The 72,089-nt window shown below is 38.6% G+C and overlaps 1 protein-coding gene across 1 annotated transcript; it reads right to left on the bottom strand.

Annotated features, from left to right (window-relative positions):
- Window positions 1-16,777: 16,777 nt before the first annotated feature.
- NOL10 (nucleolar protein 10) lies at window positions 16,778-69,226 on the bottom strand. Its single transcript, XM_084202821.1, has 21 exons — window positions 69,100-69,226; window positions 68,616-68,661; window positions 67,829-67,927; window positions 66,976-67,053; window positions 65,113-65,150; window positions 62,287-62,423; window positions 61,481-61,546; window positions 59,753-59,813; window positions 59,155-59,240; window positions 58,727-58,805; window positions 57,380-57,529; window positions 54,950-55,016; window positions 50,220-50,272; window positions 33,930-34,056; window positions 32,880-32,959; window positions 32,605-32,703; window positions 31,947-32,036; window positions 30,065-30,238; window positions 29,431-29,678; window positions 24,346-24,448; window positions 16,778-20,800 (listed from the first exon to the last, which is right to left on the bottom strand). Exons 1-21 carry the CDS (start codon window positions 69,163-69,165, stop codon window positions 20,681-20,683), a joined length of 2,067 nt encoding a protein of 688 aa, XP_084058947.1. The 5' UTR covers window positions 69,166-69,226; the 3' UTR covers window positions 16,778-20,680.
- Between the last annotated feature and the right edge of the window lie 2,863 nt (window positions 69,227-72,089).

The raw sequence follows: 72,089 nt of genomic DNA, 5'->3' as shown, positions 1-72,089 counted from the left end.
TCCCACTTGTGTTCCTCAAAGAGCAGCAGAGGTGGCTGCAGATGGGCTGCCTAGCTGGGACATCAAACTCCTGCTGGAGCAGCCAAGGGGAGTAACCCATAGCGCTGGATGGAGCTGGTGGCTGGGCAGCCAAAGCGCCCGAAAAGTCTCCGTCAAGATTCAGTGAAATACGGCCACCACTTCATACAAATGGGCAGGCCAAGCCCAACTCCTCAGTTAAAAAGCTGGCATTCATGGAGCCTTCTTAGCTTATTTAATCAGTTCCAAGGAAGTTTCGGGAGAAATTTGAGTTTATAAGCTGATGGCTTACACTCTGCAGAACAGCTGTCTTGAAAAGAGCAGCAACGTCTTTGACTGGCTGAGAATATGGCCTTGTAGAAGTCCAGTGCTGGTCCCAAGGATCCTGTGATCCCTCAGCCAAAGTTGCTTATGGACCTTCCCTTCTGGCTCTTTGTTCTGAGCTCCAGCCATGTCCCTGCAGCAAAGCCTTTCCCACCCCAATTTGGTCAGCACTGTTTTACTGAATGGGACAGAGGTCCCTGCTTAAAAAAACCTTCCACTGATTGAAGAACATGGATGAGAAAATCCCAATCAAAACCACAAACTGTGAAATTCTAATGTCACCTGAGGCTACCAGGTAATTCCCTGAGGTATTTTTCACCTTCTCTCCACATCCTCAGTGATGGAGCAAAGACAGTGGAGACAAACCAGCCAACTGGTCTCCAGGTTGATCGCTCAGCACTTCTGGACATCTGTTCCTGAGAGCAATCTGACCCTAAATAGGTGTTTTTAAACAGATTATAAGTGCTGTGCCTGTTTCTCAGTGATGGCCATGGTGCAGGACTGTACCGTCACAGCAACTTTGTGCCCACCATGAGAAAGGACTTTTCTTCATGGACAAATTCACCTACACACAGATCACTGAAAATTATACACAGCAGGGTAAAATCTCTCCTTGTTTTTAGGCTGAATGCTTCAAAAATCACTCTAACTACAAAAAGCTGAACTTTGTGCATCGGTAAGAGACACCTCAAGAAAAATAAGAACCCACATTGAACTTGGAAATCTTCTGCAACTGTGACACCTTTACCACCATCAAACAGGACCCTCAAGTGCCACAGCCTATCAGCTTCTCACATTTGTTACTTCTTAAATTCTCACAAGCATTTTCTTTACAATTAAGCCACAATACAAACCTTTTTCTCTTCCAAAACAGGGAATTGCTCCTATTCCTAAAATCAAACAAAAGGAAGCAGATTTTAAGTGACTTTCAAAATCACACAGGAAAGTACAGGTAGGAGCTGTTCAGTTCTGCTAGTCCAGTGGTCTAACTGTAAGACCATCCTTCCTTCCAGACACTCTGCTCTAAGGAGAAGCTGAGATAATGAAGAGGTTTCCAGTGCTGCTGTGTCCCACCATTGTCTGCTCTGCAGGGCAGGAAGCACCACTGTTATTGTGCACCAGGCAATGCCCATGCCTCCATCTCTGCACACAGAGATGAAAACACAGTGAGAACACAGCTAGCATCAGCACCCACAGCCAAGGACACTGCTGATGAGATGCCACATTGAAAGGGATGCCCAGGATGTTTGTGATCAGCAGGGTTGTAGATCACTGCACCTGGAACCAGTCCAATGCAGAGTTTATAGCCTTCAGCTTCCCACATCGTGGCTTCCTCCCATTCCTGGATCCCAGCTGCTCTGTAGTTAAGTGTGACAACATTTTTGCTTGTCTGAGGTAAAACAGGGACACAGAGAAATGTCCTTTGCAACACATCACATGAATGGGCACTCTCTGCCTCCATTCCCACCTTCCTCAATTGACTTAAATTACATACATCCTACAGCAACTAAAAATACATGAAGGCCCTATCTACTGTCATAGCCTTAGGAAGAGGAATGCTCTGGAGACTCCAGGATGAGAAACAAAAACACTAAAAATTTCTGTGCCTGGATGTACATTCAGAGCATCTTTTTGCAGACCTTCAGCGGGGTGCCAGGACTGCCCCGGGCTCCCGGGCCATCCCTGGAGCCCTTTGCACATTTGAGCTCGCACAGGTAGAACTGTTGCTGCCTTCCAGTGGTGTCTGCATTTTTACAGCGTGCAAAACAAGCAGATCCCCATTGGAATGAAGAGGCCTTTCTGCCAAAAGGCTCAATCACAGGAGCAGGCTCATGGGCCTTGCGGGGGCCGATACGATGAGTAAGGACGAGTCCCATGAGTAAGACCCACGGGACTGGACGCAGCTTGTCATTCATTTTTCAAGTGTGTGCAGGCCTGCTAAAGCTGACCTATAAATGGGGAAAGAACGCAAACATTAATGGGTACACTGTCCTCTCTTCTAAGGCAAATCCTGGGATGCCTGAGGCACTCTTCATTCCCATCCAACTTCCTTGGTTTCTCCAGGGAGCTGCAAGCTTGGGGTTTCTGGCCCTAGACTGAAATGAGAATATAATCTGACAGTTTAGAAGAGCCCCACCAATTTCCCAAACGCCAGTTGCTCTCTTTGCTTTACCTGGAGTTCCTCCAATGCAGTAGCTAGCATGCTAAAGCCCTAACACGTACTTAGAAACACTCTCCTTTAAAAAATGCATACAAAAGTGTTAACACCAGCATGGTGTGAAGGGCCAGAGCAGGGGCTGCAGGCAGGCAACACCACTGGCTTTCCTCTGTTGAGATACTCCTCTCCATTTTTTGTAGTGAGAGCTGACCTCTTGTCAGAGCACTTTGGATGAATCACTTTTCCTTTAGAAATGTTTTCACTGATTCTACAGCAACTGAATAAACTCAGAGAAGGAGAGCTTGCTGGAGGCAGATGTGTAATTCACCTTCCCTCTCTTTCAATAACTCCTTCCCACAGGTACATTACAGTAACATATGAGCATTGTGTGTGAGTAGAAACACAACTTAACTTCTGCAGTGTCAGCAGCAACAAATGTGAAGGAGAAACAAACAAAAGCATGTTGTAAATGCTGGTTGAGCAGGGAATGCCCTAAGATCAGAGCCACTGGAATTTCCCATGTGCTAAACCACAGTGATTTGTGTTTGCATTCTTCCTACATATATTTGATTGCTATTAGATTTGTTATCACCAAATAGCATATGCATGCAATATTCTCATCATACTACCAGCATGTTATCAGCTCCTGGTTGTACACACAATCATTTAATTTCCTGATCTCACCTTCTGCTACATGGCTGACACAGAAAAAAACTGCAGAGGGAAAAGATCAGTGAGGACACTGACCTAAAAAGTTTGCTGAAGCCAGTCTGTTTACGAGGGATTACTACAATGTGCTGATTAAAGAGATTATGATTATCTCATTCTAAGAGATTTATCTGCTGTGATTGTGTGTACATAAATGCTTCACTGCAAGCAGCTAGAGGAAAAGCTCTAGTCAGATAGTACCAGATCCACTACCAAAGTACTTGGGATAAGTAATAGAAAATCTCTTAGGAAGCAAAGAATATCTAGCCAGATGCCACTGAATCTTGGCCGGGTAACATTTCATCTGACAAAGCCAGTGCTCAATCTCCATCTGGCAAGAACTAGCAGAACTCCAGTGACTGGCTGAAGAGCTGGCCTATATTCAGCAGAAATCCCACCTTTGCCTTCTGCTTCTGAAATACACCAGGCAGAAAGTCAGGAAACCTAGCAAAGAGTCAGAAGTGAGCTAATGGCTCATGTAGATTGAGGTAGACTGCCATAAGTCAGCTCTCAGATTAGGCTTTGAGAAACCCTCTGGGGCTATAGTGACGCAAGATGCCACACACACAACACGGCTGTGGTAGCTCATAGCCAATCCATAATGTTGCAGATGTGAAAAAGGAGGGAAATCCAGACCCACACCTTTTACAAAAGTATTAGTCCATTAGTATTATCTAAGCTTAAAAAACTAAATAAAAATTGTTTGAAGATTAAAGGCCAAACAGAGGTGATGTCAAACTCACGTGCAAGTAAAAATCTCAAGAGAGCAATCTGCTCCATGGCCGACCTTGAGAGGGCAGAAGGGCCACCCCGAGTGATGTGGATGCAGGCAGCCAGGGCAAAGATTCTGGCAGTGGCTGGCTTGTTCCATGCTGCCCTGATGAAGCAGATGCAGGTCCATGACAGAAGTTCCTCCAGCAAATCTTTCCCTGGGAGCAGGATGCTCCATTGATTGGTACTCTTGGAGTTGCTGGGGGATGGAACTGCTTAAATTGGGGTGTTGCAAAAACTTGGACTTCAGAGCAGACTCGTGACAGCTAGTTGTTTGTGATCATCTTTCTGGCATTGCTACATGGAAAAGGTCTCTTTTAACTCCAGGCTCTGGCAGAACAGCTCTAACAAATTTTACCACAGTGGTTTAAGACATCCCCTTTATCTTGCAGCACATCCAGACAGATGGGGCTCACAAGAGCACCCCGGCTACCCAGCCCATGCACAGGGGATTAGCCTGTCACACACAGGCACTGAGACCAGCTAAAGGCACCCACACACTGCCACCATGTCACCTCATCCATTGCCTGACAGTCTGGGGGGATAGCAATGGGGAGAATGGTGCTGCAAAATGATTCAGTGACAAAAATCACCCTGGCCAAGCCAACAGCTGCAGCGCACAGTGCTTGCTGATGGAGGTATGGCAACATGGTACATAGTGCCTCCAGCTCCTGGAGGGTCACACTGAGGAGGGGTTACCCACAACAGAGGTCACTGCCAGCCCAAGAAGCATCAGCCGCATTCATTATGAAAGAGAAGCAGCCAGACAGCCAGAGGAAATGTCAGTGATCATCTTCAGGGAAGCATTCCAGTTCACACCTCAGGAGAGATGGAAAGATAGATCTTAGGTTCTCACAGTTTCTAGACCTTGCTCCTATGCCTGTGTATTTTATCTTCAATGCCTCTCTTCCTTGGGTAGCCCTATCCAACCACCCCAGGGATGAGCTCCTCTTAGGCTGTGAATTTTGCTGGCAAGAGTGGTGCTACTCCTGCCTTGGTCTGAGCACTGGGACAAAGTCAGGTAAGGTGGTTTCACACATAACCCTCTCATCATCATCAATTTTCCTGCCTGCTTGTGCTAACTGGTGGCAAGTCTCAGAGAGGGAACCAGTGCTCACCTTTCCCTCTCCAGACCCTTTCAACAGCCCCTACACTTTGGACTTCTGGGTCCCCACAGCAGAGCATCACAGTAAATCCAGCTTCTACCTCTTTCTATGGTTGCCCAAATCTGTTCTCCAGAAGACCAAATTGCGGCACTTTCTTTTCCTCCTGCTTGCACTGGTATAGAATAAATCAACATCTGCTAGCAAGCTTTGGGATAAAGTGAGACCCTTGCAATATGAGTTTCTATCACTGGCTGCAGAATTTTATTAGAATGAGAAAAAAAAAATTATTGACACTCTTCTGCTTCTCTCCATGCTCCTGCTGGGGACATAACCAAATTACTCCCATCTGCTGCCCGGCTTCAAATTTAAAACCAGCAGTAATCCATAGATCCTTGCAACTATGATTAATTCTATCTGAGAAGGAAGAAAACCTCAGAATTCAATGAAGAAATTACCACATACAAAAGAGATGTTGCCTAATAGTGGCCTGCTTTTATTTTATTAGAACTATAACACTGAAATTAGTTACTAATGTTTTGAGGTCTGCCTTTGATCTTAATAATATATATGTGGTGAGAATTGGACAAATTGGTAATTGTCTCCAGCTGGAGACAAAGCAGTTGGAGAAGAAGCCATTTCAGGATCCTCTGCAGTTGCTTAAGTAAATCCTAGGATTAGGAACATGCAAATTTTACTGGGGGAGGGAAGAGAGAAGGGACTTACAGTGCTGCACAGAAAAATGAACAAAAATTATTGTAGGTGGGCTAGGAACTGAAAATGCTTGATTGTAATTGATTTCAAGTAAATGGAAAATTCACTTTTCCCCCTGTTCTATTTGCTGTGAAAGCCCAAGGCTGATTCACAGGTGCAGCTGACAAACCTATCCAAAACTTTTGTAATAGCTTGGACAGAGAAAAAGAATACACACGACAGAGAATTGGTTCTGGAAGTCTCCTCTGCTGTATGTATGGGTACAAATAAGTAATGCTTCACAATGAGATGTCTGAACCCAGGCTGTAGAACCCTTGTTTCCATCTGCAATCCAAGCTGAAATTTTGTGTAAAGGACACCTGCCCTGCTTGCTGAGCAAGGTGAGCCCTATCCCCAGAATGTCCTGTTGCTCAGGGGGAAACACACACAGAGTCCTCTAGCCAGTTTTCTGGCCTGTTGTAGGTGGTGCCTGAATCCCTCAAGAGTCCTGCCTAAAAAATCTGGGGAATTCAGGTCAGAGTTTAAACATATCAAAACTATACTTTTAAACAGAAAAAAAAAAAAAAAAAAAAAATCACACGTACTTTTGGAACAGCAGAGATTATGTCCTGTCAGGCTCTACTTTCCAGCAGGATGACAGAAATACTACCTTCAAGACTACTAGCAGCAAGATTGGCCTTCTTCCAACCAGATTTTATTCCACAAACACATCTCCTATGGTCTAATTTTTTTGCTCTATACCTGCATTTCATAGAATTATATAATAGTTTGGGTTGGAAGGAAACCTCTGGATCATCTAGTTCCAAGAGACACCTTCTATCATACCTGGTTGTTTAAAGCCCTATCCATTTAATGAATGAAAAGTAACAAAAATAAACAAATGAAACATACTCTAATCCCTTCAGATGTTATCAGCAACAGTTTAAAATAAGCTAGAAATATTTTCTTTTGTTGCTCTGGTTTCAAAAGCATTAGGGAAAGATCTTGCATAGAAAAAGGAGAGGACGTGTAGAAGCAGAAGGCATTTGTGGACTACAGGGAGCTGTTCTCAATTTTTATTTGTAGAAAATATCTTAATGGAAGTACACTGAAGTGGTTTCACTTGTGGTTCACAGACTGGGTGTTACAAATATGTGGTAGATACTATGAGGCTGACTTGGGTGGGAGCCATCAAACACTTCAGACTGCCCAGCCTCATAACAGGCATGATATGGCCATGGAAAGCATCTTCAGGTTTCTTCACAGTACCTAGGCAGAGCCTGGAAGCTGTTTTGCCTCTGAGGAGGGATTTCCAGGCTTGGGTGTTTGTGGTTAGATGCAGCTCCAGTCTTCTGGACTTAAGGCTGATGACCACTATTGAAAGTAAGAGGTTCAGCAACTTCTTGGCAATAGTACTTGTTACTTGTCTGTTAATAACAGAAGACCTCAGAATAGTCCCTCAGACCCTGGGACTAAAGAAAAAAAACAAACCAAAAGCTTATAGTTCACACAAATCTTCAGGTATTTTTAAAGAGGACATGAATGAGGGAATGTGCACTAATCCATGTTTGCTTGTACCTTTCTTTGCATGATGTGATTTGCAAATGCTAGTTCTTGCTTTGCTCTTTGAATTCCTTGTGAGCTCAATTCATCTCTGTAACTGCAAATATATAATTCTTGATTTTTTTTTTCTTTGTGTTTTGTTCCCAGCTCTTCAAGTCCCTTGCTGTCCATTTTCAGTGGTATCTACAAGGATTGGTATTGTTGGGGCAGAGAGAGCAGGAAGGAGGCTCAAGTCAGTGGTAACTTCCCCAATCCAATGTTCTTGAAGAGTGTGCATTCTGAAATGCACGAGCATCAGCACCTGCACCCTGCATCTCACTACAGAGCCCTGTGGGTTGGCTTACAGTCCAAAACCACAACCTTACCAAAAGGAGACACAAAGAGCAGAGATGAGACTGGTATCCCTCCTGTAAGCCTGTTCATGTTCTGCCCTTTTTCCCATGGAAAGCTCATGGGCCAGATGTGTTGTGAAACTGCTCCTCAGATGTTTCATCTGGATCGTCACCACTTCTGCTGTGATGTTCTAACAGCAGCTCACTCCTACAGGCTCCGTGGTTGCAATTTGTTTCTCCCAGAGTTTGGAAGAACCCAGTTCTGCCCCTTGGATTCTGCTGTGGGCAGGCTGCCAGTAACTCACCAGATAGACACTATGTTGGGTCCAGCACACACAGACCCTGCTTCTAGCTCAGCCTGGCCTTGGACCCACATCCCAGCGTGTCTGTGCCAGTGCACTTCAGAGGTGTGACTTACCCTCCACCTCCACTGTGATCCCAGTGCTGAGGGGACTGCACATCTGCTGCTGACTCAGTCCTGGTTTCAGCTTTTCTTGCCCTTTGGCACCCAGCACCCCTTTCTGCCAAGTCCTGATGACAACCCAGAGGTGGGAAGTGGAGAGGTAGGCACTTTCACTGTTTCCATGAAATTGCAGGAAATGGGACAAAGTGACTTTTGGAAGACCCTGAGCTTTTGGAAGACCATTGCTTCTGGAGGAGGATAAGCTCTCCCTACCCTGCATCAGTTAGGTGTTCAGCTGATCTGCTCCTAAGCTCCTGTGATGGAAATCTTGCAGCTTTCGGCCCCCTCACAGACAACTACAGGCAGAGCAAAGTTCCCTGCTCCATTGCAGATAGGTAAGGAAAGGCATAAGGAACAGGTAAAGTACAGAGCAAGCTTCTCAACAAATGCTTCCAGCTTCAGGCAATCACTGAAGGTTTCTTGAGCTGGAATTGGCATCCAGGTTTAGAGGTACAGTAGAGCTCAGCAGATATCTCACCTCTTCTAGGACTAATACCTATGTTTGTCCTCCATAATAGCCTAGGGTAACTGGTCACACAATATACATGTTTATCATACATGCAACTCTACATGCTTGTCTTAAACCTGCTACCTGAAAATTTTATTTGATAGTATGTAGATCTTACATCATGAAGAATACTTAGTAGTTTTGCAAACTTCCTTTACAGACCACTCCAACTATTTTACAGGCTTCCATGATATGACTGCTCAGTTGTCTCTATTTGCCAGCTGAAGTGTTCCCCACTATTTGATCTTTATTTGCAAGGAAGCTCTTCGTTTTCTTATAAAAAATGCTATTTCTCTTCAGTGCATAGTTGTACCACAACCTTTCTCATAGTGAGCTGACCAGAACTCAACCTAACATCCACAGTACAGAAGTTCTTGAGGCTTATGTATAGGGCAGATACTAATTGCTTTTTCTAATTTCTCTCCTCTCATTTCCAATAACTTTATTGCTGAATGCCAAGTCAATAGTTTCAGAGAACTTTGTCCAAAATCTTTCCTGAATACCAGTAATGAGCTGAGAGCTCACTGTTGTGACCCTGCAGGTGACTGGATTTTCCTGCCTCTCCCTATTACTTTGCACAGCTGATGTGCCACTGCCATGTCACATCATGTCACATGTACAGGGGTCACTTTGTTTTCTTTTCAAGTTTACTGAATTGTCCGACTGTTCTGTGCAGCCTTCTTTATTTTTACTTTCCTGGGTGATGATTTATCTTTCTAAATCAGTTACAAATACATGGAAGTGCACAGGGTCTCTGGGAACACCCACATTCTCCTTTTCCTCTCAGAGAAACTGCCCCCCTTTCTTTCCTGTGTATAACAATTTATGAACCCACAGGAGGACCTCTCCTCTTACCCCCCGAGAACTGACAGAAACCAAGCCTATTTTCCAAGCAAAAGGCAACATATAATATTAATAGCTTTTAGAAAGCCGAGTACTTTGAATTGTTGGTATCTTCTGTACAAGGAGTTACTGAATAGTTCAGGACTTAGTCTGGAAAAGAGAACTGAAAAGGATCATGAAAGAAGTCAGCAAAATCAACAGCACTGTCATAAAGAGGATGAGAAGCAAACAGTGCCTCACCATGTCCAACAGCTGGAAAGGAGCTCAGGTGAGGCCACGGAGGCAGGTACAGCATTAGCAGTAGGAAGTGTCACACCATGCAGTGGCAGTAAATGATGTGGAAGCAAAAATCTAGAGGCTTCAAGGGGAAGCTGGAAGAGTGTATAGAAACCATTTCCAGGCTGCTCCCAAGCTAAATGGTGCTGGTAGCTTGTTGAGTAATAGGTAGAAGGTGCTGCTCTAGGAACATGTCACATGTCCGAGTCAGCATGGGCTACACCAAAACTACGCATTGCTCAAAGAAAAGTCACATGAAAGAAAAAACAACTCAACTGAGGTTGCAAATGCTCACAGCATTTTCGCCTCTCTCCAGGTGCTCTGTCAGTTTGCAATCCCATGGTCCTCATCTAATCCTACAACCATGGAAGAAAACTACACAGCCACCTTCAGATGCTGAAGCTGTTCTCTGGGAGAAAATACAAAGCCTTCAACATATAAAGCCCAACTGAAACTGGCATTTAAGATGTGACTTGTTCCTTCCTGACTGTGGGTCCAGTCATCTTTGTGAGCAAGATCCACAGAGTTTCAAGGGTACAAACCACTCAAAAATAGACTCTGCTGGTCTTTTTCAGACCAGCAGAGCTACCTCAGAAGTAAAATAGAAGGAAAAACCCCAGAGTATTGTTATGATTCTTAATAAATATTTTTAAGAGATTCTTTTGATTGCTCATTAATTGTATCTTCCAGAGAAAAGGGTGTCTTTGGTTTAAATCATTGGCAACACCAACTGGGGCAGGGATATGACAAATACAGTCTCTAATTACATCATGCATTTCAGAGCAGGGAATGCACCTTTTTTCCCTACCTTCTGTTTAAAGCAGAATTTATTTGCATTTAACCACCTCCCTGGTGTATGGTGTGCCATACTGTCAGGAAATCAAAGATGTAAACAGTCTTGTCCATCAGAGCAGACCAAAATTTCAGCTTGCTCCCTCAGCAGTTAAGACAGTGCTCTGACAGAAACAGTCTATGGATTTGAAAACTTTCACTTTCTAGAATCACAGAATCATGGATGGTTTGAAAGGGTCCTTTAAAGGTCACATAGTCCAACCACCTGCCACAAGCTCTGAACATCTTCAACTAGATCAGACTGCTCAGAGCCCCATCCAACCTGACCATGAATGATTCCAGAGATGGGGCATCCACCACCTCTCTGGGCAACCTGAGCCAGTGTTTTATCACACTCATTGTAAAAACTTCCTTATATATAATCTAAACCAGCCCTCTTCCTGTTTAAAACTATTACCCCTTGTCCTATTTCCACATCTTTCTGCCTCTGTCCCATCTTGCTCTTCTGAGACATTGTCCTCATCTCATCTATTCTGACTTTGGGACCCACCACAGCACATCTATTGGGAATGCATGTGAAGTGATGGAAGGGCAGAAATTTTACACAGCTTTCAGTGTGTTCCTGCATCCTCATTCCACTTTGGGAAGTTATTTGGTCACTAGGAAGTGGGTTTGTGAAAAGCATCCAGCAGATCTGATTTCCCAAGCAGAGCACCCTGCTAGACTTTGGCCACTGAGGCAGAGCAGAAACCATGGTCTGCTCTGCCCAGCCACCATTAGGGGCCAGGGCAGCAGCTCTGAGAGCCAGGGAGTTCTACCACCTACACAGCCACTTCCTTTTACTCCAGAATGACAGACTCCTTCCCCTCAACAGCACCCAAACCAATAAGCAACCAGTAAGCCAGGCAGTGCCTTGTCACTGTCACAATAAATATGCAGCCAACATCATCTCAGCACAGGTAAAGCTTCTCCAGTGCCAGTGAGAGTCTTGCACCAAAGCAGCAGGGGCAACCCCATTGTTTTGGAAGTTGTGTAGATGAAAAAGACAAGATCTGCAGGTGGAACAAAAAGTCCAAAGAAAATGAATTGAAAAAACTATTCAGTAAGAGTTCAAAGCCTGCATGTGGGATGAAAGCTGGCTTATGCTTGATAATTCTAAGAAATGATTCAGTAATACTTCATCCTGTGCAATGGGTTCTCAGAAATGAATGCAAACAGCATCTGTGAGAGACAATAAAAATTATGTACTAGTCACCCAGATTAGCTTTCTCTGCCTTTGGGTAGTTATGCACCCAAGTAAGAACTTTCAATTGGGAGAAAAGTCCTTCTCAGTGATCACATGCTAGTTTAGTTCACCCAAGATACAGGTCTGTTGTTGAGGGATTTGGAGCATGGCACCACAGCTCGCTCACATGTTATCACTGCTTCTCCAGCTGAAACACGAGATCCCACTGACATAACAGGTTTCCCTCTTTCAATGCTTGAAATCCACATGCAAAACAGTGTTCAAAGAAAACCGAATAGCTTTCAAATTTCTTGCTTTGAGGCATTTACATCATCTGATTTAGAATCTGACTGAAATGTCCCAGAATAGTTACTGTCCCTTGTGTATTTGTGTCCTTCTGCCTTAGGGCTTAATACTCCTTTCTCTGAACCCAGTGGCCAACTTTACTTTTATAGACCCTTAATATTTATGGAAGAGTTAAATCCCCTATGGAAAGTTTTGATTCAATCGCTTTCAGCTTGGTGGTGAGGAACACTGCCTAGGATCCACTGGGAGCCTGTGGTACCTTGCTGAAATACCGAAGATATTTCTGGATACACCAGCTTTAAAATGCACTGACATACAGAAGGCTTTCAAAAAATAGCAGGAAGATTGCTTAGAGAACGCACAGTAGAGGGAAGGCTGGAGGCATAGATGCTGCCAAAATCTTAGGACAGCCTTGTCCTGGGGATTTCTGAGCTGTGTTCAGAGATTCAAGCACACCTGAACTCTGAGAAACCCGCAGGCCAGTCCCAATTCTTGTCTTAGCCAAGAAGCAGAAGATTTGACCTGTAAGAGTAACACAAGTTCATAAAGTAGAACTTGGTTGGCTGTACAAGCACCTTACACAATAACAGCTCCTTAAGCCATTACTGCCTGTTTTGTATCTTGAAGTTAGTTGTAGATGCCCTAAAATGCATTACTCAATACAGAGAGCTAGATGAAGTGATACATGAAGCAAGCCAGAAGTAGGGGTGCCCCAAATCCAGAAGCTCCAAGGCTTCCTGTGATTAAGAAATCATTTCCACTTAGCTCCTATTTGTTAGTTGTCACCAAATTCCAACTAGGGGAAAAAAGTATTGATAATAATTTTCATTCCGACTATTTCTACTTAGTGCAGAAATTGTTTTGCTGTTAAAACTTACCAGCTAAAGACAGATAGAAAAAATCAAGAGGTAGTCTATCAGTGGCAGGTTGATCCTGCCTGGACACCAGATGCCCCAAAGCTTCTCTATCACTGCCCTCCTCAGCTGGACAGGGAGGAGAAAATACAACAAGAGGCGTCAAAAACATGCTTACATAGGAGGAAGGGATGATTAAAAGGGTTCAGACAGCCCAGCACTTTACTCCTTGTGATTAGATAGTTCCTAAATATCTCCGCCCCAATAATTTCAAATGTTGCAGGGGAGGGGGGGCAGCAGAGCCAGAAAAAAAGTTTTAAAGACTTTACATTACTATTTCTACCTGACCAGCTGTACCAGCCTTGCCATGCTGTCTGGAGGAATCCAGTTTTTAAAAGACCCTGAAGTGCAAGAAACCACACCAGGTCAGGACAAAACTATACCTTCTAAGGGAAAATGGCAAAAAAAAATTAAACACTGAAAGTTTTCAATGAAAACACCAAATCAGAACAGATTAGTTTGAGCACTTGAAAATTTGACACTTACACTGATAAGCTCTTTTTTTAATTGGAACATGTTTTGAGAGAAACGTTTGGCCAAATCTCAAATGATTTGCCATTCCAGCTGCTTTAGTGACTGCCTTACTAAACAGGGAGTTTTTCTAAGTTATTTCTTTCTATGAAAATTCCTTCCGTTTCATGGGAAGTGGTCTCTTTGAAGGAAAGAACTTTGATTCTCCAGATCTTCAGAGGCAAGGGAAAATGGTGTGTCATAACTGACACCAGAGGTCAATTACTTTTCTGTGATAAAGAGGAAGCATGTAAACATCACTAAAGGCCCAGGCAGACATCCACTTTTGAGTATTACTTTCTAGAAATCATTTCAGTAGACATCATGTACATATCATTTAAGAAAGGAAAGAGAGATCCTTTGGAGGGAAGGAGCCATCTGCCTTGTTTGGTCATTCCATCCTGTAGCACCCTGAGGTGCAGTGTTACCTCTACTTGAGAGTAAATCCTCCTTGCTTTGGTCACATTACACATCCAGCATATCCTGGTAGCCCTGTCCTCATTTATCCCAAAAGCCATTACAGAAGCAAGCTTTTGATCCCACCACTCCAGGGATGACAAGCATTTCTTGAATACCTGACATAGGATTGTGACTCACCTCTGCTCTGGAGAAATTTCCATGTTCTTCCTGATTTTAACTGGAACCTTTCATGGTTTGAGAGCCGGAATTACAGGAATAAAGGACTGTCACCTTTGAATTCTCCTGGAATTACTGCCTCTAGTTGCCAATCATTCTAACATCTTCCCTTAGTGGCTAAGTTGCATGTGGGTGACACCAGTCCCCAACTACAGGCACATGTGAGATGTTACACAATGTTCTTGGTTGTGTCTGTACTTGTAAACCGAACAGCGTCAGGCCTTGTCCTAAGAACTGGAGAACGATCATCTACACTCTTCTTCTTCTAGTGTTACTTGAATTGCAGCAATGCAGTTACCATGACATTGTGCAAAAGTGATTTGTTGAAACCTGTCTAAAATATCTCTGATAGAGGATATTTATTTGCTGTGGAGATCTGTTTAAAATATTGCCTCATTTTCAAGTGCAACAGTGTCATAGTCCCATTGGGCAATCTACAATTTACATCTGGGAAAGGAGAAAAACAAAGTACCTATGATGAAACTTTCCTTTTGATTCAGTTTACAAGAATATCAGCAGAACCCCAACAGACAAGATAATTACTTTTCAGAACACTGTCACTTGCATAAGATGATTAAATCCTCACAGGTAGGCATGTGGTCTTTTATGACCCATGCTGCATGTACTCCACTTGTGGCATATTATAAAGGTTAAAAAACAGAAGAAAATGCAATTACAGGAGAAATACTGGTAAATGGAAAGGACATAATATTCATGTTTGAAATCAGAAAATATATTATTCAGGTGCTTTTGAATGCTAAATGTTTTGTGTAATTGTACATAATGTAACTGCATGTATATAATGTACATTGCAATTATACTAATGCTGCAGGTAAAATTCTTTTAAAAAATATAAAAACACACCAGTCCCAGTCAAAACACCCAGACTTTAGTGAAGGAGAGCTAGCACAGCAGTACACATACACACAGACCAGAAGTGGATTTTGGGGGGGTTTAAAGCAACACTGTGCTGCCTATTGCCAGTAACATGTACAGAAGCGTGCACCAGTTCTCTGAGTCCACTCTGGTGCCACAGCTCTCTGCATCTCCAAGCTCACACAAACCCTTTCTGCTCAAGATGTACCCATACACAGCCAGTCTACTATTACCATTTTAGTGCTCATTCTCAAATCTGTGCTGTATCTGTACAAATTTGTACCAGAGATCCTGATATTAACAGAAGAAAGTGGAGTGTAGAGAGAAGCACTCCAGAAGAAAGAGCCAGATGTTCAAACGAGATAATAAGTAGGAGAGAAAGCAGCTTTGGCAGAAACTGCTGTAGGGAAGGGAAGGGTGGTTCCAGGAATTGGCAGTATAAATTCTGATTAGGGCTGGGCTGGTATTTCCCACTTCAACTGCCTAGTTTTCTCTCTAATGAGGAAATGGAATTTTTACTTTTGCCCCCACTCAATGAAGAATTAACTGGGAACAAGGACTTGCCTTCATAATTAAGCTGACCCAAATCTCTATAGGTAAGCATAACCCCAATGAATGAGAGCATTTCAACTTGTACCTGATCTTACTGCAAAATTATTGCCCTTCAACTCTAATTAAATATAATTGTCAAAGGAAGTGCAGCAATCAATCCTTTCCAAAGACTAAGTTAAAAATTTCTCCTTTCTGAACATGTGGAGCATTCTTCTATGCTCCACAGTCTAAAATACTAAGCAAAGAACAGAAGATGGAGATCTTGAAAAACAGTCAGCAACAGTCAGACACTGAATTTACACTAATATGGATGGTTTGGTTGTTGTGGTTTTCATTCACTTGTTCAAAAACCTACTTATTTTAGCTTTGCTGATACTTGAATGCAAACCAGTCTGTACCAGGGGATGCTCAAAAGTACTTTGTATGGAAATGCCACTTACAGGACAAACACAAAGTAACATGTCACTTTATCAACAGAAATTTGCAACTACACCCCATGTAGATCAAGGATCTGGGTCAAATTAAAAAACAAAGGAGAGCCACTAATTTCATCACAGGTCTGGAACATTATGAAGAGAGGCTGAGAACTGGGGTTGTTGAGCCTGGAGATAGAAGGAGTGACTTTAGATCACCTTCCCATAGCTAAAGGAGGCCTTCAAGAGAGCTGCAGAGAGACTTTGCACATGGGCATGTACTGAGTGTAGAGACAGGACAAGGAGAATGGCCTTAAACTGAAAGGGGGTGGGTTTAGGTTAGGTATTAGGGAGAAATTCTTTACTGTGAGGGTGGTGAGGCACTGGCACAAGCTGCCCACAGCACATGTGGACTCCCCATCCCTGGCAGTGCTCAGGGCCAGGCTGAATGGGGCTCTGAGCAACCTGGTCTAGTGGAAAGTGTCCCTGCAGATGGCAGGGGGCTTAGACTGAGATCATCTCTAAGGTCCCTTCCACCCCAAATGAATCAATGATTCTATGACCTAGAGATCCTTTAAAATTCAGGAATTCCTTTTCTTTCAGTTGCATAAATTATAAGTGGTGCTAAATCTTATTATTTTCTGCAGGTTTTACTATAAATTGTTCGTTTTGGTGACAGGACTATTTCATGTTCAACACAAAGAGTCAGTTGTTGAGTAAAATGGGCTTTGAAATACAGAGATAATGATCAAGAGGTAAAATTTATTAATAGATTTATGTGCTTTCATTCAGTTTAAAATCCCCATACTTCTCAAGATCAGACAAAATATATTAGCTATGGAAACATGCCAAAGTAAGTACTTAATCTTTAAGAAAGAGATAAAAAGATAAAACTAGTGAGTGATTCAGTGGAAGGATGAGACAAAGGGGGAAAATTACTCCAGTCAATTAATGATACATGTTTCCTCCTTATGCCCTACAACATTCATAGATTAATCAGGCTGGAGAGGTCCTCTAAAGTTCATTAAAACATTCTTCTTTCTCAGGGAAGGCTCCACTACACCTGAAGGTAAACACACATCTATACCTGCAGATATTTATTCCAACATCACAAGTCTTTTAGTGGACACTGCACAACCTCCCCAGGCAAGGAGCTGCACTGCTTCACTGTATTCCTGCATCTGCAATATGGTCCTTTCTTCCTGGAATTAAATTATATTCCCCATTTTCAAACCTGGAAACATGAAGAATACAAATATAAAAGGCTGCTGCAAAACAAGATGGAGTAATCTGAAAACTATTTCATTCTCTCTCACAACTCTCCCTGAAGCCTGACAATCTCAAACCCGCTTTTAACTTCATACATAAACCCCACAGGTATAAAAATGTGCATATACATTTTATACACACCTGCTATGTACACCGGGTAATATTTTAAAATCATCATTAGTTCAGATATTAAAACCAAGCAGTGTAGGGTACAGTAAATTTTTTTCACTGCTTTGTCTAAATTGGTAGAGGCTCTTAATTTCAGACAATATACCAACCACAGGAACACAGAATGATTCTTGGCTTGGTAACAGAATTTTGGAAAGAACATTAGATAATTAGTTTTGGTTCAATGTTTGTTGAATGAGTAATAGCCTAACTGATATAAATCATATTACCTGTGGAGTAAAAGAATACTGAATTACAGGTGACACATCAGACCTAGGTCATTCCTTTATCTCACCAGCATTTCACTCACATTTAACCACTATCTGTAGATTTATTTACAGTGAGTTTTTAACACTGATTCTCACCACTAAGTTCTCACATGTATAAAACAATCACACGTGGGTTTTCATGAGGTTACAACATCTGATTACACTTTACCTTAAGAGTATGAACCTTAAATGTCACAAAGGACCCCACAGCAGCTGCTCAGCTTCTAGGAATTGCAATTCTGGATAAAGACTGATTCTTGCAGTATGGAAAATGAAGTAACTGCAGACCGAAAAGCATTAATGAAACACAGGCTGACACTTTAAAAATGCCTGCTTTTGTTGCATGATGAAGTTAATTCATTTGCAGTGATGTTGCATTAATGCACCAGCTTCTACTGAAATTTCCAATCTTTCCCCAGAGAGCTGTTCAAGAACAACTTCAACCTCCTGTTAATTTGCTTAATGAGTCTCAACAATCTAAACATGTTTCATGCCAGGTGCCTATGTGAACAGTGATGTGGATTGAGAACTGGCTGAATGGCAGATCCCAGGGGGTCACAAGCAGTGGCATAGGGTCTAGTTGGAGGCCTGTCACTAGTGGTGTCCCCCAAGGTTCAATATTATTTAACTTATTAATCAATGACCTGGATGAAGGGGAGAAGCCTCCTTAGCAAGTTCCCTGATGGCACAAAGCTGGCAGGAGCAGCCAATACCCCAGAGGGCCGTGCAGCCCTTCAGAAGGAACTCAGTGGGTTTGAGAGTGGGGCAGAGAGGAACAGTTTCAAATTTAACAAAGGCAAATGCAGGGCCCTGCACCTGGGCAGGAATAACCTGGGGTACCAGCACAGGCTGGGGCTGGCCTGCTGGGAAGCAGCTCTGTGGAGAAGGACCTGGGGGACAGCAAGCTGTCCATGAGCTGGCAGTGCCCTTGCGGCCAAGAAGGCCAAAGGTGTCCTGGAGTGCATTAGGAAGATCATTACCAGCAGGTCAAAGGTGTTTAAAGTATATCCCAACTTCCTTTGAGGTGAAATAAACAGCATGCTAAGGGCAGTTTACATGTGCTTTCCATCTAACAGTACAAAGCACACTCCTTTAATCATATAGGCTTCAACCTAAATACATGATCAATACTATCACAATACTTACATTATGAATGTAAGTGAATGAAAAGCAAAATACTGACTTAAACCAGTCCACCAGAAGAATCTCAAAACACAAGAAACACACTCATTTTAAGCTGAAAGCTCACCATTTCAAACTCAGTGCATTACCACCCTGCAGTTCAACCACACTTAGTTTTTTACTGCCCTTGACAGTCCACAAAATCATTGTAAAATACAGATGTCTTCAACCATAAATGCAGCTCTAGATCAATATAATGGGATTTAGACCCACCATGAGAAGGAGCAAACTCTGCCAAATTCCTGCTCTTAAAATGCCAATTCTGTCCACTCAGTCCCCAACTCTCCCTGTATCAACCATGATGAAGGTCAGTTTCCACTGTTAACCTTTCCATATTCCTATAGCCCTATGTATGATGTAAGTACACCTGAATTGCACACAGATTGTTTCTAAGAGATAACATAATGCTCCAGGGGGAAGATGCAAAAATAAAAACCATGAGAAGCTTATAGACAATGCAGAAATTTGACAGGTAGAGGTAAAAAAAACTAAATATTGAGTAACTCATGATTTAGTTGAATGCAAGGGCAGAGGTGATGACTACAATGCAAGTTTTTAAAGATGAAAATGTCAGGTGAAAAGTGCCTTTTTAAACTAAAGGCAGCAACATAATTAAAACCATTAATTAAAGCAGGTAAAATTAAGTCAGGGAGAAAAAAAAAATTACCCATGTGGCTAACTTTTCTATCATCCAATGACAAAACAAACAGAAAAAAATTAGGCTTTGAGAAACCAAGGCTTTTTACTGAAGTAATTGCAAATATTCTATAAATACTGTCCAAGAAACCTGACCAGATTAATACCTCTCTTGTTTATAAAGCAAAAGACTTAAGAACCTATGAGTCTCTTAAAAAGACTTACAGTGACAGGGAGATTCACTGATTCTAGCTGGATCCAAAGTCCAGGTTTCTTTATCTAGGAAAAAGGCAATTTATAAAGGCTTTTAAAAAGCAATAAAAAGGTTCCTTTAGGATCAAAGGTAAAAACTAATTTATTTGCTAAATAATGACCTACTTAGGTTCAAGGGTTTTTAAAGTTATTTAACTAAACTCTTTTTTTGAAGCATAGGAGACTACTGGCATGGCCTTAAAGTGCTTGTTATATGAACATACCCCACTTTATCTATGTTGAACCATGGCTGGCTTTCCAAAACCAAAACAACAGGATCAGGTTTTGTATTTAGTTAATAGGACTACCCTTCTGAGCTTCCCCTTTGTTCACTGGTGTGACAAGAGAGGTTTCCTTACAGAATGACTCAGAGGAACCCAAATCAGGCATTCTCAATTGTCCTAACAACCATTTGTACCATTTGCTACTAAAGGCAATCCAAGAATATAAAGCCAGGTTTTGAAAAATACAATTGTGGTCATCCTTCAAGAACCAGAAAAATTTGTTGTGTCCTTGTAAAGATAAGCTTATAGACAAAACAACTTACCTTTGATCTTTTATGTAAGCAGTCACAAAGATTTCAGAAACTGAAACTCACAGCTCTTAAGTTAAATAAAAGACAGGCAGCCTTGTTGTATACACAAATTCTTATATAGAAAGCATCCAGGGTTACACAATAACCAGTTGCTGGTGATTTCTGAACAAATAGGGTTCACAATGGACCACATTCATAGTGGCCTTTGGTCAGTACTTTAACTTTCATAAACTATTCAATAATTAACACAAGGTTTAGGAGGTTCTGGCTTGGTGTTCACCAATGAATCAAAATACAAATCCATTGGTACTGTGTCCCAATTTGAAAAAGCCCCTTTTTCAAATGAAAATGAGGTAAAAAGTTTTTGGAAAAAACCCAACATAAATCAATGAAATAGTCGCCCTCTTCCACGTCTGCTCTTGAGATGACTGGCAGAGCGCCGGAGGGTTTTCCTCTCCTGACGATGTCGCTTCTCAGCCTCCTGCTGTTTCCTCTGCTGCTCTGACTGGAATATTGAAACAAAAATAGACTCAGGTTCCTGTAAATTCACACATCACCTCATTGTTCCAGTATCAATATATCAAGTCAGAATGCCATTAAGCAGATCTGGAAATGTTACAGTTAGTTGCCTCGTGCTATCTTGTGTCAGATTGTAACTGTTAATTCTAGATATCCTTAGGCATTATCATTCCAAGCTTTTCAAAGCAAATGTTTAACATAAAGATATAAAAAAACAGTGAATAATGTCTTTCAGATTAAAAAAACAATGCTTAACCATTCACTCCATAATTGATGTTTAAATACCCTTAAGAACATCGATCCCAATTTGTGGTTACTTAATATCTACTTTGGTTAACTAGTGTTTTCAAGTTTAATCACAAATTAGAATAAGCTGAGTTGGAAGGGACCCACAACAATCACTGACTCTAACCCCTGGCCCTACAGGAGTCTCCCTGGCCAGAACCACACTATGTGCCCAAGAGTATTGTCCAAATGCTTCTTGAAATCTGTCAGGCTTAATATTGCACAATTTAATTTTAAAAAGACAGAACAATTAGTTAAATTTGCTGAAGCATACATGTTTCCTAAAACATGTTCTTAGGAGCTCTTGAAAGTGTTTGATAGACTGTATGCAATTCTAGAAGGACTTTCTACATGAAAGTAATTCTAAATCTCTGCTCCTGTGGCGCATGATCTATTACTGTTTCTTCCCTTAATCAAAAACAGGCTGGAAGATGTTTTGATGTACCATGTAGATGAAATGGTTCTTAGAGCCAAAAGCTATTACCTTCTTTGGAAGACTAAAGCTTGTCTTTAAACTGTGCATAAACTGTAACTAGCAGACTTGAACTAGCCAAGCTCAGGAAACTGTCCATGTCAAAAAGTACTGCAGCAATTTGAGCAATTTCAAGCAGCCCAGGATAACTGCACTGAGTGTGACACAATTACCACTGTGGATGCAGCTGCACCCCCACTGCATCTCATTCTGTAACCAACAGCATTCACATAAGCTCATCTCCTCGGCCTCCCATTCACACACCATTTAAACTGAGCTAGAGGTTTGCTTGCATGGAGAGCATTTTGGCTAAGGTGAGATACAAACCAGTGTACCAAATATAGCAATCAGCCCATACTGGTATCAAGGCAGAAAAAGCTACTGGTTTTTATACTTTAATGGAATTTATGAATTTTTATTTTCACTGCAAGCAGAGCAATAAAAAAACCCACTATTTGAAAATACAGGTAGTTTCTCCCTGTCTCTAGACCTCTTCTGAAAGAGTCTTGATGAATCTTACTTAAGTTCACGTTGACAGCTACTCATAGTGTACTGAAACTGAATGACCTTGATCTGCATCAGAAATTTTAATGTTTGGGGTTTTTAAAGGTCTTCCATACTGTCCCAACAGTATAAGTACTTTGGTATTTTAGAAATCACACTATTTTATTAGATCTATTTGCTATGATATAGCACTTTGAAATTGAAAAATAAGCTGCCACACTGTGGGAACCATATTTAAATTCCCCAAAAACTAAACTGTGAAATATCAATGACAAACAGTTTCATCACTGGACCTGCCAGTGGTAGCTGGGCATCAGAGGGCTGCCAACATACCACACCTGCAGAAGCCAAGTTCAGCCTCAGTTCCACTGACTTAGGAGTTGAAGTGACACCAACCCTATGGAAGGACAATCCTCTCCCCTACAAAATCTTTCCCCCTACTCCCAAATACAGCTGCTCTTTGAGGAAAGGGCGTCACAAAGCAGAGGTTGATGTTTCAAGTGACTTTAAAATCCCTTATTTGGCTTGCTAACTCTTCTAACTCTTCATCCTCTGAAAAGGAGTGCCAAGACTGCATAGCGCGACTTCCTCCTAGCTCCTCATGGCTCATTCCTTAGGACTTCAGAAGATATACACAAAGTCTGTTTATTTAAGAGAAGACTTGTTAAGTCTTACTTTGTTATTGTCTTCATAGGAGAAAATATCTTCACTGCAGATGCATTATTTTTCTTTAATAAATTAGATTTTAAAAAATTGTTTTAATGCAGATGATTACTATGTATATATTTAAATAAAACAATATCAGTAAAAAGTCAGGAAAAGAAAATACATAGGTGTTAGAAGCACTATAATTGAAGAAAAGCCTCAAAGCTGTATCTTATCTGATAGAACCAAGTGAATTTGGCATTCCATACCACTGCTGTGTCTGTCTTCTTCCTGCAAGGTCTGTCTACCTTGCTCTCAAATCTCTGTCAGTAAAAGGTGACAGTTCAGCAAGCACCACCAACTGCAAGAAACCTTGTGGCTTTGGACTTTGTAAGTTCAAGCTACTGTAAAAAAGACTGTGCTTTGAAGCCCTGCAGAGCCTATTTAATAAGCTACAGGACACCAGCAGTTACAGAGTTGGCAAAATTGCCAGAGGGGTTACCATACAAGGCCCTGCAAAGCAATTTGCAACTTATTCCACAGTCACCACATTTTAAATTCCAGCAATATAGGAATCAAAAATAGATGAAAAAGGACATCTGCAAACAGATAATAATCAGCAAACTAAGTAAGGTAGAAACAGCCAATAATTCTGGGGGTTTTTTTCCCGTCAGGCATATCCAACGTGACAATTAAATAACTACTTAGCCATTTTTGTGACAGTGTTTTACCACAGAGAACAGTATTTTACCAGTGCTAAGGAGAAATGTGTTATAGCAAAGATGTTTACCTGAGGAAAACCAAATTTAACCAAAGTAAATTTTGTCAGGTCAAGTAGCAATTCATATGGGTTTTTAGCTCTTAAATTAGATCCTCTCTTCTATTCTTAAGCAAATTTCTAGTACAAAAATCTCTAAGTGTACTGCAGCAGTAGCAGATGCACAGAGGCATTTATTTAACTGCCCCATACTATAAAGCAATCACCTGTATGCAATCTACAAAATTCTTTAGAATGGAAAATCAAAACTCTTGGGAAAGGTAAATAGGCAGCAGTCAACTACACACTCCATATGGAGTTGTATAGGATCATAAGGTTCCATACAGAACCAGTGTAGGACCAGAGCTCATTCCTGTGACCTGAGTTACATAAGGTCAATAATAAAGGTGGTTTGGAGCTCTGCTTCCATCATGCTGAGACCTCTCAACGTGCTGAACCAAGAGAAGGCCTAAATTGCAGCACCCTAAGCTGTGTTTGGATCTGCAGACTGAGATCTGATCAGTGCTGGCACGGAAATCAGGCAAGGTCGCAAACCTCTGGTGGTACCTCTGCAAATAAACTATCAGAAGATGCAAGCCATTCTTTTCCACCAGAACATCAGATTTTCTGAGTGTTGCCTGAGTTATGCAGGATAAACACAGAGTACTACCGGAGGCTTTCATTTTCTTGGCAAGAACCTGAAGAGTTGGCAGCTTATAAAGAAACAAAGAGGGACATTTGCTTGACGGTTTTAAGTTCCTGTTCTTTCATGCAAAAACTAAAGTTACTTGTGCATTATCTTAAAAATTACATACATACATACATATATATATATATATATACACACACACACACAGATATAGCTCACCTTCTTTAATTTGAATGTTGCCTGTTTGCTGCCTACTGTGGTATCAGACACATTGAGTGTGCCAAGTTTTTCTTCAAGCTTTAAACGATCTTCAAGAGTTTTCCTGCAAAGAAAAACTAACATTAGTCCCCATTTTTGCCATCTTTTTACTTATCTTTTATTTAGAAGTTGATAATGCAGTCAAAACTAATCTCAATTTCCCTGAAACCCTGAAATGTCATAACTAAAAAAATATACATTCAGGAAACAGAAAGAAAGATAAATTCAAATAATTCCCTCCAGACACTGCTTTCAGTAGAAATACTTTTAAAATTTATGTAAAATTCATTGTTTTTCCTGATAAAAATTAACATGATTATAGTTGAGAAAGAAACCACACCCTTCTATTGCTTTAGTTTTCTCTGAAATATCCAATAAAGTTGGTGATATTAAACTGCACAAATAAAAAAAGTAATACTAGATATATTTAGTTTTCTTGAAATCTTATAATTTCTGAATTCGAAACACTTTTGAGGGAAGGAAGTAAGCTTGACTATACACCTAAACGAATTAATCTCCAAACGAATCACTTCACTATTTAATCCAAGCACAAATGCCTGTTTGGACACTGTGCCCACTAGAGTCTAAGTAGTTTACTGAATAAAAGAACAATATAAACAAGAGAATTCGATAAAGACAGACCCTGGGCCCAGACAGGAGCTCCACAGAAGCACATGCCTTCAAGCCCAGTGCTTATCACTGAGTTTCTGTAAGCAAACTGGTGTAGAGCCTCTCCCTCAGGCACCAAACTCCAGCATTTCTGCGGACAAGGGGGTAGGTGCTGTGGACAAAACTGACAATTTTCAGCTCTCCTCCACTGAAGTTAATGCCCTGCAAAAGCAAGCCAGATAGATGTGCCCCAGTTGCTCCAGGTTGTGAGCTGATATTTAGTGTCATGGTTGCCAACTTCAGTTAAGGTGGGCTGTAAACTTAAACAGCTGAGGAGCAGAAAAACGCCTTGTTCCCACACAGCCTCCAGCTCAGGAGAAGGCAGGCAGGTACAGTGCTGCCTTCAGCCAGCCTCCTTAAGGGCACCTGTGAGTCCCAACATGGCTCATCCTTCTCCTATGATGTAGGTCCTATGAGTTAAGTAGCACCCTCTGAGAATGAGACATGGCTTCTATGATCACACTCTCTGCATGTGCTTAGAAAACATTCTTGCTGTAAACAAAATTAGTTTCTGCAATTTGAGATTCTATTAGTGCCTCATTAGCTCTCTCTGAAGAGGGCCAAGGGACCTTTTCTGTACAGTTTTTAAAGCGGAAAATAAATCATCATAAAAATAGAGATTATATATAAAAAAATAGCAGCCACCAAAGTCAACGGCATTTACTGTGCATGAAGAACTCATGGCTGTGGCCTGTGCATGAAGTCTCTGAAGTCCACTGAATTTTGGTTAATGAGCCATTTTATGTAACAAAGACTCTTCAGATTAACAATGAAAAATTACTGTCAAGAACTACTTTATTTCTCATGACTAGGTACTTTGTATTTTTTTCTGTAGTATATTTTTCATTGAGTACATGTAAAAACTTGTTCCATCTGTGCGAATCGGAAAGACAAGCTAAGCCTTAGAGCTAACTGTGGCAGAAGATCAGTCACCAACATTGTGGTGGGATTTCTACATTCAAGTGAAGCCCCATTTTCCCCCCTTTGAAAGTGAACTGAAGAAATATGGCTACTACCCAGCAATTATTTAGCATGACTGCCTAGACACTGCTTCAGTCAGGAGAAAAATTAAAATGAGTAGATACTAGCAACATGCTGTGAGGTTGTAATCTTACTGAAAAAACCATAGGTATGGCTCTATTTATCTGAAAATGTGCACACCTCGAGTGATAGTGAATTGTACATACTGATACATGAACAACAGCTGGGTTTTTTGTTTTGGTTGGGTTTTTTTACATCTTCCTCAACAAATTAATTCAAGGGATACATTCACAGCATCATGGGAAGCGAATTCCCCTGTCCTAATGTAAAAACCAAACAAAAGTTACCCATGCAGGGTTTTTTTCCTCATTATAAGAGGACAGTTTTTCAGGACTTCTGCTATAAAACAGGAATATCTCTTTAGCAATACTAAGGAATATCAACTATGCTTTTGTTGGCTTTCTTGGCCACCTCTGAAGACACACACATTAACTGTCATACTTTTTATAAAATATGACTACTATAGTTTTTGATTTTGACATGCTTTAACTTCAGTAACATACTCTTTAAAGGAACATCAAGTATATCAAAAGAACTCTTAGCACACAGATAAAAATCCTTTCCTTTTGTGGTATCCTTTCAAGTTACTAGGCAGGGAACTTTGTTGTAGGGAAAGAAAGCAAGGATTTTCAGGTTTGTTGTGCAAGTGTAAGAGTACAAAAGGACAAAATTAAACATAGATGGATTTGAAATAAGATGTTTCATAGAACCATGAGTAAATATTGCAGCTCTCCTGCACAGAAAAATGTGTAGACTGTTGGTCTAGAAAGAAATTTATAGTACGCATCACTGCTTTAAAAGTTGGGCTTGGAGCCGTGCTGAGTCAGGAACATGTCAAAAGAAACACCCAGTTTTATATAAGTCATAAACTGTTTCCTCAGGTAGAATATTATATGATTAGAGAGAAAAAGAACATCTAGCCATTAAATGCATAGTGAAGGTATTAAGGTACTTAATTATACTGGTCACAGACCATCATCCTGTAAGTTGGATATATCAAATCAAAGACAAACATGCCAGCCTCACCAGATTGTACATGCCACTACAGTCTTTCCAGTTTTCAGTATGCTACTTCAATTAATTACTTTTATGCTGACTACTTATCACTGAATAAGGCCAGTACAAAACATATTTATTTTCTCTATAAAATTCTAACATGTAAAAATGCTTACTAACCAAGCAAGTTAGCAACAGAGGATAAATCATTATGACTACAAAATGGTAACAGACATGCATTATATTAAACAGATACCAGCTGTTGATTTTTAAATTTCTTCTAAGAATTTGACGAACACCAAACTCCATATTGAGAACAATGCTTGGATGAACACAAAGGGGATCAGTGAGTATAGAGCTAATTGCTTAGACAAAGATAAAAAACCACCATGTAAGTCAATTCAGTGGTCATCCTAGTCTGTCCTCAAATTCCTCTCCTTTTATTTTTTACATTTTACACTACAGCCTATCTGTGCATCTACCAGAGAGGGTATCTATTAGCAGCAAATCTTAAGACATTCTCCTTTCTTTACAAGCAGTCTGTTAAAAGTCTTTTGACTGTTTATGTCATCACAGATACTCCCTCATCTACAGGACAGGTCTGTGATATAGGCTTTTGCTTTTCCTGGGGTGAAGAAACTATTTTTCTCCCTTAAACCCAGATGAAATGTTTCTCTTCTTACAACTATCTTGGCTTATTTACTTGAATTTCAACACAGTTTTTCACATTTAAGCCTTCTGTATTTTGAACAAAATGAAATCTTTATGCTTCAAATTGAGTGTCCTGAGAATTTTCTTTAGAGCTCAGCAGCTGAATTTGTGCAAAAGAACAGTATATGGGTAGTCTGCAGCCATACAGCCTTTTAATGAAATATTTCACTTGCACTGAGAATATAGTGCCATTTGACCATTTCAGGCTCCTTGCAAGTTACAGCTGATATGACTATAAAACTAATCACAATATAAAAACTTATTTTTAACCTATAAAACTTTGTCAGAGTATCCAGAGTAGATTTTCTCCTGACAAAGAAGAAAAACTGACAAAATTAAAAAGTTGCTTCAGCTTCTGGAACAAAGGAAAAAAGAAAAATAATCAGAAGAAAGTTAATGGAAACATCTAAGGAAATTAAAAGTTCAGAATAAGTGGGTATATTCAATAGAAAGATCAAAGAAAAATCCCTGTATGAAGTTACCTGCTGATAAAAAACAGCTAAGGAAAACATGGCAATCAGTTTTGCTGAACTGCTATAAATCTCTATTTATAAAATACCACTATTTTTACTTAGAAGAGATCTTACAAGTACAACATGGAAATCATAGACCATCTGGCTACCATAGGAATACTGTCTTGCTAATACTTAAAAATCCATTTTACATGATCATCCTAGTTAAAAGTTTGAATTTTTATCAAGTGTTTCTTTATGTGTCTCCTAAAAATTCCCATCATAAAACAACTAGATTATAGAGTAGTCACTAGTGACATAAAGAAACAGCCCCATTATATTATTCACTTTCTTTTCTTTGTATAATTCCATTCTAAATAAAACCAAAATGTTTATTATGAGATCCATCTAGCCCAACAGCCCATTTCCAACATTAGTCAAAATTCTGCTCTGCACCAGCTGTGCTGCAAGAACTTTGCCATATCCTTTAATTTAATGTGCTTTTTCTTTAGTTTGACACGCTTATCCATGTACCCATTATTTCAGATGATCATCAATTTAAGGAAATGAAAGAACCAAACCAAATTACACTTAACGAACACCCTCCTAGCCTGACATTTTGTATTGCCAAATGAAAAACAGAAATAGTATGTCCTGACATTATAAGGACAGTGTAGATTTTGAAAATTTCTAGATGCCATAAAAATACCCAAACAAAACAATTTTTCTTTACCCATGTTGACCCATCCTGATCCTACTCCCGAAACAGTGACCACTCATGTAGTGTTCTAAACCCTTTTGGACAGTCAGATTAAAAATATCCAGTCTGTTAACCTCATATTGACACTGGGGGAGAAATATAACCAGTTTCTCACAAGACATCACTGTTACCTGTGAGAACAGCACTTCACTAACACTGAGTAGTGGATCCCCCAATCTGACTCAGTAGTATTTTACTCATTTCATTTGTGTTGTGTCTCTGTCCTACTTTAAATAGTGTATTTGTTTATCTATAAAACAAAGTATTCAATGACTATGTCACCTTAAGTTATCCCTTGGGTCATCAAATGTAGCTTTACTAGCAAGTGCTTCCAAGCCAAAACACTGTGGGCCTGCACTGTAGGGAAACGCTTGAGATCATCCACCCCCACCTATTAAATAGGAACATTAGCCTTACTTCATTAATTTTTGTTTTTTGGCAGAGTCTTTGAAGCTTCTGAATTCCTCTCCTTCTTTAATCTCAAAAAACTGAGGTTTTAGTAATGTTTGCTGATCCTCCTTGAGCCTTTCCTGCCGCTTTAGTTTTTCCTCTTGGCGTAAAAGCTTGCGCTGTTTCCTGACCTCTTCAACCCAGCCTTTTTCATCATCTGAACTCTCAGAACTTTCTGCATCACTTGCTTTTCCTTCTGGTTCTTCCTCCTCTTCCTGCAGACAAAAATAGTATAAAATAAGAAATCATCAACTAATTTTCTTTCCAAATAATTTCTGCAATTAGAGTACGTGACAGCTTTTACACAGATACAGCTGAAGAGAACTACAAGTTTTGAACAAAAGCAGTAACAGCAAATAAGCTGAAAATAAATTACGAAGTTGTTACCATCTACATATTTTATGTTTTTCAAACCTGTATTTGGGCAAAAACAGTATTACATCTAAAAACGAGATTAAAATTATAAACTACACTTAATTATTGTAGCTGATAAGACATTCTTGCATTGCCTCCATCCTTCTGGGGTGAAAAGTCTGAAAGCTTGAAACAGAAGAAAAGAAATCTCCATAGGCTTTCTTAATCCAAATGGAAAATATTTTACCTGTCCTTGTGCTTCCAGTTCTTCTAAGATCTTTAGCTTCCTCTTTCTTTTCTCACTTATTTTAGAAACAAGTGGGTTAAGTAGCCTAAATTCTTCACTCTGCTCATCCACCTGGAAATCTGGATTCTCAAACATGACCTTAAAACGATCATCTTTGAGAAGGCTGGGCAGATTCTGGAACAGAAGCAAAGCATGAGCAAGTCAGACAATTCTGAAACAGACATTAACAAAATACGTAAAACTTTTTCTTAATTAAACAAAATTAATAACCATCATATGAAATGCCAGTTGCTTTATCCTTCCAGGTCAAATAAAAATCAAGATTTATGCTTATTTTACTTTAACAAAGATTGTTTTAAGCTACCTGTAAGCAAGAGTTTTTTTAATGCACAGTACAGACACTTTAAATACACAATTACTAATATTCTCAGATAAATGTTTCTCATACATTCAGCCAGCTAGTCTGGAGACATGTTGATATCTACTGACTAATCAGCAGTACCTGCAAGGCAAATATACTGCCTGATGGGGATGAGTCTACAACATGTAAAACAAATTATAAGGGCATATGTCTTTATGTAATGCTACTATTATTTTACTGCAAATACTTAAGAGGAAATGTTGTTATACATATTATAACGCTTTTTCTTCCCTACTTTCACATACAGAATGTAAAAGGCAGTTTAATTCAAGTCAAAGTAAAATGAACTCAGTGTAAATTATGCTGCTGGTGAATTCAGAATAGTTCAAGCTACTAATTCATCTTATGAGAAGACCAGTTACTGTCATTTTAAAATCATTGCATACACAGCTTTTTAATAGAAAATCTTTATTTTTTAACACTGCTCAATGTATACCAGCATATTAATCCCACCACTGCACTAGGTTTTCACTGTTATTGAAGAAAAGGAAGGTGGAACTAAGGATACTGAAAACAAGAATAAATTTCAAACACAAAACCAGTGCAAATGTGTAACTTTCAACCACAGTAAAAAATTAAATCCCAAAACCTAAAATAAATTGCTTATCATAGGACTCTAATACTGTTTCAGAAAAATAACCTCCATGCACATTTTTATATACACTCTATTTAGTCCACTTAATAACACAATCTCTATGTACTTCAAGACAAATCAGTCCCCATCTACTGAACTCTCATTTAAGTTTCATCAGCACCTACCTTTTTAGTAGTTCATCCTTCCTACTAACCTCAACACATAAGATTTCATTATTTATCACATGCAGGCTAGTGTCTGCCTATCATGAATACTATATTCCTCTAAGAATGAGCACCTACAAAGTGCTACCTATAAAAAGCCTCCCCTCCCACTAGATACTAAACATTTACCCATTTCATCAATTAAAAACTTCTCATAGCAGAGTAATGGATTACTTTTAACATCCAGAAGAACTCCTGTTGCATAAAAGCAAACCATTTTGGCTATTCTATAAAATATATTTAAATGTATACACAAAAAAGGCAATTGTATCTTAAATTTCATAGATAACATCTATCCTGTCATGGTCACCACTAAAATACCAAAAACATATGCAACAGCAGGTCTTGTTTGAACAGCTGTGGTACTGAGGCTGCATTAACCAGCTTTTGGAGTTCTGTGAAACCCATATTACCTTCACAGTGAGTAATTATTTTTAGCCTCAAGTTACTATATGTTGGTTTTTTGTTTGGTTGGTTTTTTTTGTGCTGCAGCTACAGTCAAATACATCTTGAAGCCACCTACCAGAACAAGTTACTCATAAGAACCAGAAAAAATCTATTTTTAATTTCTTTGGCCAAACAGCAACAACAAAAAAAATGAATCCTGTAAGCATTGCTAGTTCTGCGCTCCCAGCTAGAGAATTCACCAAAACAAGAGCTCACCTTTTGTTTTCTTTTTTTACTAAACTGTTGCTCTTCTCCTTCTTCTTCAATCAGTTTGAGTGCAAGTTCTTTATTAACTTTTGGGAGTTTCTAAAAAGAGGAAAGCAGTTAATAAATTAGCCTTTTACACATGCAACCTACATGCTTTACTTTCTTACAACTGCTGCAGAAAAGCTCCTTGACCGGTTCCAAACATCTCTAGGTACTAGTAAAGCAACTGCCCTTAGAGAAGATTTAAGAACTTGTATATTATTTTTAACTTCTAATGCATCAGCTTTGGAAAGCAACTCTTTCTCCTTTTACATTGAACAGATCCAATCTAGAAAGTTACTAGTTATAAACACAGTACAATTTTCATGTATCTCTTTCCAGAGTATTACGTTTCAAGGCCTTAAGTAATTTAATGACAGAAGCAGAAAATGCAAAGTTTTACCAGTGGATTATTTGCTCGAGTGGCAAATGAGATGAGATCTCCTCTCTTAGTTTGGTATCAGCCTTTCGAAATCACATGGGAATTTTATGTTTCCATTCAAGAAGTTCTATGAATTACTTTGTGTGTGCAACTCCTAAGTCACTACATCTCTAAGCTACACTTAGGAATATATTAATCTTTGTGAATAGTTTCCCCCAAAGTATACTATTTATTTCCAGGATTTACCTTCAGTTGAACTCTCTGTGCACGAGTTTCTTCTATCTTCTGCCTTATTTTCTCTCTTCTATATTCTTCATAGGCAAAGGGGTTGGCCATCATTTTTGCCTTTGAACAAACAGGAGGAAGTAAAAAGAAAGTACCATTAGTACAGGACACAGTCCATTATCTGGATAGAAAAAAAACCCCAGCCAAAACAAGAAACCACAAAAAGACGAAGAAAACCCACAGCACATATATATTATTGTTAAGAATAACAATTGACAAGATTCAGCCTTAGTTACCTTGTGATAAAGTCTTATGTCCATGAAGAAGCCATGCATATATGCTCTGAGCAATGATGATCCAATGAGATGAGCAAGGCCTAGGAAAAAAGTTCCAGAGAATTTCAAAGAGCTTTCATATATAAAGAACTTCTATTCCAAGCCAGCCACTTAACTTCCTTAAGACAAACAACCACTGCCAATGCAAAATATTAATCTAAAAGTCACAATCATGACATCAAAACTAAGTAAAAGTGAGAATAAGAATCATTTTGGCCAGCAAAAAAATTTAAGCTTCTTCAGACCAACCAGATCCACTTTTCTTGTCATAATACATGTTACTGAGCACTTTTTAAAAATGCCCACATGCACGATGCTCTATAGAACTTCACAAAGAATTCCAGATGATTTTTTGAAAGTCCATAGGTGTTTGATAATCCCTTTTTTAGGGTGATAGATTTTTTTAGTGATAGAGTTTTGCCCTGCATCAAACCCAACACTCATAGTCAGAGGTAAATTAAGTAAACTGGAGCAAAACATTGCAATCAAACCATGTAATGGACAGAAAAAGAACTAACTGCCTCAGGACAAGGTTGCTTACCTTCTTTCCTATATAATTTTCAGTATTTCAATTTCTTGAAACTATTAGCCCTAGAATGATTTGTATTTTCTGAAAATTACTACATTCAAATAGGGTAGCCTTTGGCTGCAATTCCAAATTCTATTTCAGCACCTCAAAAATATTTTGACAACTAAACCAACTTCTCTTCCTATGCCTTCCATGTAGCATATGAAAGCACAACAGTTTCCCAGATGTATTATACCAAATATGAATCACCTTCTTGAGATAAAAATCTGAGAAACACAAGTGTCTAGTGTTATACTGGTTGGGAATCAAAGAACTTAGAGCCATCAGTCTGGAATATTAATAACCGAGAAAACAAGATAAAACTACAGTCAGTGAACTTCTAGCAGTCCTCATACATCACACTGAAATTACAAAAATCAGATGTGTAAATGTTAAAAAACGGAACAAAGGAGTCAGCCAAAGAGTGCATACAACTGTTTTACCTAAATTTTCAAGGTCTTTTCTGGTAACAAACTTGTAATCGTCATAAACAGTGCTTTCTGGATTCTCTTCCAGTTCTTCAGTCAAGTTGTCCAAGAAGGAACACCATTTTGGGGCAGGTCCTAAAACCTGTGGATATAATGGGAAGTTATAACATCGCATTTTCCTACAGAAAAAGCCTACAGTTAGGCTCTTGGCTATTGTGCTACAAACAAATTAATCCCACAACACTTAGAGAACACAATTAAACCTATTGCTTGCATTACCAACAAAGAGTACCATAGATTATGTAAGTGTTATTTTAATTTAGGTCATTTGAGACCAGCCAGTCTGGAGGTTTCAAGTTTAACTGTTTCAAGTGGTCCCAGTCTGATTAATTTTTTAAAAGCTTAGAGAAACATTATAGAAGAAATTACAAACTAATGGCACTAGATAGCAACTAATTTGAAAAGTGCTGCTGGATCTTGAACTCGTTAGGTTCACTATGCAATCCTACTCTGCCCTGTTTATCTTAATTATAACACCACAGATGTATTTCATGTATTTTATTCAGGGATAAACTCAGACTGTATGAACAGATAATAGGAAATATTAAGAATACTTGTATATTTCCATGATGAGGCAAAAGATTTGTTTGCACAATATTAGGTAGCACTATCAATGTATTTTTCCATATAAGTTTCCTCCAATTCTCCAAGTTAAAAATCAGCTCCCTTTACTTTTCCCTCCAGCTGTTCTGATCGAGATTCCTTTCCATCTTGAATCATGCAGCCACACTCAGCTGTTCCAGCAGTCTTATTTTAGTAGGTGAGTTAGCTGCATGGAAAAATCTAACACTGTATTTCTCTCCCTAGTGTAAATCAGCTGACATTTTACAATGTTAAGCCTCTAGTTAAATCCCATAGTGGGACTTTTAACGAGGTTTCTGATTTGCTTGCTAAAAATTAATGTTAAAGACTCCAGTCAACCATAGGAATGCTTGTGATACAACAGCATTTAAGATCCTATTCAATTAAGGAAACAACTAGAATTTATTTTATTTATTTAACATATACAAAGTATGTTTTTATGTGATTGCTGATTAACTCTATGAGATAATGTTGTTCATTTAAAAAGTGTTTCTTCTAATTCAAAAGTCTTTTAAAGACAACTACACACAAAAAACCCTGTAAGATTGTGTTCTAGACCATACCATTCTATCTAGTATATTCTTGCCTGTAACAGTCTAGAGAATATATTTTATTCTAGCCCACTACTGTCTCTGTATTAAATACAATTTATCTTCCTAAGATCTCAGTCCTAGCTGAGAACCATTACATGCCAAATGAAAAGTGCACTTTTTTTACCATGCTGCATATTTCATTCCAATTACAAAGCACTTCCAAGGAAATACCCAAGATGTCACTAACAAGAAATATTTTACCTACTTAATTAACCAAAATCCCCATGTTTGCTCCAGGAATAAATGACATATATAACATTCAGACTGACTTCTTGCCAACATTCCAGAAGCTTTTGTCTCCATCTGGTCTCCATCCAGATTTTAATTTTTTGCTTTATTTCCCCCCAACCCACTTATTTAAATAAACTTTTATATTAAGCTTATATATTAAAAAGCTTTTATATTAAAAACAAAGCAGTCTAGATCTATTAAATGTCTTCATGCCACTTAAGAAATCAGTTATCTGTGCTTCCTTACCTGACTATCAAAGCATGACTGTTGTGGAAGCACCTTAACTTCACCTACAATTTTGTTTTAGATGAAGCAGTTTGTCCTTCTTACTAAAAAAAACTCCCAAGCTGCTTACTAACTAAACAAAACTTTGATTGTAATAGAATTTGAGGACAACATTCTCTCCTATACACAAAACCTGATACTGAGAGTAAAATCTTTCATGGGGCATAATCTGTGCCATGAAACACATGAAGCAAAAAACCTGATTATTCACAATCATCTGTGGAGTGAATTGGATGATCAGATCATAGAAAACAAAGTGGGGGAAATGAGATAATTAATGGAAAAAAGTGGTGGCAGAACACCAGGAAAAAATAGAAAGTCCAACAATTATTAAAATTTCACATGTTAACTGACAGAAAGGAAAACCCTACAGAGACGTCTGTCTATGTTTATTACCTTATTTCCCCTTCTCCCACCCTGCTGAAACCACTTGCCTACCTATTCTAGGACACCTTAGGAGCTCTGCTTCATGCATTAAAATGAAACATTTTTTAAAGTTTAGGAAGAAATTCAGAAATAGAAACAGCAAACAGTATCAGCCACAATGACAAGAACATAAATAAGAAATGCCCTTCTTTTGCAATAGTAATTCTTCCCACAATTTAACTGCTACTGCATTTTTAACTGCAGAATTTAGGGGTCCACTGTCAAACAACAGCTGTCCCATGATGATGCTAAAAGCACTCCAGAATGCCAGGCTCCAGGGCTCCACCATTTCTGTGCCCAGCTACAAAAGCAACAATTGACAGGGCTGGTCTGCACTGGGCCTCCAGGGACAAGGTGGGAGAAGTGAAACTGTCCTGTCTTCCCCAGTTCATGACTTTCCACACAGGGGCCACATTGCAACACACGAGGGACCCCCTTGGAGCTGCTGTCATCCAGCATTGGCACCACCTCAGCCTGGCCTGCAGTCCCTGTTAAAACCACCAGAACCAAACAAAGCTGTGGATTTTGTGTAGGTCAAGTAATATACTTGCCAATTTGAAGTGAAAAGCTACATATCTACCACACCTCACAGAGAAAAATGCACTGAAATTCACAGCACAAATAACAAAATGTTATGAGGTAGGTAACTGCATACAATTTAACTGACAGATTAATTTTTACAATATTCATGATATACCAAATAGGTTTCTCTGCAAGTTTTAGAAAAGTTGCACTCAGCCAATAGGAAAGTCATTATTAAATGAATGCACATCTATGCTTGGCTTTTATCCAAGTACTTTTTAGCACAGGAAAACCAGACATGAGCACCAACAGTGATCAAATTAATATTTTTTGCTGTTTTCATTATTATTCTGCTTTCTGTAGGATAACCACTTGTAGAGACAATTTTTGCCAATTGCTACTGAAAGTCAGTAAGGTTGCTTTCAAAATGTTTTTGCCCATCAAGAGAGGAGCCTCACCCACCAGCAGGGCCCAGCTGGCAGTGAGTGAGGGGGTGCTCCATGCTCTGCCCCTCTCCCAGCACCTTCCTCCTTCACCAACTGGAAACAGCACCCAGGATGTGGCCAAAGCACAGCTGTCCCTCAGTGTCCCACCACCACACCGCAAGGCAGAGTGACAAATGGGTCACACCAGTGCCCTCCGCCCCACAGCAAAACTTACCACTGTGATGGCAATGCAGACACCTCACCCCTGCCTTTCATCTTATTCCAAGCCACAGGAAGTAAAAATGTGGACTTAATAATTATTAGTATTGTGCCACCTAATATCAAATTTTTCTTACATACATTAGAATATTTCTCTACTTTACACATAGAAAACAGAAAATACGATGAGTTGTCTAGCATGCAACTGAGCAGAGACAAGTCCAAGACCAAACTGTCCAAGAAATAGAAGAGAAAAATGGTCACAGAAAAATAATTTTTAAATATTGTAAAATAACTTCAAAAATCACAATTCACTGTATTCTATTCTACAAGATGTTTGACTTCATAATCTTGTGGCACCACAAGTCTTATATGGTACAGAACATTCTTCTGGCCATGCCTAATTCTTGAGCACTTCTGTAGAAAATATCATCCTGACATTGGTCTGTAGTTCTCCTAAAATTAATGAACCCTAGAACAGCATAGGTATTATTCCCAGCCCACAACAGACACTCCTTATCTTCAGTTTGAAACACCAGACAGCACTTGTACACTTTTAAACACCACTCAACAGTTTGACAGCCAGCTATGCAGAGAGTTCTTAGAGCTACAAAAATCCTAACTAGTCCTAACTGCCCTAATCCTAACTAGTATCAAACATGTTCAGCAACTTAAAAGAAGCCCAGGATGTGTAAAAGCTTCCACAGTCAGATGTCAAGAGATTTAAATTAAACTACTATGAATGCACATCCAGACAAGTTTTGTTAAGTATCTGTTTGAAGGTTTCTGAGACCAATTCTACAGGAGTGACTGAACAGTTGCTCTTTTCTTCTCAGGGAGAAAAACAGGTTCCAATCTGTTTTTCTGGATGTTAAACAGTAAGTTCCTGGAAGATTTCAAACAAGGCAGTGATAAACTCTTCAGCAATAAACATGATGTCAAAATATAGTAAGACTCTACCTTCCCAATCTTCACTGGCTTACTTTAGCAATCCGAAATACGCAAAATGCTCACAGACAGCATTTGAAAATTATTCAGTAGAATTTGGAAAGTTTAGACTGTCCAAATTTCCTCTAGAAGACTAACTTAACGTATGTGGACAGCATTTAACCACACAGTCCCAGAGGCTTTGGAAAGCAGAGGCATTATTTGCTGTGGCTGCATGAGATTCAGAAAAACTTCAGTTTCACAAAAATTAACTCTGTAAGGCTGTATCACGCCACACCATAGTGACAGAGCTAGTAACAAAAAAGCATGAAAATGCATCCTTATCACTGTTCTTTTGTATTTTAGAAGTAAAACCTTCTGTCAAAAATCTGTGTGTTGCGGTACCTTCTACACATTTTGACTAAGAACATTACTAAACAGCAAAAATGTACGAATGAAATAATTCACTGCCATATTATTTGAATAATGGTGATTACAACAAAAATAGCACATATTTAAGGTCTTCAACAGATCTCTAGGTACAGTGTATTGTGAAAAATTATTAATGAGTTGGTGGAGACATTTTGAACAAGTCCAGTACATGTGAATGCAAAAAGGCAGCAAGGAGGATTTCTGAAACAGTAATGCTTGCACAAGAATAAATACATCACAGAGACACTATAAACTAGAGCTGAGCTAAGCACCAAAGGAGTGTGACTCTTAACAGCTTTTTAAGTGGAAATAATGGGGAACAACCAACAACTAATTTCAGATGAAGTCTGAAATATTCAAGAAAAACATTATATAATCTGAGTGCTTGTGATAAGATGGGACTTGACTTCACAATCCAAGGTGGCTCATCCATTCCTCCATTCCCAATTAAAAACAAAACCAAAAAAAAACCCCAAAAACCTTAAAGCCCTTCAACAAGGAGAGATTATTTTCTAGACTCTCATTTCTTGAAACTAAATATATTTTATATATCCAACTCCAAGACTTCACATACATATTTACCTATAGGACAAAAAAAGAATTCTTTGGAGAAGACAAATAGTAACAATAAAATCTTAATTTTGTTTGCTTTTTAATGAAATGGCACAATATAAAGCATTTAAAACCTTTAACGGGATATAATTGCTGGAGAAAGCAAATGCACATCTATGCATAAATATTCTCAGTTTCAATCACACTATTTAACAGGAGAAAGATTACAGAAGGTCTAATGAAGGAAGTAAAAAAAAAAATTATGATCCCCAGGGTGTGAGCAGTGATAGAAATGTGCAATTGCATTTTAAACATAATTAGCTCCCTAATTGCATAGCCAAGTTTAATTAATGCAATTACATGAAATATTAATTACTATTCATTTTAAGAATATTGTTTTCAATGTTTTGTTCTCTAATTTTAAGAATTAGACAGATCTCAATATGTAGTAACTTTGAAGTTTCCATCTAGATGCATTGAGAAGACAAGAGAAGAAAGAACACCTCGCTGCACCTTGTTAACAGTTAACATTAAATCAATTGCAACTGGTAACTCAAAAAACCCAGATGGATCTTTTCTAGCTTGTAGATGAGAAAAGCTGCAGCTCTCTGTTCTTGTTACTATGCTTTTGGCCTTCAACCACAGCCAGCCCAAGAGATCAGCTCATGTTAGGAAGGAGCCTTGGGATCACATTATCTCATGTTTGTGCCTACCACATATCCATACACAGCATTTCCCATAGCAACCAATGTGCTCCAAACAATTTGTAATTTTGAATTCTACCATTCTTTTGTAATCTTCATTCTTCCTATGAATGCTCTACAATCAACCCCAATTATGCTCTGTTAATCTCATAATTCTATTTAATGGACTGAAGAAAATGCTTTGATTCTCTAAATTAAATTGGTTTGGGGAATAAACTCCAAACAAATTTCCCATATATTCTTCATAATTTCATGCTTTCATTCACCCCGCATCACATGGCGTAAATTTGGTGCTTTTAAAGACATCAAGTAGCTCAGTGGAGTACAGAAGACATGACCAAGAGAGACTAAATAGCACACTCTCCCTTTTTGGCGTACAACTGACAACAGCACTGCAGTTGGTTTTAAGCCCACACACTCATAAATTTCACTGAACTATACAATGAATTGGCTCTTTCCCTCATCCTAACTCCAGCACATCCAGACATTTTTGGCACGTTCATTAATCAGTGAGGTTGAATAGTTGGTTTTCCTACCTTTCACTATGCTATGGAAGCTGCCAAATCAACTATTTGGAGGTTTTACTCCTTCGAGAGCACGTTAAAGGAAGCATTTCTTTTAAGACCTTCCCAGTGTTAAACAAAAACTGCTGCAGGAACTTTCGTGCATCTTCTAGGAATGAGATACTAAATCTTTCCATCCTGGTAGTTATCAGGTAGTAAGTACTTCTTTTCTAATTCTAAGCGGTTTGGCTTTATAGTGGTGGTTTGCTGTTGTTTTTTTTTTTAAATCTCATACTCTCTGGTCTGACAAGTACTACAGTCAGTTAACCAGTGACAGGTCTGCTCTCACTGTGAATGCTCTTGGTGAAGCCATTATCTTTTGAAGGAGACAATGGTCCAGTTGCTCATAATGTTGGGAAAAAACACCCTCAAGCAAACGAAGTTACTCCTTAAAACTGTAAATAACATTATCAGAATAGCTCTTCTCCTCACAAGACAGAACTAAAAAGGGACACTTTAGTCACCTGTGACTTACCAGCCATGGCATTAAGAGTAGAGTCTGGTGCCTCCACCAATGTCCCTATCAGTTTCTGACATACATAAAACAAACATTTCATCAGTATTGCCACGGATCTGTTATATATCAGACTCTCTACAGGTTTTAAATATTGAGACAATGTGAAATCAGAAAGATACACTGAAACTTGAAGTACAAGAACACACCACTTTCACATAAAGTCAACTAATCAAATGAAGCTCTAAAGGTAAGGGGAGAGTGGCTTCTTAAAGCATCTGTTACAGCCATGACCTGCTTCAAGCACCTTCCCAAAAATACCAGCTGGAAATAATTCAAGAGTCACCAAAAGTCTCTCCTTATTCTACACAGCAGGTTCTATGGCACAGCAGCTGTAAAAAGAAAGTCAACTAGGAAAATTGCCTTAATACTGTGCAGTAAGTTCAGCTGGGACTCCCTGGTTTTATTTACCTATGGACATGTGCTTATTGTCTTTCTTTATCCGTGAAAAAAAAAAAAAAGGTGCAGATCAGGTATGGTCAGCTGATCTAATGCCTGGCTGACAGTAAGTCAGGAACCACATTTTACTTTGGCCATCCACACCTTCCATTCCCTACCACATTTCACTAAGTGCTCTTACCAATTCCTTTGAATAGGTTCTGGTACTCATCAGAACCTTCATGAAGTCAATTTACTGTTCAGTGACTCTGTGTCACTAAACCAGCACAATCTCCCTCACAAACAACACCACCTTCACACTTTACAGTCTAAAGAAAACTCCACCCCATCGTGACACATTAGAAAGAATAAATTCCTTGCAAAGTTCTTCCCTTGCATTTACAATTGGGACTACAGGAGAGGCAGACAAGGAAACGGTAAGTGGGAAACTTCATAATGTCCTTGGCCTTTCTTTTAAACAAGGAAAGAACTTCTACACAGCTTCCTAACTGTACTACCATGTTCAGAAATCTGTTTCTCAAAACATAATGGCACATATGCCATTCTTCTTGCAATACGAAGGCCATAGGCCATCAACAGACAAAACCTCCAGTACTAACAGAGATGAGAGCAACACAGGCATTGATTTTAATAAGTATGCAATAGCCCCTGATGGCAATCTAAATTAACAAGTAAGAACCACCAAAAATAAGCCAGAAGTGCCAAGTCCCAGCATGTCCCCTAATCAACTTCTCTTGAGGGGACAGGAAAATTCCTCAACTGTCTCACTGCGTAGGATCTTGCCTCTTGTGCTTTTAAGTGGCTGGGAACAGAGTTCTTACAGTACACACCAGATGCCAAGAAATGTTACGGCATAAATATCTTTACAGTCATTAAAACAACACATACTGGAGGATGATCTGTATTTTAGGGAAATCTGAGGAATGCTACAGATGTAAAGGTAATGGCAAATCCAGCTCTTTGTCTACCTTACATGACTGACAAACTAGAAGAAATCTAGAAATGTGCGAGTTTCTAGTAACTCCCTACCATGGCAGCTTAATTGCTTTTTGCAAAACTGGGAGGAAGACTTCTGAGTTTATGCAAGTACTGCCAGACAACACAAAGGGAAAGAAAAGCAACTACGTGTTGGGAATATGCAGCTCCTCCAGACAGGTAATAAAGATAAACTCAGCATAAAGCAACTTTGTTGCAGAGCATAATGCTAAAGAAATTTTGCACAATTCAGGAAATAATTTAAAATAGAAAGTTGAAATAAATAATCAAAAGCTTTCACACATTTTTTCACAAAAAACCATGACAGTTTTATTTACTTCTAACGTCGCCTGTGATGGAAATCTTAAATCTTTGTAACTTTCACTATTTCTACATAAAATAGTCATAGCTCACAAGACATTTCAATTCTGAGTGCAACACAGAAGATGACAATACAGTTACCCTGTACTTTCAAATGTAATGAAATAAAGACGGAGTTGAAATTATTACATGGAGAAAATTCTCACATGCTTTGTCTTTCCTGATTCAAAAGCTAAAACACTCTAGTTCTTATTACATGCTGATAGACATGCAGCACAGTACAAAACTTCCATTCAGCAATTACACATATTCATTATCTGTGACTGCCTCTCTCTTCACTGACTGAAGCTAGGCAACTGCATCTACAGATTTTCAGAAATCAAGTGAAGAACAGATGGCCCAAAGAAAAGAGCAAGTGCAAGTTAAGAAATAAAAAATATCTTTCAGATATTCTAGGCTTAAAACAAGGGGAGCACACTCCCCCCTCAAAACATGTTTCTTAAAATAAGAACTCAAGAACAGAAGGTGCATTACCACCAATTGCTTGAGAAACAGCCACAACACTAAAAAGCACATGATCCTTTTCTCAGTGGTAAGAGCAATCACCTGGTATCATTCCACACAACTTCTGCTTTTAAGAGTTTTCTCCTGTGCTCTATGAAGGATTTGATGTAAACTATACATATGACTTCACAGTCAGCGTGCTGCTGTCTGGTCAAAAAATACTGAAGAAATGCTGCCTAGTACACTAACAGCCACAACAGTACTAAGCAGGGTTCATACACATTTGTAATCTAGACTAGTACATTATCAGCTCCAGAAACATCTAAAGTTTCACAGGAAGATCAGAAATTGTTTCCTGATCATCACACATTGGTGTTTTCCTTCTATATATATGTGATAAGTGGTACTGTGTCACTCAGCCAGCACATGGGAAATGGAGGATATCCTTTGTTGGGAATAAGCACAGCGTGCTATTTTTCAGTTTGAAAGTGTTTAGGTTAAAAGTAGGAAGCTCACATTTCTGCTTGTGAAGATAAACAACTTTTTTCCTATGCTTGTAAATACTGTGAGATAGGTAATGTATCATTCACCAGACTTTTTTTTTTGTGTAAAGGATTAGACTGTTCTGGATGGAAAACACAATTTTGCAAGATTGATATATCAAAACTCAAAATTAGTTTAAAGCCCAACGATGCACTCAAGTATCTTTTTATTAATGGAAACTTTCTTCTTTTGACACTTGGCAGCCCTAAAGCTCAACCGTAATCCATTAATTCATAACAACACTTCTTTCCAGTCATTTCACAGTTTTCAAAATGAACAAATGAAGATTAAGACCAACATTTTCCATTTTACGTCACAACTACCATTTTATTTTACTATATTTTTTCCCAGACTATGAAATGTTTTTCTACATTACCTATTATTTCAGGATAGAAAAAAATCTCTTAGCATAAGCCAGTTCATGGTTGCTTTTCACTTTACCAAAAACATGTTAGGGAAGGCCTGTATTGAACAGGATGAATGAACAACTCTCTTCTAAAAAACACAGCCTCATCACATGAACAAGACAACACGTGAGGCAGCACCTGTGCAGAATGACCCAATACTGCCAATCAGAAAGCATGAAAACATTCTAAAAGAAATCAAAATCTTGCACTCTACTGAAAATCTGTTCTATTAGTGTCAAAATGCCAAACACAAGTATAATAAGAATTGCATCATTTGATTAATAGCTTTTACTACACTAGTCAAAAATCTGTACAGAAGGTCTCACTGTAACTCAGCTTCCACAAACTATGTGAGTGACAGCTGACTACACAGAACACTGGCCCTAAAGGCATGAAGTACAAGATGTGGACAGATAGGTATTCCTATAATATAAAGACCCAAAAGAGAAAAAAAGACAATCAGCAGATCCCAAATGGATAAGATATAAGTCTCAGAGTGATAAAATTGTTCTGAAAGGCTGTGATCATAGAACTAAGTGTGGAGAGTATAACACAGGGGGAACCTCCCCCACTTTTTAAAGTGGAAAATGGCAGACTGAAGAGAGGTGTCTGATGGTCATAACATCCTGTATAGAACTAGAGAGAACACCCTGTCACAGACTGACAGAAAATACCTATTTCAGATAAATGCTATTTCTGTCTGTGAGGGAAGTGAACACAACTTTAACCAACTCAGCCATTTAGAAGCAGCTCATCTGGGCACCGATAATCAAAGCACGCTCATCCCCAATTTACATTCTAGAACTACTCCAAACAAATAAGATGGATGAACTAAGGCATCAAAAAACTGCTTTCACTTGTATTTCATTCAGTACAAGCTCCCTCTATAGATATGTTTCACCAAATAACTAGAGTATTAAATGAAAACATGTAAACTAATAGAATTTGTTGTCTTAATCAGTGATTATGTTATTTCAGGGTTAACCACTCAGGAAAAACTAGTTTTTCTCAGGTCTCATAAAACTATTTTTTTTCTAAATCCAAGGAATAAAATTTTTTTAAGGATAAGCCCTTTTGATGCATATTCAAAACAAAAAGATGCTGATAAACAGTAATTAAACTAGACTAGAAGAGTATCAGGAAAAGAAAAAGGAAAACAAAATCAATTAAAGAAATTAAAGAATGTATGAAAGGCAAGAAGTACCAGCAATGGCTGGTTTAGCAGAAAAGCCACACAATTTTAAGAGGACAAAATTCATGATATTTCTAACAATAGGGACAGCCATATGTCCAGGTATTGTATTAGAAACCAGAACCCTTGTACTCTTGGAGAATCTGAATCATTGAGCAGGCAAGAAATACTTGCTCTTGAAGCATTTCCAGTTTGTAACTCCAACAGCCCTGAACTAGGGGAGTGCTAGGATATCAAATTATTTTCCAAAACCACCTGAAAAGAAGCCAGAGACGCTCCAGGATTTATTTTTCCTTTAAGAGCTTAATATCTTCACTACACCAAAAGTACATTGCTTCTAGCCTCAACAGGGAGTGTTCTGCCAAGACTGCAGGAAAGTAAAAAAAATCCAGAAGACAGAATATTACACTCAATTAATTACATGCTTAATTGCTCTCTTCTTTTAACAGCCTAATGAATAGAGCAAGTTTCAGTTTCAGTATGTTCATGCAGACGAAAGTTTCAAGTCCAATAAATGAGACAGGACTGATTTGCAACATCTGTACTAAGATCAGACAAGTTTGTGTAAACACTAAGAGCAACACCTATGCCCCTTGCTCTCCATCCAGAGCACCTTCTGTACAACCTGCAAGGAGAACCTTGCATGTTATGGAATATGACATGCCTCAATTAAACTTAAAGAGAACCTGACTCATCTTAGATCCAAGGTCAGTGGACCACCATGTGTCAGTGGAACTCCTGCTCTCTTCACTTCTTTGGCCAGGACCTGATTGCACTATTGAATCAACTTATGTTTCTGAGTCAGTAGTCTAAAAACTATCCCAAGGCACACACAACTTTCATTTCAACCTTCCCGAGGCACACATCAAAGTGATGTACCAGGAAGCCAGCTGGCAAGAAGCAGGTTCCAAATGTTTGCATAAACTGCAAGTTAGCTATTAAACTAATGGCAAGCAGCCCAATTCCAGTCAGGAATTCAGAGGCACTTGCCCTCATTAAATCCCAGCAAAATAAAACAAAAACAAAGTCTCTAAGCTAAGTCACTAATGTTACCTATGTAACACAAACATTTCATTTCAAGGGTCAGATTCAATTTGCTTTTCGGTCACTCCGCACTGGGTACCTATATGAGGTATCTTGCCATTGAAAAGCAAACCTGCCTGTCCTTTCTAGAAAACAAAAAAAAAAAATCACCTCGTAGTTCCTCTACTTACAGCTTTGCACACAAAAGAAAAACTGCAGTGATTTTTTTACTACTTTATAAGAAATGCAATGTTCTCAGACATTCCTAGTCTCAACTGTCATACCCTGATGAAACTTCTGCAGGAAAAGCTGATGCGTGCCATTTCTTTTACAAGCAATATTAAGATACTCACTGTCAAAACTCTTACAATTCTGAAGTTCAAGAGTAAGTTTTTGGGTTTGAAATGGAAATTTAGCTTTGGCATTAACAATGGAGAGAACGGGCACACGTACACAGATAATTCAGTCAGACATGAGCTCAGCCAGAGCACATTCCAAGCTGGCCGGACATGAGCCAGCTCCAGTTCACCAGTCATGAGCTGTGTTAGCACAGCACTGTGCCCACACTAATAAAACCTGCTGAGAGGCTGGCTATGCTGGGCTGGGCACAGTCCTGCACTGTCTGGCCAACTCCAATCACGGACAGTGGATGCTGGGTTTGTCTGCACCCATCTATGCACATACTGCCCTGCAAGACTCACACTGCTGTGAATTTTTTTTCCTTACACAGAGCACAGCACCATGCATTTGGGATTTGAAATATCCTCCTTGATCATAGCCATGGCAATTCCTTAGAGCTGTTCCAATAAGCATTTAAAACAAAAGAATAATTACTACCACTACAGCCAATGATGGGCAAGGGCAATTGAATGGATTTTATTTACATAACTGTCCTTTACATTTAGTAGCACTTCTCTCAGGCATCTATTCTGTTGCAGAATTCAACAAGACTTATTAATCAGTTCCTGTCAACATCTCAAAGACAAAGGACGCATTTTTAGTACTATTCAAGTCTACCTTAAAGAAATGAAGAGTAAATTAAGTTACTCATTAAAAAAATTGTGAATCCTAGTTCTTAGGAAAAGATAGAAAATGACACCATTAAAAGAGATCAAGTAATACAGTTCTTCAAAGTTTTGCTCCAAAGACCCCACATAACTAAACTTAACTTTGCCCGTGCAAAGAAATTAGTAAGTCTTCCAAGGATGGAAAAAACACATGTATTAATCATCTACTGACAGAGAAACCAAAGGACAGGTGTGCTACTCTGAGCTCAAATAACTAGTCTGGAAGATCAAGGAATGAAACTGTAACATGAACGTGTTAATAACATTAAGTTTTCCTTAATAAAAAAAGCCCTGGAGCAGTTGAAGGCTGACACAAGTCCTCCATTTCATATTTTCTTCATTTAAAAGGTAGATTGAAAAATAAACAAAACAGCCAACAAAAACAGATTTAGTGAGCTACATACTTGATTTTTAGGAAATGTAGTAAAACACCCTTCAATTATGCAACACTGGCTGTGCCAGCCCCTTCTGTCTTGCTTGTAAAAAGGCACAGGGTAAAAAAATCAGAGCAGAGTGTGAGATTTCTGTCTCTATTTCAAAGTAACTTCTTCGCACTGCTATTTAACTTTTCTATTGTCTAAAGGAAGTATTACACGTTTTGAAATTAACTACAGATTGTCAACTAAAAAAGTAACAACAGTATTTCAGGTATGTTCAACAGCCTTCAAACTCAAAGCCATTGACACAAACTGGAGAAGTTTAGCTTATTTGAAAAGGCAATTTAAACTGGGCAGTAGCCTTTAAAATAAATTTTAAATTTTCTTGTATACAACAATATTTCAAATATAGAACTCATATTTGGATTTATGCTTTTTAATCATCATTTGGGTTCATCTGTATACTCATGTCACTGAGTATAAAACCCATAAAAAGGTACCATCCAAAGAAGTTTAGGCAGACTCAGGTAACAAAAATCAGGGGATGGTCACACAGGAAGATGGTTTGGGGCAAGATTTATGTTAATCTTCACTGGAATAGCCTACATGCTGCAAAATACTAGATAGTATTAGTCAGTATTTAAGTTTGCAATATTGTCTCCAGGTATCATCTAAGATCTAATACAGAGTGCTTATAATTCTTAACTAAAAATTACTTTTCTGACTTCAGAAACACGAATTCAGTACTCACAGAGGATTCTCGGAGAGATTTTTGAGAGAGCAAAAAGTAAGTATTTTTAATTTTGATTTACAATATGTGCAAGAATACTCAAAATAATGCTAGCCTGAACAAGTTCTAACAAACATTCATCACTGGTGACAATCAAGACAATGAAATAACTTTTTGGCTAAGCTGGATGTGAAGCGTTCACATGTTATAGCTGTCAGGTTCATGTATCATGCACACCTGCATAAGACATAATTCAGTGCACAATTTCCAGAGAGAAGTTGAACTTTAACTTTAGTGACAGAAGGAATGCTTTTTGCATCTGGATTATTTAAATTGACTAACTAGTCCATTCCAGTTTTAAAAACTCATCAGATTTCAAAAATACGTGAGTTCGTGTTCCCTAATCCATTAATTAAAAAAGACGATAGGGAAAAAAATGCTTGGAGAACTACTCTCTCAACCTTACAAAGGACAAGGTAAATGGAAACAAAGTGTTCATCTTCTAAATACAGCTACTATTTTGTCATAAATCAAAAATACTTGTTGTCTCCCTTTGTCACTCAAAGCATGGAACAGTGCAGTTAAGAAAATGTGAGTTCGGTAGAGCTGAATTACAGAAACAGGCAATTCACACCCAAAGAACCACCTGACATAACTCATGTATAAAATGCCACATCTCTGTAAATGTAAAAATCCAATAACATAAGTAAATATATCAGGCTACAGAAGTGTTTAGAGGGGTATACTATTGTGTTTAGACACACAAATACAACATGTATATATATTCTATTCCACAAAGAGAAATGTAAACTCATAAATCTCTATCCTGAACATAATCAAGATCATACACAGTAGATACGGCAGTGGAGGATGACCAGAAATGAAAAAGATTAAATTAAAATTAACTTAAAATCAATTAGCTAAATGAAGAATTTTTGGCTCATTTAAAAAATAGTAAAATATATATTTCAATATTAATAAATTTTATAGTTTCTCCAAAATGTGAATAATATTAATTAAGAAGTGTATGTACTTTTAGAATCTGATCATCTATTCTGCATGTAAAATTTACATAGGTATCCTAGTATTTATCTTCTATCAGAACAAGAAAACCTCTAGAGAACACACTGTAGAAACTAAACCAAGAGTGAAATTAAGGTGTAATTTTCTGTACAATTCCCTGCCACCAGAAGGCTTGCTGCTAAGTCTCCCTAAAACTAATCTGCAGAGATAAAACATGTAGTTAAACCTACAGTTAAGCCTGTCAAGTGGAAGCTTATCCTGTGAAAAGCTGCATTTGAAGGACATTGAGCAGAAGCCACAGTCAAGAGCTGCACCTGAAGTCATGCAGTATCACTCTGTCAGAACAAAGAATATTTACTGCTATGACCATGCCACTGTACACCACGTATTAAAGACACTAATGAAATATTTCACAACAAAGCAAAATCAGCATCTGGAAAAACATAGTCCCTGTTTTTCATCAGCTATCAAAAAAAGCTCCACCTGAATTTTCTGCAGCCACTAACCAGTTTTGAAACTGGTAGCAGAAGGCAAATTACAGGTTGTTTTTTAAGTAAATCAACGTTACATTAATAAATTACAGTTAACCTAAATTTACTTTATTGTGACAACTCAGACAATGTAGATAAGAATTTCAACTGAAATACCTGAATGGCACCAAACAATTGTGTCTTTAGGAGCAGTATCAGCAACAACTTGTATTACTTACTGGTATATAATAGATATTCATTTTAGGGGCTTCATTGGCAGTCATTAGCATTCCTAAAAAGAGATTTCCACATTTAAAAATATTGATCAGAAGAGGAAAATACTATTTTTTAAAAAAGCTCATAAAATACATATTCTTGGATTGCAATGGACATTATTCAAGACCTGTAATAAATTCTTGCATCAAATACCACAGAAAGAAAGGTGTGGTATTAGCGTAATTAACAAAGCTTAATTTTCTATATATTCATTCCCTTTTGTCCTCTATCTTAATTGGTCAGCACCACTTTAAGCAACAAAAAACTCTGACAAGTGCAGGCTGCCAACTTTCATAACAAATGTGAACAGTTCATGCCTTAATACTGTTTAGAACACTAGTAGTATTGCAGTTAGTAGAACAGTTAGTATTGCAGTTAAAAACTACATTGGACATAAAATTGCATTATGAATACATTGGTATTAGTACATGTGGTTATTTGGGGTTTTTTTAAACACACACCTCAACAGAGCCATAAATCATAACACTGTTTACACCTTCATTCATATTTCATCTTTGGAAATAAATACAACAGCAGCTTCTCAATCCAAAATGCGATATAGGATACTGTGGCTTCAAAAGGAGTAATACTAGTCCTACCAAGCAGGGCAAATGTAGAATTTGAAGTATCTATGAATGCTTTCAAGAAACACCACGAATAAGGTGTTTACATACTCTGAACATAATAAAAAATACAGTAAGAATACTAAAATCTGTGGACAATCTCCTATTGCCACAAGAATTCTTGTAAGTTCAAAATGAAGAACACTCAATTTCCTTCTACATAAAAGAGTAATAAGAACATTTGCTATATACTTTTATGTTTATCTCAATTTAGTCTTTCCAATGTAGCCGATCAGCAGGTAATACAAAAGATTGATTATGAAGAAGAAAAGTGCCATCAAATTAGATAACATTCTGATCTGAAAGAACTGTAACATATGCCACTGAGACTATGAATAATTGGGTCAATTACTACACACCCAGAGGGCAGAAATTTAATTTACACCCAAGTAGAGGAATGCAATTACCATGGGTGGAGTAATCCTTCCTACCTAATCCTTTTATTATAAATACACAATGCAGCTGGACTTATAATGTCAGAAAAAAGGGGGCTTGCTTTCCCAGCAAAGCAAGATATTTGTGAAAGCTTAGTCAGCAAACAGACTAAAAAACTGCGCCTGGAAAGGTTTGCAGGCAATTTAAGGAAAAAGCAAGAATTCATATGCTTGAATACACACACAGAGTACTCCAGTACAGTACACAAGTTACACGCTCCCCTAACAGCACGCTCACTACTATTTCATAAGACAAAACATCTTTCCATTGAGTGAACAGGGATCATTAGAAATAAAGACAGAAATTAATTCTGCAGATGTTCAAAGATGACAGTGAAGCAAAACCTCCTCTTTGAGAGTCTTCCACCAACAATTAAAGGAGGACAAAAACAGACTTCTGAACAGTATATGAGTGTATACTGCAAGGGAAATAGAAGAATGAAAGTGAACAACTCTTAAAGGAGAAGTCTATTCCATGCATTTTTATTGCTTTAGCTTGTTAGTTTTAATCAATTTTTATGGGAAGAGAGACCATACCCTAACAAACTACATAACAGCCTAGTTTGATTACTGTGGAAAGGAAATAAACGAGAGCCTGTTTTCAGAAGTTTTACTAAGACCCTCTCTGGAAAATGGTCAGCAACACAGTATCATGAATGCAAAAGAATAAAAATGGGAGTATGAAGTGATAGAATGTAGGAGCAGCAGTTTTAGAAAATGCAGATTTTTACCTTTTAATTTTTCTTACAGTAATTGGACACAGATTTCTATCACTGAAGGTACTGTCAAATTTCATTTATATTCTACAACTTAAATTGACTAAAAGCTAAATTGACTCAGTAAGTGGTAAATCTTTTCCCCCTAGTCCCATTCTGTTCATTTGTGATCAGAGGAAGATATTCAGCTATTAAGAGATGCACTGAAATTTGTCATCATGTAGTTTGGTCAAAGATACGCAAGGATTTGCTTCCCAGGAAAGGTAACAATACTGAAGCTGGTTGGTAAAATAGTTTAATTAAAAATTCCTAACTATGACAAAATACCACCAAAAAAACCAGTTCACAGTAGACTGATCTTGAGTTTACAGTAACTGATAGAATTATAGAACCATAGAACAGTTTGGTTTGGATGAGATTCCCACGGGCTCAATTCTCCAGCTTGTCCAAGTATGTCTGGATGGCATCACATCCTTCAGCTTGGTGTCATCTGCCACTTTGCTGAGATAGCTCAATCCCACTGTCTATGTCATTGATGAAGATACTAAATAAAGCTTGTCCCAATACAGAGCCCTAAGAGACACCACCTGCCACTGATTTCCATTTGGACATTGAACTGTTGACCACCACACCTTCTGGATCAGACTATCTAACCAATTCCTCATCCCCTGAATAGTGCATCCATCAAATCCTTGTCTCTCCAATAAGTGTGAAAATGGGGTTTTGCCTTTCTCAGCAGCAGTGACCCATGAAGTGTCAAAACACAAGCTAGGCAAAGATCTCCTGGCTTTCCTGGGCCATGCATCTAGAGGGGTCTGACAATGCTGGGGCACCAGTAAGAGCACTGAGCCAAATCCATACTGATACTGAAATCATGCTATAATTCCACCTTTCCACAACTGCAAACCCATTTTACTGAAAGCATTTCCTTATTTTCAGATCTTCACTCATGATTATTCCTGAACAAGCATGAGGTGGTTCTAAGGCATCTTAAATGCTGGTCCAACACTATTTATGATGACCATGTGATCTCTCCACTGCAACATGCTCTAGTTTTTGCCTCACTGTCTCTATGTGACTATAAAATACAACCCAGTTTTTTTCCCACAACAGTTCTCACCAAAACCACCAACCTGTCCCCCTACAGACAATAGGAAAAGAAGCTCTAAAATAAGCAGGAGATGTGGGACACAGAACTGGACTGCACAATCTAGATCTCAGTCACAGACATGTGAAAAGCAATGTCCAATAGCAACATCAGGGAGAGTGCATTCAATTCTTTGTGCTACAAGATTTGTCCTGCAGAGTCTCATGAAAATAATTGCTGCAAAAGCACACGAGTCATGTCCACATACCACAAAAGCTACAGAGCATCCACAGTTGAGTAATGCCCATCTTTGACATATTCAAACTTCACATGACCAGAGCAATCTGATCAGACTTCAAAGCTGGATCTAACTTCAAGTTGGCCCTGCTTTAAGTAGGAAATACACAACTCTCAGGGGTAACTACCAATCTAAATAACACTATGATTCTACATTGGCAAATAAATTTTCTCTGTTCCACTCCTGGTGGTGAGCTCTCCATTGATGCTGTATAGATGTTAATTTGCTGCCGGGTTCTCTTTTAGATGTAACCAATAAGCTCACAGGTGAAACCTGGGTGAAATGCTGAAAATAACTCACTCCAAAAATCTCTCTCTCTCTGCAGCCACCATGGATGAGGGTTTATCCATCTCCAGGGTGCACAGTAATTACTGCCCTGTCACCGTGCAGTAATTCTCAAATACACCCACATGAACTCCTACATTCAACCAGGGCACATGGCATGTACTCTGCTCATAAGGTCAAAAATGCCCACCATCTTATCAGGGAAGAGTATTTAATTGCTCATCTTACCAAAAAAAAAAAAAAAAAAAAAAAAAAAAAAAAAAAAAAAAAAAAAATATCTCTGAAGTTGGCAGAAAAGACAGATAAGTTTTAACTTGCCAGAAATCTCACACTCACTTATCTACAATCTTAAATCTGAGCTGCTAGTATGAATCAAAGTCCATGTTGCTCTGTCTTTACTGCTACCTCTCTAAAATTAGGATAATAGCAGTTTGCAACTCAGGCATTGTCTGTTTCCAGACTTTTACTCTGTGCCATCCTAGAGGCCCTAATTTATTTCATCTTTTTCAGTACTGCTTTCTAAAAAGGAAGTAGGTATCACACCATACTTAAGAACTAAAGCAACTCATATTAAGCAAGAAAATTATGTCCAGTTGCAATCTGAAGTACAACCAAAGCATATATGCACATACAACCATCACTTTATAAAATATTTTTACTCATAAATTAAGTCTTGGAAACCTTGGTTAAAAGCGACCCTCAGTTTTAATCTCTGAACATAACATTGTGAGATGCAACAAATCTGAAAACAATCACAAAAACCATGCAAATTTGTGCACTTAGGAATCTACACTTAAAAACAAAGTATTAAACCTAAAGGATGGCACAATTTAAGCGCTGTACTTAAATCAAGGAAGGATCAAATTCTTGAAACACTTGAAAAAAAAGTGTAAATTTGCTGTAAGGAGATTTTTCCTACATCTAGAAAGCAAGCTCTAACTCATCTGGGACTTAGTCAAGACAATAGGCCAAAACTTCTTTTCTTATGAAATGAGTCACTTCAGATATTTGAAGGAGTAAAAGAGGCCAATCACTCAATTAACAGCACAGCAGCTTCTAACTGCAAAGAGGCTCCTATATAATACAGATGCAGAGGAAACAAGGACACTAACTGACAAATAACCCTTTATACTGAGCTCTGCCATAAGGAGGAAAGTAGACCTAAATTGTATCACCTAAACAAAGACCACACTTTGGGTTAACAAGCTTTTCCTTTTGAATTTAGCAAGACATTAACATACTTAACATACCTGAATTTGGATAAAGGCAGACATCATTTATATCATGTTCTGGCTCCATTGAAGTAAATATCTTTCCCTGAAATTGTAGGAAGAAAATAAATCATAAAGAACTCTGAACAATATAATTAAATTCAGTAAATCTAAACATTAATAATACCTACTATAGAAGCTAAGAAACATTACGGAATAAAGATGGAACAGATTTTGCAGAGCAATGAAATATTATTAATATCTGAACGTAACACAAGGAAGACAGTATTGTCTTTTATTTCTGATTCAATCTCTTACAAGGAAGTGCAGCCCTACTGGTAACTGAAGACACAGCAATGTACAGTGGCACCTCTAATTGCTGTTTACACTTCTGTATTGAAAATATATGTCAGATTTACTTTATTTTACGCAAAAGCGGGGCTGAGGTCCACAAGTTCTGGGCACACTGTCAGTCTAACCCTCACTTTATTCAACTCTGAATGTAGCAGTTTTAAATAATTTTACTTTGCTAAGTGTGATTAGCTGAAAAAATGGATCAGGAGTAGAATTTGAATCTGGAACTTGGTTCTTCCACTTGTACTAATGTCTACATGAAATGAAATACAGCTTAGCACTTTATTTACGATTTATAAACTTAGTATTAAAGAGGTCTTGATATAAAATAAAAGTAAGAGCATACAGTGGTATCTAGCTTAGATCAGAATTGAAGTTAAAAAGGTTACTGGTTACTTAAGAAAGAGGTAAAAGCAGGAAACAATGTTCTCAAAATAATAATTGGAACACAGTCTAAAAAACCCAGACAAAATACAGGTGCTCTTATAAGCCAACACACAAAACAGCCAGTAAAGGAACAGTCTCTAACTGGACCACATAATCTGAAGCATGAGACTACATGCCTATACAACTCTAAATGAGGGACAGGAACAAGGTAAATTTTGATCCTGTTCCTCTTTTTTTTTCTTTCCCTGCAGCAATCCCACCTACCTTTCTGGGCCCTTCCTTTCCCTCCCAGTTACATGCTGTTACCCCACCCACCTCTGGTCTCTCCCTGATGATTAAGAGTTCTCCTCCTCCACCCTGGCCTCAGCAGACAAAAGCCTGGTGCTCCCCACCCCAAGGCACGTCTCAGCATGGGGCTATTCTGGTATCAAAGCCATATGCTCTCCACCCGCAGTCTGCCTCTGCACTTGGTTCCTGGCCAGAGATAGTCAGGAACCAGCATCTGGGACAGATGGAGCCAGCTGGAACATACTCTAGGAAAGAGTCCAAAGCTATCTTTGCCTTCCAGCGGTGAGAAACGCTCCCTTTTCCCACCAGAGGCCACCTGAAAAACCTTACAGAGCTTCATTCTCAAGGAGGGAAATATATATACCTAGGAAAAATGGAGAGACCACTGCAGATGTTTTAAATAATAACCAATAATTTATTTGCTCTTTCAAACAGTAACAATTAACTGCAGAGGAGCTTACAAAAAACTACTTACGATCACAGAAAAAATAAAAGAGGCTGTTGAAAGTTCATGAGGCAGCGCAACAATACTGAAGTGACTGCCTGAAATAATTAGGAAAAAAAGCCTCTACTACAACTCTCTTTATGTTTTACTATTAAGTTAGAAAAGCATAGATGGAGCATGTTTTTTAGAAGGAACACAATGACTTCAGACATCCCCTCAAACCAAAACATGTTACAATAGTGTTACTATGAATCTCTGGGGTAACAAAATATGCTGTCCCATAGAGTCATAGTAAGGTTTACTGACAGAGAAAAGAAAGAGGACAGCATGATATAATGAAAAGAGTGAAAGAGTGAAAATTAGAGATTACAATTTCACTTAGAGGTGCAAAGGGCAAGGATAAAGACATTGCCCATTGCAACATAATCCTCTAATACAGTGTTATTAAGACACACTGTTATTTGGCTGCATGCATGGTATCTGCTTTAGTATCCAAATAGGATCCTATGAAAATAACCAGTACCTGATTTTAATAGGTCTTTAACTAACTGATCTACCTTTGAAATAACCCTACTTTGAGCAGGGAATTGGAATGAACATGTTTTCTCTGGTGAAAAAACCTAACTGGATGCACTGTGAGAAATATACAAACCAAGGCAATGGCTAAGATACTACTTTTTATGTTTAAATCCTTCTCCTGAAAGAAGCCTCTTGGCCAGACATGTACAAACAGCTAAAAACCCCTAAGACTACATCTTTATACCTGACAGGCTATTGAATAACTTCCCAGATGCTGATTTATTCAGACAGGACAAAATGCTAGGTAAATTAAGAGACATTAAAACCTCAACTTCTTACACTGAATTTCAGCTGAATTAATCAAACTGCACAAAAACCACTCAAAAACAACAAACCAAAATAAAACCCCCAAAAACTCCCAACCCAAATAAAGTAAAAATTTAAAAATCTGAATGCAGTAACGTAAAACTACTTACTGTATCTTTGTTCCACATTTTTACGATTCGAGAATCCGCAGAGATAATTAAATCCAACTGATGCTGAAACTGAATGGATTTAATAGGCAGGCCATAGTGGTGATCTTTGACTATTAATGGATTACTAGACCGAAGATCATATAATAGGACCTTGAAGAATAAGAGACAAAATAAATTTATAACATTGTAAAACCATGAGGAAGTCATGCCCATCAGATCTTCACAAAACATTTAGCTAAACTTGAAATTTTACTTACATAGGCAGGATTTATATAAAATAAATAATTTTTAATTCTGAAAACAACTTATTAAGTGAGCCCAGTTTATTCTAATCCGGTATTTTAACATCAGCATGTTTCCATCTAGTAAAATTAAGGAATTTAAGACCTAATCATCTTTCTAAAGACTTTTTAATTTCTATTGAAAAAAACAAACCATTTTTTGTTTTCAATACTCTTAGTATTTCATAATTAGTAATATTTCACTTTCAGATTCTTGTGTTGTTGTTACATGATTTAAATTTTCAGACTCCCTTCCAGATTCAGTGAATATAACTTTCCCTCAATGAAACACCACAGAATGTAATTTTTTATGTTAAGGAAAGTAGAGAGTACAGACCCTGTCTTCCAGAAACTTGTATTTTATCTCCAAAATTTCCTATGGAACTTGAGAAAGTTAAATCTTTCATATGTGAAGTGTGAATAACAATAATCTTTGGGAAAAATAATATCAGTTTATTTAATCAGACACACCATCTGCAATAAAACTTGTCTGACTTGTACACTAACATAGCAAATACAATTCTCACACACATATCTGTTCTTGAAGAAGCTACAGTTTTCTAAACCCATGAAAATACTGATGATGGCAGGAAACAATCCCGACACTTCCCTTTACAAATATGATGATAACAACAAATGAATTGAAATTGTTCTTTATATCAAGATATGACATTAAAAATAATAGTTGAAAGACAATAATTTCTGGTTTTCTAGCCAGCATTAAGACGAGGGAGATCACATATGTTGCATTGAGGTGGTACTCATAGCCCCAAAAAGCAGCAACTTCCCCACACACTTGACTCAAGTCCTATGAAAACTGCAAATTTGCAGTTGTATGTATGTAGGTTGTGATGATTTAAAGTGGTACCTGCAAAATTCTGAAGAGTACAAGCATTTGATAAAATTACATTGCAGTTTGACTATTACTACTCTATACCTGTAATTTGTGGTCTAATAAATAATTGCAGTAATAGATATATACTGCACTCAATGTATTGATAGACTTGGACTGTGAGTTTTAAGAGCGGGATCTCTTACAAACTGTGGTGCATGAAGTCAAATCTACCTGTCCAGTAGATGTTCCAACAGCCATATTCAAAGCCCCATCAAATTTCAGTGCTGAAATGGATGGCAAACCTTCTATCCTGCAAAGCACAATGCTTATAGTTAGGCATTCTTTCAATAAAGCCTGTAAATAATTTTTTTAATATTAAACAATAGCTAAGCTAATTCTTAGCTAATATTAAAATAATTCACAGGTATCATTCTGAAATACTGCTTCAAAAAGCTGCACTGTTAACATGTATTTGTATAAAAAAATAGCCACTACTACTTAGATCAGTGTCTAAGAGAACTCCCTGGTGACTAAGAAAATCATTTATTCACACTAGCAATGACAAGAGAACAGGCAGGTCATTTTAAAGCAAAGTGGGATTTATTTCTAAAACAACCAAAACTTCTAAAAAATCCAGTGAAAAGGTAGCCTTTACTCACTCTGTGTCTGCTGTCACACTGCTTAATGCACAGTCCAACAGCCCAACTCGATTTCTAGTTCTAGGATCCCAGCATTCCACTTTTCCCTAAAGAGTTTAGAAAACATGGTTCAAGCTTATGCAGCAGATACCTGGTAGTCTGAAAACATTTAAATAAAATTATGAATTATCTAATCTAAGGAATAATTAACAAAATTTCCTAGGTTGACATGAGTTGCTCTAATAATGACATACAGGATGCACACATTTCATTTGTAGTTTTTTCAATGCAATCTAAATGAAAATCACTAACACTAATTTTCTTAAGATTAATAGGGTACACATGGCAGCTAGTTTCTACAGATGGCTACATTGCAAAATGAGAGAACATTATTTTTGCTCCTGTCTGCAAAATCTCAGGTGCTCAGCAACCAAGTAACTCTGGTATTTTATCTGCATTATGTTCTGAAAAGTCATCTTTAACATTATCTATATCTACCTTAGCAAATGAGACCAATTAAATTAATTAGGTTCATGATTTCTTCTTATCCTCCTGCAAATTAATATCAACATGAAACAAACACTACTGCCCTTTTTATAAAAGGAATGCAAACATTTACCTCAGCTGTCCCCATAGCAAACAAGAAGTGTACAGGATTTATGTCACAGACATTACTCTCTCTACAACAGAAAAAGGAGCAAGTTTAATGACCTCAGAACAATTTAACACATTAACAACTAATAAGATTTCTTCAATTGTGTACACTATTGTTCAGCCTCGAAAAGCAAAATTTGGAGGGAGGGAGGGACAGATGGCAACAGCTTCCCATACTTAAGGGGAGCTTACTAAAAATCTGGAGGCAGAAACAGTGCTGATTACTTCAAACAGGTAAGGCTCCAACTGGATGTAAGAATATTTTTATGCTGTAAGGATAATTAAGCACTGGAATGTGTTAATCATAGAGGCTGAGAAGTTTCCATCTTTGGAATTTTCAAGACCCCCCTGAGAAAATTCACCTGCATTCATGAGACTGTGCCCTGAACAGGAGCCTGGGCTCTGAGGCTCTCTGCGCTCCTCTGCCCATATCCACCACCTACCACCAAGCCCTGCCACATCACTCTGCTCCACTGTATTCTTAACTCAAGAGACTTGAAGAAATCGCCTCAAGGTGTGCCAGGCTCAGACTGGATACTAGGAAAAATTTCTTCCCTGAAGGGGTTGCCAAGCACTGGAACAGGCTGCCCAGGGAAATGATTCAATCATCATCCCTGGAGATAATTAAAAGACATGTAGATGAGGCATTTGGGGACATGGTCTAGTGGTGGACTTGGCTGTGTTGGGTTAATGGTTGGGCTTGATGATCTTAGAGGTCTTTTCCAACCTAAATGAATCTCTGATTGCAATTATGTCAAAAGATCTTTATGGTTACTCATGTTCTAAAGCTTACATCTCCAACATGTTCTGTCTGACCAATCATCTCCTTTCTCTCACCCAAGTATTCTGTTTCTCAGCAGGGCACTCAAGAATCCTGTATTTCAACAACAATTCTTCCAAAGTACAAATATTTCTTTCTTTCTACACTACTGATCCCAGCACTTTCCAACTTCTTCCATTCAAAGCTCTCTACCTATAATTCTGTAACTCATCCAACTCCCTCACTTCAAAACCTTCCCACAATTTAAGTCTCATCTCTCTAATCCAGATATTACTTTACACCCTTACCTCTCCCATTCCAGGATTTCCCCTTTTCTTTCCTCTTGTTGTTCCGTTTTTTATTGTGCCTTCCCAAATACTTCTTCATCCATTAAGCTATTCTGCCCACCAAACAGCAGCTGCTGACCAACAAGCCACTCTATCTAGTGAAGTCTGTTCTTCTCATCTGCCTCACCCCTCATAAAAAAAGCTCAGTTCCTACTCTGGTAGGGTTTTGAAAAGAATCAGACAAATGCTGGAGATATAAAATTTCTCTTTGGGCTACTTCAAGAGCAGAAGGACAAAGACATGTCTGGGAAAGTACATACCCTGTGGGTAGATCTCTATATGATGGCTAAATTGAGTAATAATGTCAAAGTTTTAATGAAATGCTCTTAAGATCAAGTTATATAATACCTATTTAGTCCATATTAAGCAATTTTAAAACATCCGCAAAAGAAAATTCAATTAAACATAAAAACTAGAACAAAAAAAATTACAGAACATAAAATGAAATGAGACTCAGACTCAGCACATGTTCATTTTCAACTGTGCAAAGCATTTGGGCAGCTTTCAGTACTGGTGGTGAGCATGCTAGAAGTCTGCTTCCACCTGGTGGAAAGAAGACAGAGGTCAAGCATTACACAGAACTTACGAAGCTTCGGTCTGCAGGGAGTTCAGAAATCTTCCTTGTTCCAGATTTAGCCTGTACACTTCAGAACTACAAAAGAAAAACCCAAAATTACTCTTGTGTCTAAGAAATACTGAAAAACGCTGCTGTAAATTTGGAGGCATTGTAAAGATTCTTATTCACAGTCTAATTTTGCCAAATATCAATTTTCAGAATTCACAATTTACAACAAGACAAATATATACTTTGATGATCAAATTACAGGGAAAAATGTGCATGTTCTCCAGTTATTTATTATACTTCAATATCCTATCAATTACTGTTTTTCCAGGCAAAAGACACATTAATTCATTTCTCAAGACCTTTTATTTTCCTGTGATTTAAGTTACACCTTGAATTTCTACTTACTTTGTTTGAAACCCTAAGGATCTAATTTTATTTTTACTGTGTCTTTTCAGAAAGCCAATTATATGATTTAACTCCCACTTCACAGCAATAAAACACCAACCAGGATAGGAAAAGTTATTTAATTTTCCTTACTTAAATGCTAAACACTTTTTAAAACAATACACTGACCTGCAGTTTTTAATACAAATTTCCAAATACATAACATACATGGTTTAAGAATCAAAAAAAACCCAGTTTAAAAATAGCATGGGAAACTGAATTAATTTTTATCTTCCCACATTTTCCACTCTTCACCGTTTCATTTGTTAATTTGGAAGGAATTGCCACTTCTTCCACTTTTTAGCTTTTCTAATATTTTGATGTTCCTTTTATTATTGGAAAACACTGCTAACAAAACTGAAACAAAATCTTCCACCTAATACCTTGCTCCTACGAAATACAGGTCACATGATGGGTAGTGGTAAGAGAAATCTCTACCAAATTTTGGTATTCTTGTCTTGTAGTAATGGCCATGTTGTGAATGAAACTCCACAAATCTGCCACACTGCAAGAAGACAATCTGAAAATAAAATAGAAAGCACTGAAATATACAGAAAGAGACAGGTATCTCCCCAACTTGTCTTACAGCACAAAATTCAGTGATTTTTTTTTTTAACTCATACAGGCTTATCACAACATATTCAAACAATTTCTACTAAAATGATAGAATCAATTAGTGCTTCATCATTGTCACTAGCCACAGCAGAGTTTGGTTAATATACATTATAAGAATATTCACAAGAGTAAATGAGACACCCTGAAAGTGGCTCTGCAGTCAGAAGCAGCACAGTTATCTCATGCTCTGCTGCACCAAAATTAACATTTTTACTTCCTTCAAGACACTGCAGTTAGTGATTTCTTCCAGGTACAAAGCTGTGCCGACACCAGTATGTTTACATGGACTAGGCACATGAGCTACACATCCTGATGCACAGCAGCATTCCAGTAAATGATATCAATGATCTTTCTGCATTTTTGTTCTTTGCCAACTGAATAAGAACGTTGTTTCTTTCTGAAACTTAGACAAACATCTCAGTAGTGGAAAAACCTACAGGGAGGCATTACTAGAGAGCTCAACCTACCCCAGTAAATAAAGTAGGCAAGGTCCTGCTGTTACACTCCTTATGGCAGATTAACATCTGCCCACATACCCACAGGAAGGGGGATTCTGCCCACTCCAGCAATGGGATCACCCCCATCACCTGCTGCACTCATGCTGCACCTCAAACTATGGCCAGGCACTGAGCAATGGAGGAACAGCTGGCCTGGCCCAAACTCAGGCCATGCATGATAATCACAGCCAAACCTTTGTCTCTGAGCCTCATCCCTATATAGTTTGCATTAGAGAAGTGATACTTTAGTTTAGTCTGCGTAGTACATGCATCTTCTAAAAACAGTACATAGCAAATGTCTAAAATTTTCTATTGCTGAATTACATTGCTAGCAATGCAAATAAGGATGAGAAACTCAGGAAAGGTGAGGTACATAAGTTTAAATCTGTCATCTCTATAAATCTGTGCAATTGTCTTATTGCTAATAATTTTCTATTTAAACACAAATTTCTACAATATTTGACTTAAATATATTTGTGTTCTCTTTCATTAGTAGTGGATACAGCTCACTGTAAATAGTGTTTGTCTTTTCTTCTTACTAAATTAATTTTGGTCACTACTGGAAAACTACAACCTAACAGTAGCAAAATCATTGGCACTGGTGTGTGGCAAAAATATTATGTGAAAATACAGGTCTCCTGGCAAAAGGCTGTGGGAAAAAATATACTACTCTCTCTACCAAGTCTAAGACTTCTAAGCCTAAAACTTAGTAAAGCACAGAAATGTAAATGGCCTTATGGGTACTAATCCATATGAAAGAAAAAAGGTGCTATCACTGTGAAAATGCAAATAAGCCACAAAGCAACCTCACTGGGATGGCAGGAAGAGATCTGGAGAGACATATTTTCCCTGGCTATGAAAGGATGCTGAGAGTACCAAGAGGACTATCACGACTGACAAGGGACAGAATACAGCACCAAAAAAAAAAAAAAAAATCCCTCTTTCAAGTAGCAACAGTAAAAACTTGAGATTTTCCTGGGCAGGTTTGACAGGAACTAAAAATTCTTTATGACAAGGTAGAGCAGAATTGCAACAATTTATTTAGTTAATCTGTGGAACCACCATGCCTGCAGATTTTGACAGAACTGTTCAAGCATTAAAATGGTATTTTAAGGTCCCATTCCAATCGATACTTCTATGATTCTAAAAATTTCAAGTGTAATTTCTCGACTATTGTTCCTTCTTTCTAACATGTCCACAACATTATGACAGTAATAAACTGGAAGGTTATTTTTCTTTCTGGTGATTTCTAAAGTTTTAGTAAAATAAAATTGAAAACATAAAGATTGTATGAAGCTGAAAATGTAGGGCTTCAGCCTGAAATATAGCACCCATTTTAGCTGAACACACACACACCTTTCTGCTCATAACCAGTCAGAAACATTTGGGAAGACAGCATGTTCCTCAGTCTCCGAAATGACTATTTGGTATGTAGAGCCAGAAACATTTTCCACCAGACAGACAAGTGGGAAGCTACTGTGAAGTATCAGCTATTACCTTCTACTACTTAATTCATGCACTTCCTTGGAAATCTCACAGGAAAAATGTAAAAAAGCTACAAGGCTCTATGATCATGTCTCTGATCAAAGATTCCTTCAGGTACAGCACTTCATTTAAAAATAAAACTAAAGAAAAAAGATATTCCTTCTCTCCACAATTTTTGCCTCATTCATATGCTCATCATCATCATGTCTATAACAACACTGACAAATCAGGTTGTTAACTTACCCATAGCTATCCCACCTTTCAAAAACAGTGTATGTGTGCATCACTTGTCACAAGGGATTGTGACTAAATATTAGCCCAGAAAGAATAGTTAATTCCATTTTGCTTGTAGGACAGATCACTATTTGAGGTTTTTCTCTCCAACAGACAAAAGACTTTAAAAGTTGTAAAGTAAATTATAGTACAAAGACACAAAGAAAACAAACAAAATTTTAAAGGTGCAAAAAAAGTTTATCCTGTTTGCTGTTTTAAAAAAAACATTTCTCTTCCAAAAGCTGTGTTGATTGACTGCCTTTACTATATATGAAAATGCATTTTAATATACATACTAAACAATTTTTTCATTTATCCACTGAAAATTATTAAACATACCTTTGAGTAATCATCTGATAAAATCTCAAACGTAACCACTAGAGGAGAGAGCAAGAGAATTTTGAGTCAACTAAGCAAGCAAACTTATTTGCAAACATTGGCTTAATCCTGAGAACATTTACACTCATGCTAATCTTTAGTCATGTAAGTATTCCCCACAGGTGTCAATGCATAATGCAGGCATTAATCTTTACTAAGATCTCTAATTATGTAACTTGATTTGCAAAACAATAAGTAATTTTCTAAAACTTTAGAAACACATGAAGCATCCTGTAATCTTTTTATTGTTCTTGTATACTTGACACGTTCCTCAACACAATGCTCAACCATGTAGTTTATGGGTGTGGGAAAGTCTAATCAAATGGTTTTCAGTGAGTGTGCGGTCCATGGAGCTTTGGTAATCTATCAAAGATGATTAAAAAATTACATGAGTTTGGACATGTATGCATAAACTTGCACATGCAGTCCTTCCAAGGGGTCAGCAGTTCCACAAAAGAAGTTAAGGCTCAAAATAAAATCACAAATGTGAAAGCTACTACACATGTTGAACACTACCATACTGAATATTGAACTTCGCCTAGTTTTAATTGAGCTGAGTTGGGAACATTAGGGAGTAGCTGCTTCAGGTAAATTAGTTCTATTTAAATGAGATAACTCATTTAAAGTTACCTGAAGTGACTCTATGCTAGACTTCAAATTAAACATACTTCTGCAGTCTACCAAGATGCCAGTTCAAAAAAATTTACTTTAATTAGCAACACACATTTATAATTACAATGACTTCTACTCTTCTAAACAGGGTTTCACTCTTGCCATACCTTCCTCTCCCCAGCCTCTCTGAAACCCTGCCTAACAGTGTTCCTTCACCCTACATGACTCCTTGTGGTCCTGAGGCAGAGAGCTCAAAAGCACTCCCATGCTCTTATTACAATTTTTATTTCTTGCACCACTTTCAGACCAGTTCGATTCTTCTGTAATGAATGTGCTCATCTTCTCATTGTTTTGGTCACCCCTACATCCCAGCTTCCAGTCATCAGTCTTCAAACAAAAAAAAACTGAAACAGCAACCATCCCACCCCTCCCCCTCCTGAATTAAAAAAAAAAAAAAAAAAAAAAACAACAACCAAAAAACAACCAAAATAACCCCAAAATTCCTGAAATTTAAGCACCCTAAAAGGTCAGAGCTGTAACAGCTCCTGCCCTGCTCTAACTGCCAGCTGAATCTCCCTTTCCCCTTGTCTAGATGGCTCCTTATCTTCCTCACCACAGTTGTTCTCCCACCAAATTAGTTGCAAATAAGATGCAATTAGGGCCTTGGCCATGCTACCATCTACCCTAAGTACCTTGTTTCCAGAAAACAAAGAGAAAACCAAACCAGCAAACAAACAAACCAGCACCCACCCAGGAAATTCTCTTTACCCTGTAACTCACCTACTAAGCTTGGGCTCCAGAGAGAAAACAAAGCAACCCAAAGTGCATTCTCCTACCTTACTGCTTCACAAAATAGGTAAGAAGGGAGATCTTGCCACCAGCCAGCCATTGAACCTTTGTCACATCACCAAACAGAACACAGATTTCAGCCACATTCACCCTCTGAGCCCCAGACTTTCTGGCTCAAGGTAAATCTTACATCCTTCACACCCTCTTTCCCAGGCAAGGAAAGAACTTTGACATTGGAATAAAGGGGAAAATTCAGAGATGAAGACTAGATGGTTTTACTCTAGATTCTTGTGTTTCCTTGAAGTGCATTCTGTCTCCTCAGCACAGGGAGCAGAATTTTTGCTGGAGTCCAACCTGAATTATGTATGACAGACATGTACTAACAAGTACTATTATGTATCAACAGCCATGGCTTATACTAACCTTCAGAATCTAAGCATCTTTCAAATTTCTGGGATAACTGATAGGTATCAAAACAGCGGACCCTGGGCTTGTAAGTTCCTGAAAGAGTAATTCGATGTTTAATTAAATAAAAAAGTTAAACAAAAAGATAACACAAAAGCATTTTTTAAAAGTATAATGTCTTACATATACAGGCTTTATTGTGTTTCTACTCTAAGTCCTCTAACCTTCCCAAAGCCTCTGTGACTGGAAAAACATACCTCTTATAACACAACCTTACAGCCTGGTTTCTGTAAGCACCCTACTACTATGCAGGGTCTCCTAACTACCAGATATGTCCTACAGAATCTAGTAACACCTTCCAGTAAATCTGAAAGACCAAAGCTCTTTATATTATTAACACCTACTAAAGTATTCATGTTTGGATCCCATTCTGACAGTCACAAAATTCAGATTATCCTCCTCCTATAAAACAATACTCAAACAATGATGCTCAGAAGTTATTTAACATACATACACAAAAAGTAATTCAGAATGTATCATTTAACTGTATTATACATGGATTTGTTTTATTAATTTTTTATTTGTATTATAAACCCTGGCACCAGGGGGGCTGGATTAGATGATCTTCAAAAGTGCCTTCCAACCCAAACCATTCTATGATTCTGAGAATGTATGTATTCTAAAGAGAAGTATTCCACAGCACCACTCTCAAGACAGCTGCTCTATCACATGTTAAGAGTATGCTTCCAGCAGAATGTTCAGTTCCAAACTTTAAAATGAACTCTTAACAATTCTACCTGAAACACTTAGTCACTCTGCACCCAAGATTACCTAGGGCTTTTGGCCTCTATTAGAGAGACTGTTAACTCACCAACTGCCATAATATACTGTCCATCTCTTGATACCTTAATCTTTGTGCTAACAGTGGGCATTTCAAAGTCTTGAATAAGTTCAATTCTCCTACGGATATCTAAAAAAGAAAAAAAAAAGTAGAATTAGCACAATTCTATCAGTCAAAAAAACTGTAACAGTTTCCTAAGGAAGCATGTTGAGCTAATTGAGTATAGGGAATATGCTCTGCAGATATTATAAGCAGTTTAACACAGTCTGCTACCCCTGAGAAGCAGCCTAATCCTGTGCAAAATAAATTAGTACTCCAAGGTAATTGCGTAACAAATTATTATACAACATAGCAGCAAATACTCATTACACACTTTCACAATTAAGGCCTTGTATAAGGTATTCCATACCCCATTACCTCTATGCATTTTTTTCTTGTATAACACTTCCTGTGAATCCAAATAGCCTTTTTTATTTTGTGTAAGAAGCTTGGGCTAAAATGATGTAGTCTTGCTCTCTAAGATTAACACAGAGGCGTTTATGGTATGATTTTAATGTAAGGGACAACATGGAATTCATCCATCATGTTTCTGTTACAATCCACAACTCAAACATTTAATGTCTAAAATTTAAAACACCACTGGTTATACAGTGTTCACGTGAAACTATACTTGAAGTTGAAATAACTATTTGTAGTTTAATTCTGTAGTTTTTATATTATGACTTAGGGATAACTCCTGTGTATCAGTAAGTGAAGAGTCTCCTCTAGGCCTGCACGGTATGTATGGGGACCAGCCGAGTGCGAGGGGAAAACTCACCCACATCTTTCTTCTGTAAAGCTCTTTTCTTCCTGTCAGAGAGCCACTGCAAGCAAAGGGATACATCAGTCCTGAGCTCACTATTCATACAGGAACTCGAGACTCAAAGTTTATCCAACCATTTGAAACATAAGACATTTAGACCGCTAATTCTTTTTTTTTTCTTGATTATCTTCCAATTTCCCTGCCACTGATAAGTTTAACCAGTCCACACCAGAAAACGTACAAGGTCGTGCTGCTTACGGGTCTGTGGACCAGCTCCGCTACAGCCAGAGGTTCACTCATTTAAACTGCATTTCTAATGTAAAAAACACTCAGAGCTGTTTCTCGGTAACGATCCCAACACAAGCGCACATGGACCGGGGCAGCTCAGCCAGGCCGAGCCAGGGCTCGGCCCCCGCGCCGGCACCGCGCAGGTCCGGCTCCCGCCGCGGGACCGGGGCCGGGCCGGGCCAGGCCGGGCGCGTTCCCGCCGCCGCCTCACCTCCGGGAGGCTCCTGCCGGCGCTCAGGCTGTAGATCTTCACCTCGTTGAGGCTGGAGACCTGCATGGCCGCAGCCGCGCCCGCCTCTTCCCGGGCAGAGAGGAAGCGGAAGGCGAGGCGCTTCCGGCAGCTCGGCCTCAGCCGGCGGCGTGCGGGGCCCGGCGGGGAGGGCGGCCCGCCACCGCGGCTCTGCCTCCGCCTCACGCCGGGGAGAGCGGGGCAGGCAGAGCAAGCCCGCGGGACAGCGAGGTCCGCTAGCTCCGCAGCTCTCAGCGAAGCGGCTCCGCTGCCGCCTCGTCCCTGGGCGCTGCCCACGGTCCCGGCGCTGCCGGGAGTCGGGATGGGGGCGAGGGCAGGAGCTGGGGCGGCCGTGAGCCGTCTCCGCAGGGCCCGGACACAAAGAGCCTGTCTGCCCGTCAGGAGTGTTCATCAGGCAGGCTGTGGCATCATTCCCGATGGTCTTCATGTGAACTCAGGAAGGCGGGAGTTCTTCCTGCAGCCTTGGTGGAGGAGGTTAATTTTCTGACCCTGTGGCAAACCGTGCCCGTTAGCCATGGAAAACAGTGAGTCCAGGATTTGCTGATCAGAACTTTGCCAGCAACCGTAGAAAAACACATTTTTATTGCTTTGTAGCATCGCTGTTGAAAAAAAAAAAAGAAAACCAGTATCCAGAATTCCAGCCATTCTTGTTCCAATTTACAGGACCAAAACCAAGGACTGAAATAATGTATATCTAGTCCATATGCATGTTGAAGAAACAATGAAAATCGCAACTAAATTTTTAACGATGCATACATCACTCAGGCACTGAAGCAAACTGAGCAGTTTCAAATAAGTCTTATGCATGGTGTTCCCTGAATGGCGTATCACAACAACGATGATACCAATATCATGATTAAAAAGAGCTCTATTTGGAGTTGTATTAAAGGGTGTTAGAGCTGAGATTCCTGGGAGATGGGGACACCTAAAGTTAGGTACCTGTAAGTTTAAGCTAGGTGTTTAAGATCCCACTTCAGAAACCTAAGACTATACTTGCTTATATGTAGGTTGTCTAGTGACATCTGAGATGTCATATGGTATCCAGGGCACCTGGACAGGACTGACACAAGACCTATGGAAAATCCAAGCCCTTCTGCAGTGTAATCTGCAGGCAGGATGTGCAGGGACACCTCTGGTGGCACTAGAAGCTCAGGCAGCTGAATCTCATCCCTGGTAAATGCAGTTAATTAAGCGTGAGGAGTGTGATGCAGCAGCCACTGGATGTCTTCTGTGGGGTGAGTTTGATCAGGTTCCACTGTCTGATTAGAGCACCATGAGCTGTTAATTGACATTTAAAGCTGAATTGTTGAATTCACTTATCCACAATTCTGGGCATTGTAAGGAATCCCAGACATCCATGGGGGGTTGGTTAATGTGACTTGGAGTGTGCAGAAGACCTGTGTTGTCCTAGAACAGCAGCTTGAAGGCCCAAGAGGATATTCCAGGGCATCTCAAAAGGCATTCAGCAGCATCTGATGTCTGAGCCCACAAAGAATTCCTAGAGGTGTAGGATGGCGATAGCCGCTTTCCTTGTAGTGTCAGTGTCATAATTGCCTAGGTAATTAATTATGGTTATCTGGTGGAGAAAATTGTCTTGGGATATACTTCAAGTAGGGTATTTCAATACCATTAATGATTGTCTGGAGGCAGGGTTTTGCTCCCTCGGTCTGGCACCTGAAGAAGTCCTCACAAATACTGAGAGAGGCAAAGTCACAGAAAAGTTCACTGCTTTGGTGGATCAAAGGGAGCAGAAAGACACGTGGTGATCATGAGGGAATTAGACAGCTCTGAGATCACATGGCACCACGTGCAGGGCCAGCCAAGGAAATGAGCTGGCAAAGCTGTGTTACCACCAAACTGCAGCCCGATCCTTGTCCCACAGCATGTGCTGCCTGCTCCTTCCCCTCCACTGCTGCCTCATCCAGCCTAAAAATATGTAATGGGGTAAAAAGAAAAAAAATTGAAAAGTCACAGTAAACCAAGAAAATATTATAATGGAAAACATTCAACAGGGCATTGTTTAGACAGTAATGTCGTTCTTGTTTCTTTTCATCTTAATTTTCTTTTAAAACAATAAGTAGCACAAAACATTTCACTTTAATAATAGTAAAAAAGATATATGAAGGGGAAAAAACATGGCATTCCTGCTATAAAAATGTTCAAGAATTAAGTAGTGTATATTGTAGAGTCCAGAAATCCAACAACCCTATGGCTTGGATTGTACCTTATTTGTTATAACAAGCATGTGTACAGAAAAACTTTCCCAAAATCTAGCACCACTGCAGAGGAGAAAAGTTTCTCATCTGTTAGCATTAGTTTCAACTTACATGATTCTAAATTTAAGGAGATTATGAGAAAGTAACATTTCTAAAATTAATTATGCAAAGCATTTCTACAGCTTGAGACTGCGACAAGGATCCAGTTAAAACTGTTCTTGGTTTGTGATGGGAAAGAACTGCCTTATCTAGGTGATCAGGTCTACTGTACCTTTCAGACCTGTAAACTGTGGGTAAAGATATATATGATGTAGATACTTAAACATCATTTAAGTATGTTTTCATTATTAAAATGTATAGTCTAAGGAAACAAACATTAAAGAAGGATTAGACAATAATCACATCTCATAGATCAATATGTTCATTTTTTCCCATAACTTCTGAAAACCCTTTGTCATGCCCTAGGGGGCACCATGATTGAAAAGAATTAGAATCATAGCAGTTATGAGAACTGAATGTTTAACTAGCCTAGAAAGGAAAAAAAACCCAAGCAAAAAAAAAATCCCTATAAAATGGTTATTTCAGCTACAAATCTTCTCAGTATCTTTTTCTGGAGCGCTTTCAGTAGAGACTCCCCTCCTCCACACATGTATTGCTTTTTTATATATCACTAAAAATGTTAAAGAGAAGTAAAGGAAGATGAATCCTTGGCTAACCTAAAGAATCTATACATTT

This window comes from Fringilla coelebs, assembly GCF_963513975.1.
Source record: "Fringilla coelebs genome assembly, chromosome: 3".
NCBI classification, from domain to species: domain Eukaryota; kingdom Metazoa; phylum Chordata; class Aves; order Passeriformes; family Fringillidae; genus Fringilla; species Fringilla coelebs.
This window is presented reverse-complemented; position numbering and strand designations above follow the sequence as displayed.

What these genes read in the sequence shown, in the direction of transcription:
- NOL10 (XM_084202821.1), bottom strand. Translation starts at nt 69,165, where the DNA reads ATGCAGGTCTCCAGCCTCAACGAGGTGAAGATCTACAGCCTGAGCGCC. An exon ending in AGTGTGACAGCAGACACAGA is followed by an intron (nt 58,806 to 59,154) that starts GTGAGTAAAGGC and finishes TGTGCTTTGCAG; the next exon opens with GATAGAAGGTTTGCCATCCA. An exon ending in AAAAAACAAAAATTAATGAA is followed by an intron (nt 24,449 to 29,430) that starts GTAAGGCTAATG and finishes TTTTCTTTGCAG; the next exon opens with GAAAACTCTTGAAGATCGTT.